At 37.8% G+C, this 63456-nt stretch overlaps 24 protein-coding genes across 24 annotated transcripts in view; 9 read left to right on the plus strand and 15 right to left on the minus strand.

Annotated features, from left to right (window-relative positions):
- Positions 1-605: 605 nt before the first annotated feature.
- RHIMIDRAFT_9273 (uncharacterized protein) lies at positions 606-1116 on the plus strand. The gene is made up of 3 exons (XM_023615884.1): positions 606-747; positions 795-957; positions 1009-1116. The coding sequence occupies exons 1-3, from the start codon at positions 622-624 to the stop codon at positions 1035-1037; spliced, it is 318 nt and encodes a 105-aa protein (XP_023471280.1). The 5' UTR covers positions 606-621; the 3' UTR covers positions 1038-1116.
- A 78-nt stretch (positions 1117-1194) lies between these two features.
- RHIMIDRAFT_243625 (uncharacterized protein) lies at positions 1195-2370 on the minus strand (the record flags this gene model as incomplete). The annotated part of the gene is made up of 1 exon (XM_023609965.1): positions 1195-2370. The coding sequence occupies one exon, from the start codon at positions 2368-2370 to the stop codon at positions 1195-1197; it is 1176 nt and encodes a 391-aa protein (XP_023471281.1).
- A 254-nt stretch (positions 2371-2624) lies between these two features.
- On the plus strand, positions 2625-3917 carry RHIMIDRAFT_233003 (uncharacterized protein; the record flags this gene model as incomplete). Its single annotated transcript, XM_023607864.1, has 3 exons — positions 2625-2672; positions 3613-3660; positions 3717-3917. 3 exons carry the CDS (start codon positions 2625-2627, stop codon positions 3915-3917), a joined length of 297 nt encoding a protein of 98 aa, XP_023471282.1.
- Positions 3918-4593: 676 nt separating this feature from the next.
- On the minus strand, positions 4594-4832 carry RHIMIDRAFT_233004 (uncharacterized protein; the record flags this gene model as incomplete). The annotated part of the gene is made up of 2 exons (XM_023607865.1): positions 4594-4611; positions 4671-4832. 2 exons carry the CDS (start codon positions 4830-4832, stop codon positions 4594-4596), a joined length of 180 nt encoding a protein of 59 aa, XP_023471283.1.
- A 3730-nt stretch (positions 4833-8562) lies between these two features.
- On the minus strand, positions 8563-14627 carry RHIMIDRAFT_221822 (putative class V myosin). The gene is made up of 12 exons (XM_023607445.1): positions 14269-14627; positions 14082-14214; positions 13653-14018; positions 13397-13596; positions 12600-13340; positions 12263-12544; positions 11507-12203; positions 11346-11433; positions 10074-11283; positions 9501-10020; positions 9063-9448; positions 8563-8999 (listed from the first exon to the last, which is right to left on the minus strand). The coding sequence occupies exons 1-12, from the start codon at positions 14428-14430 to the stop codon at positions 8934-8936; spliced, it is 4851 nt and encodes a 1616-aa protein (XP_023471284.1). The 5' UTR covers positions 14431-14627; the 3' UTR covers positions 8563-8933.
- A 2303-nt stretch (positions 14628-16930) lies between these two features.
- On the plus strand, positions 16931-18240 carry RHIMIDRAFT_254270 (uncharacterized protein). The gene is made up of 6 exons (XM_023611082.1): positions 16931-17124; positions 17177-17235; positions 17289-17408; positions 17466-17626; positions 17680-17818; positions 17871-18240. Exons 1-6 carry the CDS (start codon positions 17010-17012, stop codon positions 17991-17993), a joined length of 717 nt encoding a protein of 238 aa, XP_023471285.1. The 5' UTR covers positions 16931-17009; the 3' UTR covers positions 17994-18240.
- A 126-nt stretch (positions 18241-18366) lies between these two features.
- Positions 18367-21061, minus strand: RHIMIDRAFT_254274 (uncharacterized protein). Its single transcript, XM_023611083.1, has one exon. The coding sequence runs from the start codon at positions 20945-20947 to the stop codon at positions 18536-18538; it is 2412 nt and encodes an 803-aa protein (XP_023471286.1). The 5' UTR covers positions 20948-21061; the 3' UTR covers positions 18367-18535.
- Positions 21062-21174: 113 nt separating this feature from the next.
- Positions 21175-23752, minus strand: RHIMIDRAFT_307408 (RNA-binding domain-containing protein). The gene is made up of 3 exons (XM_023614525.1): positions 23125-23752; positions 22561-23072; positions 21175-22508 (listed from the first exon to the last, which is right to left on the minus strand). The coding sequence occupies exons 1-3, from the start codon at positions 23731-23733 to the stop codon at positions 21482-21484; spliced, it is 2148 nt and encodes a 715-aa protein (XP_023471287.1). The 5' UTR covers positions 23734-23752; the 3' UTR covers positions 21175-21481.
- A 1824-nt stretch (positions 23753-25576) lies between these two features.
- Positions 25577-27129, plus strand: RHIMIDRAFT_243630 (UEV-domain-containing protein; the record flags this gene model as incomplete). Its single annotated transcript, XM_023609966.1, has 7 exons — positions 25577-25582; positions 25634-25718; positions 25787-26022; positions 26078-26341; positions 26400-26827; positions 26889-26991; positions 27055-27129. 7 exons carry the CDS (start codon positions 25577-25579, stop codon positions 27127-27129), a joined length of 1197 nt encoding a protein of 398 aa, XP_023471288.1.
- A 391-nt stretch (positions 27130-27520) lies between these two features.
- On the plus strand, positions 27521-29959 carry RHIMIDRAFT_243631 (zincin; the record flags this gene model as incomplete). The annotated part of the gene is made up of 4 exons (XM_023609967.1): positions 27521-27894; positions 27967-28483; positions 28532-29685; positions 29737-29959. The coding sequence occupies 4 exons, from the start codon at positions 27521-27523 to the stop codon at positions 29957-29959; spliced, it is 2268 nt and encodes a 755-aa protein (XP_023471289.1).
- Positions 29960-29961: 2 nt separating this feature from the next.
- Positions 29962-31034, minus strand: RHIMIDRAFT_233010 (uncharacterized protein; the record flags this gene model as incomplete). Its single annotated transcript, XM_023607866.1, has 3 exons — positions 29962-30068; positions 30127-30179; positions 30229-31034. 3 exons carry the CDS (start codon positions 31032-31034, stop codon positions 29962-29964), a joined length of 966 nt encoding a protein of 321 aa, XP_023471290.1.
- A 339-nt stretch (positions 31035-31373) lies between these two features.
- Positions 31374-32169, plus strand: RHIMIDRAFT_243633 (P-loop containing nucleoside triphosphate hydrolase protein; the record flags this gene model as incomplete). The annotated part of the gene is made up of 3 exons (XM_023609968.1): positions 31374-31535; positions 31598-31895; positions 31946-32169. 3 exons carry the CDS (start codon positions 31374-31376, stop codon positions 32167-32169), a joined length of 684 nt encoding a protein of 227 aa, XP_023471291.1.
- A 156-nt stretch (positions 32170-32325) lies between these two features.
- RHIMIDRAFT_284997 (Metallo-dependent phosphatase) lies at positions 32326-34024 on the minus strand (the record flags this gene model as incomplete). The annotated part of the gene is made up of 6 exons (XM_023613232.1): positions 32326-32514; positions 32565-32914; positions 32964-33168; positions 33226-33267; positions 33325-33477; positions 34007-34024. 6 exons carry the CDS (start codon positions 34022-34024, stop codon positions 32326-32328), a joined length of 957 nt encoding a protein of 318 aa, XP_023471292.1.
- Positions 34025-34148: 124 nt separating this feature from the next.
- On the minus strand, positions 34149-35125 carry RHIMIDRAFT_9420 (uncharacterized protein). The gene is made up of 3 exons (XM_023615899.1): positions 35079-35125; positions 34954-35026; positions 34149-34894 (listed from the first exon to the last, which is right to left on the minus strand). Exons 1-3 carry the CDS (start codon positions 35115-35117, stop codon positions 34212-34214), a joined length of 795 nt encoding a protein of 264 aa, XP_023471293.1. The 5' UTR covers positions 35118-35125; the 3' UTR covers positions 34149-34211.
- Positions 35126-35169: 44 nt separating this feature from the next.
- RHIMIDRAFT_9421 (glycerol kinase) lies at positions 35170-37152 on the minus strand. The gene is made up of 6 exons (XM_023615900.1): positions 36907-37152; positions 36745-36851; positions 36399-36685; positions 36237-36346; positions 35365-36185; positions 35170-35316 (listed from the first exon to the last, which is right to left on the minus strand). Exons 1-6 carry the CDS (start codon positions 37029-37031, stop codon positions 35228-35230), a joined length of 1539 nt encoding a protein of 512 aa, XP_023471294.1. The 5' UTR covers positions 37032-37152; the 3' UTR covers positions 35170-35227.
- A 195-nt stretch (positions 37153-37347) lies between these two features.
- Positions 37348-38473, minus strand: RHIMIDRAFT_9437 (uncharacterized protein). Its single transcript, XM_023615902.1, has 3 exons — positions 38243-38473; positions 38053-38196; positions 37348-37995 (listed from the first exon to the last, which is right to left on the minus strand). The coding sequence occupies exons 1-3, from the start codon at positions 38415-38417 to the stop codon at positions 37496-37498; spliced, it is 819 nt and encodes a 272-aa protein (XP_023471295.1). The 5' UTR covers positions 38418-38473; the 3' UTR covers positions 37348-37495.
- A 1270-nt stretch (positions 38474-39743) lies between these two features.
- RHIMIDRAFT_288448 (uncharacterized protein) lies at positions 39744-40889 on the minus strand. Its single transcript, XM_023613566.1, has 2 exons — positions 40366-40889; positions 39744-40313 (listed from the first exon to the last, which is right to left on the minus strand). The coding sequence occupies exons 1-2, from the start codon at positions 40843-40845 to the stop codon at positions 40098-40100; spliced, it is 696 nt and encodes a 231-aa protein (XP_023471296.1). The 5' UTR covers positions 40846-40889; the 3' UTR covers positions 39744-40097.
- A 41-nt stretch (positions 40890-40930) lies between these two features.
- RHIMIDRAFT_310265 (Tautomerase/MIF) lies at positions 40931-41774 on the minus strand. Its single transcript, XM_023614640.1, has 3 exons — positions 41616-41774; positions 41471-41567; positions 40931-41423 (listed from the first exon to the last, which is right to left on the minus strand). The coding sequence occupies exons 1-3, from the start codon at positions 41718-41720 to the stop codon at positions 41257-41259; spliced, it is 369 nt and encodes a 122-aa protein (XP_023471297.1). The 5' UTR covers positions 41721-41774; the 3' UTR covers positions 40931-41256.
- Positions 41775-46009: 4235 nt separating this feature from the next.
- Positions 46010-48168, plus strand: RHIMIDRAFT_254340 (Dbl homology domain-containing protein). Its single transcript, XM_023611084.1, has 8 exons — positions 46010-46096; positions 46163-46338; positions 46391-46649; positions 46717-46768; positions 46827-46934; positions 46997-47187; positions 47249-47700; positions 47752-48168. The coding sequence occupies exons 2-8, from the start codon at positions 46227-46229 to the stop codon at positions 47850-47852; spliced, it is 1275 nt and encodes a 424-aa protein (XP_023471298.1). The 5' UTR covers positions 46010-46096; positions 46163-46226; the 3' UTR covers positions 47853-48168.
- A 1867-nt stretch (positions 48169-50035) lies between these two features.
- RHIMIDRAFT_288450 (uncharacterized protein) lies at positions 50036-52889 on the plus strand. Its single transcript, XM_023613567.1, has 5 exons — positions 50036-50629; positions 50763-51104; positions 51162-51646; positions 51700-52574; positions 52628-52889. Exons 1-5 carry the CDS (start codon positions 50465-50467, stop codon positions 52675-52677), a joined length of 1917 nt encoding a protein of 638 aa, XP_023471299.1. The 5' UTR covers positions 50036-50464; the 3' UTR covers positions 52678-52889.
- RHIMIDRAFT_310267 (chitinase 2) lies at positions 52870-55075 on the minus strand. Its single transcript, XM_023614641.1, has 2 exons — positions 54308-55075; positions 52870-54254 (listed from the first exon to the last, which is right to left on the minus strand). The coding sequence occupies exons 1-2, from the start codon at positions 54609-54611 to the stop codon at positions 52933-52935; spliced, it is 1626 nt and encodes a 541-aa protein (XP_023471300.1). The 5' UTR covers positions 54612-55075; the 3' UTR covers positions 52870-52932.
- Positions 55076-57130: 2055 nt separating this feature from the next.
- RHIMIDRAFT_254346 (uncharacterized protein) lies at positions 57131-58688 on the minus strand. Its single transcript, XM_023611085.1, has 6 exons — positions 58631-58688; positions 58314-58578; positions 58215-58265; positions 58068-58169; positions 57763-58016; positions 57131-57708 (listed from the first exon to the last, which is right to left on the minus strand). Exons 2-6 carry the CDS (start codon positions 58393-58395, stop codon positions 57322-57324), a joined length of 876 nt encoding a protein of 291 aa, XP_023471301.1. The 5' UTR covers positions 58396-58578; positions 58631-58688; the 3' UTR covers positions 57131-57321.
- On the minus strand, positions 58542-59366 carry RHIMIDRAFT_9543 (uncharacterized protein). The gene is made up of 3 exons (XM_023615921.1): positions 58892-59366; positions 58631-58848; positions 58542-58578 (listed from the first exon to the last, which is right to left on the minus strand). The coding sequence occupies exons 1-2, from the start codon at positions 59236-59238 to the stop codon at positions 58740-58742; spliced, it is 456 nt and encodes a 151-aa protein (XP_023471302.1). The 5' UTR covers positions 59239-59366; the 3' UTR covers positions 58542-58578; positions 58631-58739.
- Positions 59367-60658: 1292 nt separating this feature from the next.
- Positions 60659-63456, plus strand: part of RHIMIDRAFT_288453 (glycoside hydrolase) — a gene marked incomplete at its 5' end in the record, with an annotated part of 3933 nt that continues 1135 nt past the window's right edge. Inside the window, 7 exons of the mRNA XM_023613568.1 lie at positions 60659-60691; positions 60766-60848; positions 60908-61131; positions 61941-62741; positions 62803-63142; positions 63193-63286; positions 63335-63456. The exon at positions 63335-63456 is cut by the window's right edge and continues 91 nt beyond it. Coding sequence (XP_023471303.1) covers positions 60659-60691; positions 60766-60848; positions 60908-61131; positions 61941-62741; positions 62803-63142; positions 63193-63286; positions 63335-63456 — 1697 coding nt within the window. The remainder of the gene's footprint in view (positions 60692-60765; positions 60849-60907; positions 61132-61940; positions 62742-62802; positions 63143-63192; positions 63287-63334) is intronic.

Consider the following 63456-nt stretch of genomic DNA (forward strand, 5'->3'; position numbering starts at 1 on the left):
TTTTTTTTTTACAAATCATTGCTCCATTCGCATTTTATTTTTTCTGCTTGTTTGTTTTTAATGTTTACGGATATGAACACTGAGTCGATTGCTTAACTTTTATCACAGTCCTTGGGGTTGTGCTAATTCAAAAGTTGTAATGTTGTGACTGCATAACAAGCTGTAACTCTTGTGTTCCCGTAGCTACTGCTGTTGGTAGGGCTCTTGATATCAATTCCTTCAGACATAGTGTCACTTGCCTTCCCTTTTTATTATGATCGACACAAGGTTGATATTAAGTATGCTTTTATTGAGATTAATTTAAATGCATGAATTAGAGGCAGGTGACAAAGAGGATACTAATAAGATAAATGAACTTGTAATGAATAAGATCGAGCTTGCTAAATTTAACCTTAGCTATTAAGATATATCATTCCCATCGTATTATCATGCTCCTAAACCAAAATTCTCAATTAAAAGCGGTTTGTAGGATGTAGTCCGCTTGTGCATTGCGCCTAAAATTCAAGCTACGATTGGATGACGTGAATTATTAAAACTCCGGTAACCCCCTGGTGCTTAATGGTTGAAAAGAATTTTTTGGCTGCTTCTTTTTTTTTACTGTTACCAAAAAGACACCAAAAGATGAACGCCATTTTCCGTCGCGCCTACTCCACCAAGACCCTCATTCCTCCTAATGTAGCCGCTGCTACCAAGGTTTCTGGTGCTTCCAAGGATGCCTCCATCACTCGTTTGGTCAGCTTCTACAAGGTTAGAACATTTAATTTAATTGAAAACATTGTCTAACGTCATGATAGACCTTACCTAAGGGTACTGTTGAAGCTCCCAAGCCCTCTGGTCCTTGGGGACGTTACAAGGCTCGTTACATTGACGGTGACAACGCTTCTGTTACTCCTTTACTTCACCTTGTCTTTGGTGTTTTCGTTATTGGTTACACTATTGATTACCACTTCCACTTGAGTAAGGCATTACACATACACACATACACACATATACTCATTCATTTTATAGAGCACCACAAGAACGTTGAGCACCATTAAATGATTAGATAAAGGAAAGTGTAGCCGTTTGGAATATAAATATACATCATCATCAGCAACAGAAATGTGATGGATTTGTTAATAAAGCAACTTTTTTTGCACACTATTTTATATTACAAAGAGATGGAGATATAGGATTATATTACAAGGGGCCTCATTAACAGCCATCACTGTCATCAGCTTCTATTGTGATACTTTCATCTTCTGCCTCTGGAAATATTGCAGCTCCATATTCGCGACTTTCTGCCATGACCTTTTCTGCAGTTTCTGTCAAATTGGGAGGAATAGGAGGGGCATCAAAGATACTAGTGTGACCCCGTCTGGATTTGTTCAATAGGTCTTGTCGAATGAGCCGAAGACCTGCTTCAGGCATGAGTACTTGCTGAATGTATTCGAGTGGCAGTTGAGGTTGCGTCAATTCCTTGGTGAGAATGCCGGATTGAAGGTATAGTTTGGATAGCACCTCGGTGATCGTAGTAGATCCTCTGGGTCCGTAATAACCAGGTACGCAGTTTTCAAGTCGGACGAGCACATTTACGGCGCTTCTTGCTTTACTTTGACCAAATTCAGCGTATGCATCCAAGGCAATATCCTTAAATTTACTTTTTACCTTGCCATCTATCACATCGTCTAATTGAGATTTGAATCCCAGGATACGTTTCTCTATTCCCTTAAAATCTATTGTTTCTGGGTAGCCTCTTTCATTGCCTTGTTTCTTGACAACAAGTTCAATATGATGTAATTTGCAGAATTCATGCTTATCGGTTGTTGACACACGGCGTTGCTCTACAATCCAGTCAGCCGTTCCAAACGAGGACTGTGCGTTTTCTCGTTTCAGTCGAGCGAGCTGCTCCTGTTCGTGTGCTCTATCCTTAGTTTCCTTTTGCTCTAGATACTGTCTTAGTGAATTCGTCATTGGCTCGAGTATATCTCCACAATAAGGACAGGTTTCTTTGCCCATGTCATTGTTGGCTTCGTCTGTTGATCGAAATACAGTGTCGATCAATAGTTTGGCACGAGCATTAGTGTCATGCCCAAAAGGCTCAAACAGGCGTCTCTTCTTGACCGGTTTTATAAATGCTGGCTTCTCTTCTTTTTCTTTTGGTTTTTGAAATTTACTTGCTTGAAAGTCGCCCCAATCATCATCGGAATTTACTGTAAATGGCATCGGTGCTTTTCTTTTGTATTGACTGACGATGTTAAGGCTCGGCTGTCGTCTACCAGCAAAAGGATTTGATTGTTGCTGTGTTCGATCTTGAGAAGATTGGTCATTTGTTGATTTGGATTTACTTTTTGATAGATTTAACACATTCGAACTCGATCGTTTAAACATGACAACAACAATAGCAATAGAGCGGAAGAATAAAAAAAATAGGCAATTTGATTTCATGGCAATAAATATCTGAGTCCTGCTGTCAAGTACACACTGTTTCTGAAAAGTAAAGTCGTGGTCCTGCTGAGAGCTTATGACTTGTATTAGTGAGAATCTGTGCCTTTCTTAACGAATTAATCTTTTGGAAATTATGAATTATGAAAATGAACACGAAGAGATCCAGGAGCTATATCAAACAAACAACGTTGCTCAAAATGCAAAGCGCAGGATCAGTTTCAACTTTTGATACCATCGACGAGCTTGTAAGTGAATATGGATGGCTTATATCAATGTTTGGATATTCTAATGATGTTGGGGTGAGGAAACGAGCTTGCAAAGATGCTAAAACATTTTAGACACCTGGTGCCAATATCTGAGAAACACAGCTGTTGAGAGCTTGCGTAACGGTTGAAGTTGAGTGATGGCTGTGATTTAATGGCATTTGATTAATTTTTTTGTAAACGCTATTGGTTGTGGAGGGCGAATGTGCTATCTACTCTGTTCCTGACTGTCCCGTTCTGCTACCCATGGATGTTTATCCAATAACCAATACATAATACAATTGACTTCAATCTCGTTCAGTGCAAAGAAGCGCCTAAGGACTATAAAACCAAAGCATTTTGTATCAATAAAGTGTTGCTTACTGGAGTCAAACACGCTTCTTCTAGTGCATCTAGAAAGAAAATTCCTTCAGATAAGCCGTCTTCGACGTATCTACTGTCTCTTACAAGTCAATTTCTGCTACCACCAAGCCGCCTGAGAGTAAAATAAGGGGTATGAAAATTGAAGAAGATGAAATTATCAGTCTATATTCATCTCGCCACACAATAAACAAGTTTTTGCAAAAGGAGATGGCAGGCTCTCAAGTTTTGGGCGTAATGAAGCGCACATCAGCAAGTCTGACTCTTACCCGCTGAAAAAAGATGTTACTACCAATTCCAAGTGTGATATAGTCACAATAATAAAGAATGAATACAAATGATTGCTGATGAGTCTCTATATAACCTCTTTGTTAACATCAAAGTCGAGAACTCGTTATTATTGTATGAATTAATCACAGCCAATGAGAATTGAACATGGCGTGCTATATAAAAATAACAAGCTTTTGTGATCAGTCTTTTTGTATTCTTCTTTCTTAAAGTATAGATTTAAAATAATTTCATACGGTTAGGCATTATTGGGTAAATACGCCATGAATTAAAGTATGAAGCTACTGTAAACACTGGAGCGATACAAGGCGCTCACAGTTATGTAAGTATTTATAAGACCTTTATTACTTTTGTCCATACTAACTTTTTCTAACTTAGGTACATCAACCTGGCGAACGCCTACAAGAGCGAAGTGACAAAGAAAAGGACAAGATAATATGTGTCTTAGATCATCTCCATGCCTTCTGCAATTATATCAGTAATTACTACAAAGAGAAGCAAGGCACAGATGAGACGCCGCCTCAATCGACCATGGCCAGGGAATACTTACTCCCATTTGCTGGTATTGCTTCTGGCTAAACTGAAATCCAGGAGCAATGTCTCTTTTATGGTCTTTGCCTCCGCGCCGTGTTTATGATACGTCTCTGCATCTTCAACAAGAAGTAAGCTGGAATTTATGGTGCTCTGGCAAGATACTTGAAAGCTCCTTCAGTAAGCGACAATCTCAAGTATGTTAAAATGTCCTATAACTTTCCGGAGGAGCACTATAAGACTATGGTGGCTAGCACTTCTTCTGAGGAGCACTTAAATTATAAAGTGTCAACCACTGACAGTCAAGCAAATGTGCGATGGCAAATTGCTCAGCGGAATCACTATGAAAGTCAAAGTTCAATCGAAGCTCTTGTTTGAGCTTTGCTAAATGAATCCTCGTTGAGTTCGTGTCGTCAAGAAAGATCGATTTTCAAACTTACTGACCACATAAAGTTATATATGTATATATTCTCTCTTTTCTTTTTTTACTTGTACACAATAAACACTACCCCCAGCCATACTTCTTTTTCTGATTGTGAGTCTTTATTTTGATTAAAGGCGTGTATTACTTTGAACTTAATTCTTGTTTTCTTTCTTTTAGTAAAATGTATTGAAGCAAAATATAAGCAATGACTTCTTGTTATGACGCGCATAGTTTTGTTGTTTAATGATACTACACTCTACTCTTCCTTTTTCTCTTTATTTGCGTATATAAATAGAAAAATTACCATTTCCTCTTTACCTTTTTTACAAACAAGCACTATTAGTAAACATACACGCACATGTAATTTAATAGCTTACAGCTAGTTGAACACATTGCTTAAATGCTTGAAATTCCTTTTGACACATGTCTTTGGTGACACCTTGATAATTAGCAGCAATACATTTTCCGTAAATTGAAGCCTGTGCTGAACAAGAGGCAACACCATTAGCTAGTAAGCGAACACCAGTAGATTTGCTCATTGTTTGCAATTTAGAACAAAAGAGAGCAAGAAATGTCAAAAGGGTTTTACATAAAAATAAGTGTTTACTAAAAGTCACAGTACATTCGACATGTATTTATACACCTAATTTTCTCTTTTGTAGGATTCGATGCTCCTCTGCTTCCTCACCGCGCCCATTGCATATGTCAAGGCTTTCTGTCCGTCACTCAGAAGAACCTTAGTCATTCAAGATCTGTACTATCTACAACTGATTATTCTGCACTGCAAAAGGGTGACACCGCTGATAACATGGCTGTAGAAACTACTTATTGGAAGTATCCCAGATTTATGGCTCTATTTCCTTCATTATCACCTCTGCTCCCCTTTTCTCTTTTCTCTTTTTGTCAATGTAGCTCTTCTGCTAACTCATCTATACAAAGACCTTAAACCCGATCAATCCCAAGATATTGATTCCCTCATCATACTTGCTTTGCAGCTAGTCACTTGTTACAGGTACTCCATTAGTCACTAAAAGGATAGCTTCGTTTCTAACAGACAGTGGCAAGCATGAGATCTCATAGGGCTAAAGAAACACCGATCTAAAACAAAAACTAAATTGATGAGGGTACATAATAGGGCTTGGGGTGTGTGCCAAAGAACTATAATTAAAAAGACACTTTTCTTGAGTAAACGCTGTGCACTTGAGGATGCACCGAATTAATATGAAAGTAATCATATTAAATATTAAAGAACAACAAGTCAAGTGTGGGAGTAACAAAATGAAGTTTTTATTTAAGTAAGCAATAGTTTGATTTCCAAAGAGAGAAAGTTTTGAATAGGTAGAGATTTTTCTTTTTTTTCTTTCCATAAGTCCAGAAGGCCACATTATCGCTAGCTTTCAAACCCAAGATGACTAGAACCATAGACTGCATTCCAGAAGACTACACGGTGTAAACCCTCCGTGAATAAAAAGTACTCAAGACTCAAAATCAAAGACCAATTTCAAAACCATACCACGGTAAATTCAACGAAAGAGGTGCTTCAACGTACAAAGAGTGCGTTTCTACGTACCTAGGTCAAAGCGTTTCGAAAGGAGTGATGACCGTGGAGACATCGGAATATTGAACCTTTGGAGCGTCGCAACCATCGAGCTCAGCAGTAAGGGAGAGTTTACGAGCCATTCATCAGCTGTAGAGGCAGAGCCATAACAATAGGAGCATCTCGGGGTGATCCAGCGTAGAGAAGCAGCGACCTGTCTGGTTAGTTTTTTGTTTTCTTCTCCTTTTCTTATAACAGCGTTTGATAGAGTTTGGCAGATAGTGGCAAATTAGGTTAATTGATTACGTTTCTTGTGGCTTCAGGACTTGAATATGTAGTTGCTCCAAAGTAGTATTCATTAGCAGCAGACATTGATAGACATGAGCAAAATTCTCTAGGGACTTTCCGATGTTGATAAGCATGGGTCAGGCATTTACTAGCATTTTCAGGCACTGATGATCATTTGGAGGTATTGATAGCATGAATAGGCGTTCACTGGTTTTCTAGAGACTTGATAAGCATTTGATAAGCATGAGTAGGTGTTTGAGCATTTGTTTGAGTATTTGATTGTTTGATCGTTTGAGTGTATTGATAAACAGTAGCAAGCATGAGTAGCCATTTGAGCATTAGCGAGTAGCGGAAATTTCTTTAATGCTTCCCCCCGTGAGAGGTCATTATGATAAAGTAAGATGCATAAGAAACCATGAAATAGAGTCAGCAAAAGTGTATTTTCTAAACGATGACATTAGTTATATGTACCTTGAGATCGCTCTCAAATGATATTGTGCCTTTTTCAATATAAGGAATAATAAAAGCATGGGAGAATATTTAAAAGTGATAAAGAATGAAGAAAAAAAAAAGGAAGAGGGACAAGAATGATAGCCTCTTTTATAGTTTTTTGTTTACGTGAATCATGTTGTTTAGGCTGAAAATAAATGACACATTCCTCCTTTTTCCAATAGTGTATGAATAAGTAAATAACTCATCCTCTATCTCTTCCATATTAGAACACATCCAAGCATCTGAACACCTCCCCCCTTTTTTTTCGCGTGATTTTTTCACGAGCTCTTTTCTTTTGTAAGGCCACTTGTTTACATAAGGCTAACCTCACACACACACATGTATTTTTTTTTTTTTTCATTATGATTGCTTCACTTTCTCATTTTCAATATATGTTTTTTTATTTTCTGGCTGTTTTCTATAAGAATGGGTAAAAAAAAAAAGTAAGGCGAGAATTAAATGTACAAGGGAAAAAGTTGTGGGGGACGGCATCCTTTAAAAATGTAGCTGATAGTAAACAAAAAAATAAGGCTTTTCTCAAAAAGCACTAGCCTGTCGATTCTGTGGAAAATATGCAATTGATTCCATTACAGCTGTTATTTGTCAATCAAAGAAAGAAAGTCAATTGTGATTGATCTATTTGATTAGCCATTCTGGCTTGTCTCATAAAAGTAATAATGAATTATTATTTTTCGCTAAAAAGAACCAAAATCAAATTGTCCTAGCCTTCATGTAACAAAACCTGTTTATCAGGCATGAAAAGTAGGTGATTGAGTTGCTGACTTAGGAAAACATAAGAGTTTGTAATGTTTTTGTTTTTATTTTTAGTGCACATGAAAAAAGGGTAAAATGTTTATCCTCTATTCCTTGTTGTTATATCCTTATCAGTTTCCCTCCTGCTTGTAAAATGTAGGCTAGCATTAGCGACGGTTATGATTGTGATAGATTTAATGACTATGCATTCATTTTTATAGTAAAGTAATGGATCTTCTAAGTCTGCATAAACTATTTCAAATGGCGCTCGAAACAGATGGGTTCCTAAGGTACGTGAAATACTTCACTTAATGACTTTATTGGCATGGGCACTCATGCATCATAAATGAGAGGCATTATCAAATATGTGATTTATTGGACGATGAGAAAAGTGATTTTTATAACCATGAAAAAGAATATGAACACATAAATTCATGAAACGGATAAAAATAAGCCTTATAAGGAGATAAACTAGTAGAAGAGTAACTCAATAAGCCTTAGAGGGGAACAATGTGATGACAGAGCAGTTTATCACTGCAGTAACGAATGATGTTGTTTAGTTGATCAAGTGTAGCTGTTGTAAGTTAAACATAGTATATTATAAATTATGTAGTAAAGCCAAGACAGCATACTTTTCCGAACAAAGTTTATCTATGATATACGATTGACTTACGCAAGAAGGAATGGCACGATCTTCATGTATTAGAGCCTTTGCATAAATGATATCAAGGGTAGAATAGATATGGGTTTGATCAAAGCCATGGTAGCTCAGATACTGTTCATTTATGTAGTCTTCACTCTGTCTCTTATTAGAGTCTTATCAATAACAAGGATCAAGAACTGTAATTGTATCAAAAAGAAAACTGAGACATGTTTTTTTTTCTCACCTCATCTCTGATGCATCAATCCGCTACAAAAAAAAAAAAAAAAAGTATTTAGACTGACCTCAATTCCTTGTTCACAATCATTATATATATTTTACCTTTTTGTCTTAGCATCTTTTCAGACAATAAAACTGTCTCGAAGAATTTCTTGCGCTATTTCTATTTTGATAATGAGATTATTGTAATAACATTTGCTTTGTCGATTTTACAATTAATTTTGCCATGGATGTTTTACTTGTAAGCACAACAGAAATCAAGCGTTGTCTCAGATAAAAATAGAAACTACGATTATGAGATACATCAAAATTGAAATCAGTTTACAAAAATACCTTTTTCTTTTAAATGAAATGATTGAATTAGAATAGCCACTGTCTACTAAAATCAACATTTTGGTAAAGGAAAAGAAAAGAATGCATCAAAGATATCAGTATGACTTTACCACTTCAGTGCGTTGATCGTGGAAAAAATCATTAAATCCACAATCATTTAATCGGAATCCCTCTTCCTTTCTTTGGTTTGTTCAACATATAGAAACAGATAAGTGAATTAGGAAAGAGAGCTTGCATTTTACATGCTTTTGCTTGGTAAGGTAATATATATTGAGCAAATAAAAGGGCCATAACTATTAAATAATCGCTTATATGTATATAATTTATTAATAAAAGGGAATAAAAGACGTGATATTCTTATTGAGCAGTTTCTTCTGTCTGTTGAATAAGTGTAACTAATCGGCGAAGTCGTTTCAAATTTAGCTATATGTAGATTAAAGAGTTAAAGATGACAGGTTTTTTAAAAGCATTACTTTATATATTTACCCAAGAAGGTAAGTAGACCTCAGGCTTTGTATCTCGTGGTCCAGGTATTTCAAATGGATTTGACGTATTTTCGATCGATACGGCATCCAATAATAACGCATCGCTCTTATCTCCTGTAACATGAGCAGCCACGGCCCGAAGTATCTCTGGCTTGATAGGATTCTCATAATCAGCAATATGATACTGTGAAATGAGCTTCTGTATCTGAGTAGGTGTCAATATCCAACAAACTTCATAGATATTTTCAATATCTTCCAAAGTTGCTTTTTTGAATTGGAGTAACTTGGTGGTTTGCATCAAGTGTTCTAGTTGAAGAGCACCTTCAGGAATATCGTGGCTCTTGCACCATTCTTCAATACGCGTAATATTGTATTGAATTTGCATAGCTAATAAATTTGAATGGTCAGGTGCGTTGCATGCACAATATATCTTGCTTACCTCTCTTCCATGAGCAAAAGTTTTTTCTCATCAATAAATCGTTGAATGCTGTTACACCAATAAGCTTTAATAATTCTGTCAATGCTTGTGCAGCTACAGATTGCTCAATATAATAGCATTTCATGGCACGCCATATCTTGTTCATGAAATTGAGCAGATCGTCCATTGAATACATCGGCTGAGATGAACCGGTTAATAATTTGTTGAAGAATCTACCAGAGTCACTTGTAATGAACCCAGGCAGGGATTGTCCTTCAACTACTGCTGGAATAACCATTTTGCTAAGATGCTTCTTGATCTCCTTCATCCAGGCATGGTAGATATTATCCTCTAAGCATTGAATTTCGAACTTGACTGTTTCCACTAACTTATTGAAATCATTTCTGTTTGCTGCTTTACGCTTATCATGGTAAAATCCTTGTTCAATTTCTTGATGTGCAATGCAAATCAATGACAATAGCTCATGAACATTGGTTAGCCAGAATGTGCAAGGAACGACTGCATCTTCATCAGTAAAGCTCTATTAAAGAAAAAGGATAAGTATGTTAGTAATCAACATATTTTAATATATACCATGAATTGCTTTTGTATTGTGTCCATAACATCAAACAAAAGTCTCTCTGATTGCTGAATGTATCCCAATCGCCACATTTCGCTTACACATAGACTGATTGTATGAGCGGGGAATAATATTTCTTTCTTGGAAGGAGGGTTTTGTAAAGTAGGTAAAGGCATCTTAACAGACCGAATGAGACCTTGAAGAATTTCTTCCTGTAAGCTATCCTCACTACGTAACAAGGCATGTATTTCTTCTTCTGGGCTTTCATCGATGGCGCCAGAGAGTCCACCGGCTTTCATGCCTGCAATAGATCCAATGTTATCAATGGACGTAGGTCGAGGATGTTTTTCATTCTGACGAATCGTTTCAAGGGAATTTTTTAGCCTGCTGTTTAGCATATCCGCAGAGCTGTTTCTGCGTGGTCTTCTCATTGCTGGTGTAGGAGGAGAATTGGTTGTAGCGGAAGCAACAGGATGAGATACATTTGCATAGACGCCAGCAGGTGATTTGCTTCTCTGTCGCATTCCAGCAGACTCGGAATCTACTGACAAATAAGGTGCAGGAGAAGCGTTACGCATACCGGGAGCAGGTGAAACAGCACGTAGAGCAGTCGATGATCCTTGACGACGAGAAGTATTGAGTGCTTGTGATAATTGTGCCTTTAATGCAGCAATTTGGCTACGAAGCTCGGCTACTTCAGCTTCGTCTGTCACGTTCTTGGCCCGTTCATCAGCCTCCTCTAGCGACTTGCGAAGTTTCTCATTTTCTGTCTTCTCGCTTTCAAGCTGAGATTTAACAGCATTCAGTTCGCGGTCTTGGTTCTTGATCTTTTCTAGCGCTTGGCGATGCTCATGATGAAGACTGTTAAACTCAGATTGAAGTGTATCGTGAGTTTCCTTGGGAACAGTTGGCTTTTGAAGCTCTTCTTCTAAATTCTTGGCTTTGCGCTCCATTTTCTCATATTTATCTGTCCAAGTTCTGATCTGTGCTTCAAGCTGAACAGCGCGGTCATTCATTACCTTATTCTCATGCTGAACTGTTCTCAGTGTCTGTGTCAATTCAACGACCTTGTTTTCAAGAGCATATGATACTTCCTTAAAGTGACTGACTGATCTTGCTTCAGCGCGGAGGCCTAATAATTGTTTACGAGCAATATTGCGACGAATGATGGATTGGAAATGAATGATAAATTCTCTTTGAGCCTTATACTTCCTTCTGGCAAACCTATGTTACGAAAAAAAGAAATATAAGACAGGAGAGTTTTATATAGTTATCACGTAACTCACCAGCCTCTAACAAGTTTTTGAATTTGAATGGCAGCGTGGTTCTCTCGCAGAGATTGGAAGTTGCGTCTTGCCAATTTAGTTCTGCAAGCTACAATAAAAGGAAAATAAATGTATGAATTAAACAAGTCAAAGTTGGAAGGTAACACAATCTAACATCTTACCGGTTTGAAGCTTAAGAACAAATATTTTCTTAGAAAAGTATTGCTTTCGAGCGATGTATCTTTTCCAATTTTTCTGAATGGTGATCGCTGCCTTTTCTTCTCGAAGTTGTTGTATTTTAGCTGAGGCCACCTTACGACGTGCAACACATTGAATCCGAATAGTCAATTCCTTCATACGAATGTAACGCATGTGATAAATATATCTCTTCATATGCTTTTGCAAAATGATAGCGCATTCGTTGAAGCGATCTGCTCTTAGTTTTTCCAGATAAGCCAATTGTCCAGCACGGAAGAAGATCTTTGTTGTTCCTACTTGGTATTTGTCCTCATCCTTAATAGATGCTTCCAAAATAACTGAGCATAGCTGACGAATATCTGGCTTGGTGACCTTGGGATCCCAATGCTTCGATGAAACAAGGGCATAGTACCGATCTGCAAATTCTTCAAAGGTCCAACGGGAAGGATAACCAGCACAACTGATACGGATAGTTTCCAGTACACCACATGCTCGAAGCTGAGAAAGTACCATATTTGGATCAAATTCCCATGCTACCTTGGCTTCGTTTGGTTTAATACAACGAATATAATGAACATTGGTGCCTCCGATAGTGTCCATTAAATTGATCAAGGATGCTTTAAAAATAGATCCAAGCGTTGGTTTTCTAACAACCATGCTCATACGCTTATTGTTTTCAGGCTAAATATATAAATAAATGATGAGATCTATAGTTGCTTGAATACGTAGATCCTACTCACCGGAGGGACTGCATTATTAGCTGCTGCCTTTTCCAAGACGTCGTTCAAAAAGTCAAACTCAGCATTTTGTAAAAGGGCCAAATGCTCATCAGGTACTGTGTCCTTGTTTTTGTCAATAAAATTTTCAGCTTCATATTGAACATCCAATGCATAATGCGCAATCGTGAAAGCGCTGTTAGAGAATCGAGGTTTTTTGAAGTAAGTCTTGTAGTTAGGACTATCAAAATTGGTATACAATTTTTGAACAAATCCCTGATCTGAGCCTGAAGGTAAACGAGATTCCTAGATGCATACAAATGGTTTGTAAACAAGGGTATGACTATATACTACCCATTACCTCATCCAAAAGTGATAAAATACCCAATTTTCCTTCAATCAGCTCAATACATTTTTGATTGTCGCTAAATTCAATAAAGGTCCAGTTGATCTTTTCCCTTACATACTCTTCTTGTTCCAGCTTAAAGACGTGTTGATTGAACTGCTGCTGAAGCTTTTCATTAGCATAATTGATACAGAACTGTTCAAACGAGTTCTTCTTGAAGTGTTCAAAGCCGTAGATATCCAAGACACCAATAAAGTTTGCAACTTTGCTAGAATCTGAGCAGGAAAGACTTTCGTTTGTAACAGAAACAAGCCATTCAAATAGATTTGCATAAACATATTTAGCTACAGAGTCCTTCACGACATGGGCTTGTGCAGGGCTTAGGTTGGTTACGATCTTTTCAGAACGAGTGATGATCTGTTTACGTACGATCCATTTTCGAAAATCAGCGGTTTTGATACCCAATAAGCGAGTGGCGGTTAACAAGGCAGGATCATCCTCTGCCAGCATAGCATCACCACGTCCAGTGATTTTAATGTTACCGATATGAAGTAAAGCTGCCAACAATCTAAATATCTTCCACTGTAGCTGTACTGATAAACCAATCGTAGATAGCGCTCTTTGAGTTGTTTCAAATTCAGCAGCATCATCTACACCGGGTATCACACCAGTTCCACTTTGGTTCAAGTAGTGAAATTGAGTATAATCGCCCAGTTCAAACTCTTTTTTCTCTGACAATGGTATACCTGCACAAAGCTACATATGTACACATATGAGTTATAAACATATATTCACCTCCTTTTTTTGTTTACCTGATAAAAAATATGATAATTTCTTTCTGTCTCAGGTTGATAAATAAGACGTGAACGCTCTAGTAAATACGTCCTAATCTTTGCCCCCACAATATTGGCAGCATCATCAAACTGAATCTCGATGTATTTACCAAATCGAGACGAGTTGTCATTTCGTGTTGTTTTGGCATTACCGAATGCTTCCATAATAGGGTTGGTAGCTGCAGAGAGATCAAACTTAGCCTCTTGACACACATGTGATTATATCCTGACTTACCCAATATCTGTTCTTCTACTTCTGTCATTCCTCCGCCGGACTTTTGTTTCTTACCCATACTTTCTTGATCATCTGCAGTGGCAAAGTAGCGCATGATGTATTTAGCACTCACAGTTTTACCAGCACCACTTTCACCCGATACAACAATCGTTTGGTTCATTTGTTCACGTATCATGCAACGATAGGCATCTTCGGCAATAGCAAACAAATGTGGCTCGAGTTCACCTCGTCTCCTTCCAGAATACTGTTGTACAATATCCGGATCATAAAGGGCAACCCTGTCGAATGGATTTACTGCAATCAGGACAATACCAGAGTATGTGTAGATCAACCTTTGCATATATCGAGTCCGGATTGTATTCAAGACTGGAAAGGTACATGGATGTTTAACAAATGTCATTTTTTAGTTTTGTTTTGTTTTTGTATTACCAGCTGGTTCATTTAAATAACTCAGGTTTGTCAAGTCGTCTGTATACTCCATCTTTGGAGGGTTACGAAGCGGTGGTAAGCTCGATCCTCCTGTCTTTTCCAGCTCTGCCAAAGTAGACTCAAATACATATTCCTGAAGTAAAAATTAGAACGACGCTTATATTAAATATTAGTGTTGTTATATTACACTTCCGTCAGCATCACTTTCAAACACAATCTTAACTTTTGAATCACTTGTAACTGTACTCGAGATGCATGTTGTAGAAACCCAAGCTTCTCTGTCATCTGCAAACCAGGCCTTCGTTCCTGGGGTATAAACCTCGACTGACTGCCGAATGTTAGTTGCCATGCCAACCTTTAAAAGTTAAAAATAAGAAAAATAAAAATAAAAAAAAGGTACGGGAATAGTTCAATGAAAATGAAGCGCGTGATTTACATTTTAACTTTAAAGACAACTGTAGAAAAGGGTGTTTATAGGGTGGAGTCTCAAAACCTCTATTCTGTATCACTTGGTCAATACACCAGAGGATAAGCCAACAAGGAAGGATATATACCGTTTCAGAATGAGAAACTAGACTATTCTTGCGTCACGTCAAAGAGCACGTCTTCTTCTTGTTCATCCATATAGACATTTACCCTTTCGTCCCCCATAGACACGGTTGATAAGAATATCTGTGTAAAGTTGAAGCGTAACATATGTTCTTAGTGATTTAAGTATTTGATACGAATCATTATAGAGTTACATAATCTTACATCCATTTTATTTTACATTCCTCTACAGCATCAAATAAGAATAGCTTTTAGTAATTATAGTAAGAACAATAATTTAGCCTATTTTCTGGTATATTTTCTGGTGCATGTAGTGCTCACCATTTTTTTTTTAAAAAAAAAGTTAATAACGAAAAATGCCAATAACCTGTATTTAATTGAGCTGATATTAAAACACTTACATTGCTCACAATAGTCCAAGTGCCATCAAATAACTTAGGTATTGGCTTCGGATCAAGACGATACTTATTATAAAAATACTTAGTAGGCCGATTTCTTTCAGAGACTGTGAATAGGGATAGTTGGGAGTCTACAGAAATATCACTCAAATCGAGTATGGAAGAAAGCCTAGCCCTAAAATATAAATGTGATCAACAAAGAGTTTTTTTTTTTGGTTCGTTTGTTTGTAGTTTTGTATTCTACTTACACCATCATCTTTCTTTCTCGATTAGTCAATGTCTCACCTTGTTGGTATTTCTTGTGAAGTACTAATGCATGTCATTTGATTTTTGTTCCAACGGAACAATCAGAATCATCCACGAAAATGATATTATTTTCTTTATACTTGTCCATGTTTATTGATTTGTTTGGTTTAGTTTGGCTTGGCTAATTTTCAGTAAATATAGCAGTAACACAATAACTCTGGGGATGTCGACCGGCCCATTATAATTTATTAAATAAATGAATGAATGACTTACTCTTGTAGGAATCCGACTTCTTTTAATGACCGGTAGTGCTGGTGAAGAAGAAGAAGATGTGATGGAGTTGAAAGCCGTTTGTTGGAAAGCTTCTTTATTTCATTGGTAGCTAGCCCCAAGCTCTCCGTGGCAAGTTCTTGCTAAAATAGTAAAAACAGGCAAAGCCATATTGTCAGTAAGTACATTGACATAGTTATGCCCATCTTTACTTGTGCATATGCTTTACTTTCTTAGTGTACAGTTCAACTTCATAAGCATCCAACTTATCTTTACACTTGTTCCATAATGTGTCTAGCACTGTATTATTATTTCTTTGCCTTATTGAAAATAAAAATAACAACGAGTTTTAGATATATATAACGTACATACTGTAAAGCGTTCAGAGGAAAAAAAAATAGGTAGAATTTCTCATTACCTTAATATCTCTTTCAATATTTGATTCTGGATATGTGTAGCCTCGGACTGCAGATGCATCGTTTGTGTCCTTTAGTTCGCGTTTTGCGTTTAAAACTATATGTTTTGGAACTGAGCATTGGCGGAAGAGATTTTCAGCAAATTCTCTCACGATGAATGACATCTTTACAGCTTTTGCCTTTACATTGAGCCCTTCGATCAAGCGACATCCCTCATAAGGATTAAGTGGCTGAACCAGACATAGAAAAGCCTTTTAGATTGAATATCTGGAAAAAGGTTCTCTCTTTATTAAATATAACTATTCAATATTGCTTTGGATGAGTTCAGTGGTAGGTATTTTGGGACCCTGAGTATACGCCAACTCCTATATAAAAGCATCATTGTTACTTGTTTTTGTCAACCTAATAAAGCACAGATATGGGCCATAAATAGTAGGGAGAAAAGGGTGTCATGTCGCAACAGAAACAAGAAGGTTGAAAAAAATAAACCCTGTATGATATTCAATGGGCACAGACATGGTGTAACAGGAGCTATTTGAAAAGATCGTTTGCTTATTATGGCAATGGAAGCTTACGAAACAAGCCATTGTAACCCTGCACTTTTTGAAAAACCTTAATGATATTCACACCAATAACATTTACACTCTGAAAATACGATATGAATGCAGTAAAAGGTATGATTAAACTAATAAATAACAAAAAGAGCGCACCTTTTCTTGTTATCGCTATGTCAAACCAAAGGCTCTTTTCCTTTTATCCACTAATAATTTTTTTGTCTGTCTCTTAATCCTTTCTTTTTTCGTCTTTCCAGATTGCAGCAAGTTCAAATAGTCAATTGAAAATTATTACGCCTATACTTTTGACGGAGCAAAATAAGCTATGGAGTGTACAACCTTTTTAGAATCGAACCATTATTGATGGTTACATTTATGAGCCTACGTTCTACTTTTAGTAACCAATAAATCAATGCTAAAAATCTATATAAAAAGGGAATCATCGAGATTATATTTTATTTTTCGCCACCCCCTTTCTTTTACTCTTACATTAACATGACTCTTCCTGACTTTATGACCGATCCCAATGCTGTCCTCAAGGACAAGGATCATCAATGGAGATATGGCCGTGTACCTGATTACAATAAAGTAAACAAGGCATTTGAAGAAGGTAACAATAATGGATATACACTCTGTTGGGTCAGTCTATTCATGTTTAACAGAAAAAACCATGAACCATGCTGATGGATCTCTCGAGTGGCTTGTTTCCAACCTGGTCAAGGTAAATAATGAAAACAATTTCTAATGGTAGGTTGTCTTATTCTTTTTGCATAGAATTGGGAAAAGGAAATGTCTTACAAGCTCAATGCTGATGAAATGCGTACTATTGACCGTAATAAATACAGATTCTCTGTCAATGGACAAAAGTGGCAAACTATTGATGAAATGCTTGAGGTATTATTTAAGATAGTCTAGTGAACAATTTATATAAATGTATAAAAATATTCATAGATCGGTACTTACAACGCGCTCATCGGTGATTCTGAACTTTATAAAGCCAGTGAAATGGACTTTGCCGAGTCTCACAAACTATTCAAGCGCGCTCTTCGCACCTTCTCTTGGGAAGTATTACAGGTCTATAGTGGTCCTCCAGTAGTTGCGTTCAAGTGGCGGTAAGCAAAATTAACTTTATTATATTCATTCATTGACCTCTTCCTTTTTTTAGTCACTGGGGAACAATGACTGGTGATTTATCTGTAAAGATTGGCAACGGTAAGAAACTCGAGGCACCTGCTTCCAACGAAGTCGTGGAAGCTGTTGGTGTTACTGTTGCAAAAGTAAATGACAAATTTGAAATTGAAGAGGTATGAATATTAATCTGTAATACATTTTATAATCTAATCATACTTGATTCAGCTCGAGACCTTTTACGACGCTAGCATCTTGATGAAGCAATTGGCCAAGAATAGAGCTGATAAAGAGCAATCTGAAAGCGGTGCAGTTGAATGCCCTTTCATGTCTTTAAATAAATTAAGTTGAGTGCATTTTCCTGGTGAAAGTGTTCTCTATTGTGTAACCAAATATAATAAAGCAAGATTACTATCCATATTCGAACAGTTCCTTTTTTCTCTTGATCGTATTTAGTAGACAAGACCTTGTTTATGAGTGTATTATTCTTAATAATACTTGTAATATAAAAGGGAACACACGGATTATCGCTGCTTATTACCGGAGAAAACATAACATTTGTGATACCTGTAACCTAACGTTGAAGTTTTTTTTAGCACTTGAAAGATGAGCCCTTTTGTGTATACAAAAATCAAAAGTAATGATAGCCTCAAATTGGTGAATATTACAATTCATTCGATCAAATAAAAATTTTATTGTAATAGAGTTATTCCGTCTATCATGAAGGACCATAAGATAAATCATGAAATAATAATATCCTTCCATTATATATATTTGCTTGCAATAGGCAGATGAATCAATGATGGTAATTCTTATCGAAAAGAAAGGTAATAAGCGTAAGATATATGTTAATTGATTGCTACATTTATTTAATAAAAATAATAAAGGATAAATTATCTGCCTCCATTCAAATATCTGTCGCGTTCCATTTCAGCTGGTGTCATCATCTTTTCACTTGCCATCCATGGAATCACCCCGCGATTCTTTTTATCTTTTCTCATCGTACTAAAGAATCCTCTTTTATCTTCCACGATGTCAGATTCCTTTTCTGTGTCCATAGTCTGGATGACAGAGAGTCGTGACGCTCCATTCTTTTGTGCTCTTCCGTTCCATGTAGACGAGGGATACCCGCCGCTAATCCTGACAGCTGTTGTCACGCTCGTGCCTCCACTGCTTTGTCTGCTGTGATCACGACTTTGTTCTGTATTCATTGAAGAAAAGCGATCAGCAAGGAAAGATGATTCATCACCAAAGGAAGAAGCCAACACCTTGTTACTGCCGTTCATACCTATCGAGAGACGCTGTTGTTGATTCATTGGATTTTGACGTATCTGGATTTGATCCATCTCATCGTCCGGAATGACCGTGCGGACAGTAGAAGACGAGAAAGATACGACAGGGTCAGGTGCCTGGAGTGGTTCATCTTGTGGACGACTGGTAGATGATGACCGCTTTGCTTGCTGTGCCAATAATGACTTTGTCAAAAGCGTTTGCCGAGGAGAGACGAACTTGCTTGCTCCTAATTGTTGCATATAAGCCACATCTGCCTCATGATCTGTATTGTTCATTTGTGTTGAATGAATCGTTTCTTTATGGTACGTCACCCCCTGTGCTGCAGGCTCTACTCCTTGCTTTGATGAAAACGATCTGGACTGCTTCAAGACAATATCGTCTGCTTCTACCTTTTGCGATGATTCATCTACGCTATGCCTTGTGTTGGTCAGACGTGATTTCGAGGGTGACTCAGGGACAAGCCTGTGTGAATAACTCTTTCTTCTACTATTCTGACGTTCAACAGGTGCGACTGGCTGTTGTGACAAACCATGTTCAACATCGATCTCCATTTTTTGACTATCACAAGGTGATACTTTGTTGATATTGGTCAAGGATGAAGATTGATCAAACAAGCCTCTGATTGATTTATTGACACCTTGTGTAGCGTTTACCGTCAGTGTCTTTAATGTGTTTCTACCAAGAGTACCGCGTTTTGCAGAGTTGTTACGTGAGACAGCTCCGTCTGATTTGCTTTTGTCAGGCTCTGGCACGAAGAGAGCACTTGTGCCTTTCGATACAGTACCGTTAAGAGCAAACACTGAATCGTTAAGAGAGGCTCTATACTGACTGACGGATAACGATGATTCAGAATTCTTCATGCCATTCGTACGAATTTCAGGAACCCCATTGCTGCTCTCACCACCTTCCCACCAGTTTGAGATATCGAGGGCATTAGCCACTGGCTTCCGATCGTTTTTGCTAAGGGTGCCAGGTAAGGGATCAGATTCATGTGGAAGGTCCTCACCTTGGAATAAACTATTTTGGCGCATAAAACGCCTTATTGATCCTGAGCTGATCGTCACATGCTCATTAGCGTCAGGAGAGCGAAGGGACCGAACGGTTGCATATTTAGACGCATCTTGCTTGGGAGGAGTTGCTACAGCATCAGGTAAATCAGGATGTATGACCATAGAACGGGATTTGGCCTTTTTTGAAGCACTACGTATGATTCGCTTTGCTGCAGCTGTCGGCTCTTCATCCTGTTGGGCGTCCTCTGTCTGTGGGCTCTTGCTGGCCTTGGGCATCTCTATTTGCGTTCTTTCATTGTTGAATGCGACGATAGACTGACGTGAATATTCTTTTGTTCCTTCCGTAAACATTTTTTGAGCAGGCACTGATTTTATACCATTGGTACTAGCTGGCTTTCGAATGGATTGATAAAGTGACTTTCTGATAGTGGATGCCTTTCGTTGAATGTTTGAAGCCGCATTAGAGAGCGAGTCTAGGTCGATCGATATGAAGGCACTGTGCATGCTCTGACGTTTCATGCCATCTGTCTTACCGTGAACGTACAAATCATACAGATCACAGTTAGAGCCATCAAGCTCCATTTTGTCTGCAAAGAACGAGGTGGAAGGGGGAGGGAGTGGCAACGAGATCTTAATCTCCTGAAGTGGTTCAGGAGGGCCGTCTTCCAGTTCTTCTTCTTGTGGCTCTGGTCTTGCTAGAGTGGCGGAGTTTGTTATTTGCATAGGTGATGATCTGGTCGGTTTCTCGGTATCATGAGTATCGGTTTTTGCCAACTGCTTTGACTTCTGCTTTTGCTGATGTGCTGTCACCAGTGTCTCCAATGATTCTACAGATGGCTTTTTATTAAAGTTTCTCTCTGACATACGGCCCCTTCTGATGAATCGTCGAACGAAAATAGTGATGAATATAATCAACATAATGGCAAGTATGGAAATGACGACTACTGTCCACACAGGTGCTGCAGATACAATAGCTCCATTGAATTGTCCTTGAGGGTCCATGATCTTGAATGGTTATATTAAATGAAACAGGATATGGATTATAAAGTGTAGCTTACTTTTAATAAGAATTAGGTAAAGATTAATAAGTATAAAAGAAGGGAAAAAAAAGTTAAGGAAATAAAAAGCAAGCGATAGATGAGCCTCAAGATTATTCATTACACGGGCTGTTTACAAACTATAAGCTAAAAGGGAGTAAATAGGAGATTATCCTAGGAGATCGAGGAGTACGGGGATGATTGGCGGAAATAAGGGAGAGCTTTTTTTTTTATTGTAAAAAAGTAGTTAAACTTAAAATAAGGAGGGAACAACTATAAATATACCCATCTTGCTCACTTGCTCTCTCTCTCTTTTTCTTATTTTACGAAATCAATTTATGCAATTCATTACTTGTTGCAACAGTCAAGTTTAATACGGCATTTGAAATAAGAAGATCAGGGCGTCAATTTGTTACTGAAAATGTATGCAAGACTGGTTACATCAGGTTACATTGCTGCTGAAGCAAGGTTACTTTACAATTTTATAAAAGAAGTTTTTTTATTTTCTCTTTTTAAAAGCCTTTTTAGGTTTATGCTTGCCGGCTATACCCTTTTCCTCTTCTCTTGGTCTCTTCTTGCCAATCATAGGCTCATCTTTAGTCATACCTTGTGGTCTTTTACCTCTTCTCTCTACTACATCTTTGTTCTCCAGTGAAAATTCTACGATAAGTCTCTTTCCTTTAAAAACATCTGGATTGTTATTCAGGTATCTTAGGGAAGCAAGTGCGTGTGCATGTGTCGTAAACTCCAAAAAGCCATAACCTTTTGAACGAAGCTTATTTGTTGTAGTGTCTATTCTATCTTTACTTCGGACAATCTTTGCTTGTTTAACACGAGGCAGGTATTGCCATCCTTCTTGTTTTTCTTCTTTTGAGAGATCTTCGCGAAGACCAGCCTTTACTTCATTCTTAAACTTTTGAACACTGCTGACACCAAGTGCCTTGAGGTCCTTGTCATCCACTTTTATAGGTAAGTTACGAATCGAAAGACGAGTCTTGGATATATATAAAGATGGATTATTGCTGACGAGCTTCTTTCTGCTAGAGAAAGACATTTGACGTTTTGTTAATTCTGATGGTGTTAATGTTTCAGCAGCAGGCGTTCCAGGAAAGATGACACCTTCACGCATGAGATAGAGATTACGTTTATCTTCCTTTCTTTTTTGCGATAGATTGTCGTCTTTGATCTGCTTGGCTTGTTCACGATCCACGGCTAATGTGACATCTAACACTCGTCCATGGAGTGTAAACTTGGCACCATCGCCTGATGTTGATTCGGGTGTGATGATACTCTTGAACATCAGTCCTTTCTTCTTCTTTTCACGCTTAGAGAGTAAATCCTTCATTGCTTCTGCGTCATTTGTTTCATCCTTTTGAGACAAATTACGGAGAGCTTCTGCATGTTTTAAGCATTTATCAGCATCTTCTTTCTTTTTCATACAAACAAAGCCTGTTCCACGCGATAACTTAGTTTCTGGGTCTCTTGTAATTTTGGCGTACACAACTGGTCCCCAGTTTTCTTGAAACCTAGTGAGAGATAATTAGTCTCTTGTTAAATATAGAGCTATGATGAACTTACAATTGCTTCAAATCTTCTTCAGTTGACTCAAACAAGAGATTACGAATAAACAGTGTTCGACCTTCAGCAGGAGTTGGGCCTTTAGGCTTACTTGGCTTCTTTGTTTCTTTCTTAGTTTTTGTTTTTGCCTCTTCATCTGAACTGTCATCATCTTCTTCTTCACTTTCATCTTCGTCATTCTCGCTGTCCTCGGTGTCTGCTTCACCTTCTTCTTCACTCTCAACGTCCATTTCTTCGTCTTGATCAACTTCTTCATCGCTTTCTTCATCAGAGTCGCTTTCATCTTCGACTTCGTCATCTTCGTTATCTTTCATTTCTGAATCAGTTTCTTCACTGTCTTGGTTTTCACTTTCATCATCTTTATCTTGCTCTTTCATCTCCACATCCTTGTCAACTGACTGTTCTGTCTCGGTCTGTTTTGCCTCGCTTTCTTCGTACATGCGCTTAGGAAGAGACCAATCGACAGCAATTGTTCTACCATGATGTTGAGTTGCATTTAATGCATCCATAGCCTACACATACACAAAGTTAGACTATGTTTCTTCTTTTATAGGACTAACTTACTGCTTTGGCTTCATCCACTTTTTCAAACTGTACAAAGGCAAATCCACGAAGGGGGCCCCCTTCCCATTTACGAGGAAGCTTGACATCATGTACATTACCGTGTGCACTGAACAATTTCTTTAAATCAGCTTCTCTATACTTCCAGGGCAAATTACGAACGATCAAACGGGCATTGACGTCAAATTGAGTATCTTGAGCTGATGTGACTTTCTTCTTCTGTTCAGGAACCTCTTCTTTTTTCTTTGTTTCTTCATGAGCAGCAGTTTCTGACTTACGTTTGGCAAACTCAACTCTTATTTTTCTTCCTTTAAATTTCGTATTGTTTAGTTTTGTGATTGCTGTCTGAGCGTCTTCTTCCATCGCATAGTGAACATAACCAAATCCTTTGTTCTTCACCGGTTTCTTCTCTTCTTCCTTTTGCTGTTCATCTTCTTTACGTTCTGTAACAACAAACGCCTTTCGAACAGGACCAATCTCGCCAAACAATTGTTCCAGATCTTCGTTTGTGGCATCATAAGGAAGCCCTCTTACAAATAATGTCAGCTTTGCATGAGATTCTACTTGTGTCTTGGTTTCTACAGTGTTTTCAACTTTCTCTTCGTCGGCCATTGTTTGAGGTTCCTGCTCGTTGATCAAAAAGTAAATGAAAAAAGATTGAGATCCTGTGGTGAATTGGTAGGTGTGGCTTGATGGATGATAACCGGTCACAAAGATTACCTAAAAGATCAACTCCGTTTCATGCAGGCACTTTAATGAGCTTTATCATTGTGGTGAACGCTACATGCACCAGAAAATAAGCTAATACTGCGGATGCTTCTTCTAGGTATTACATGTGGCATCGCTTTACAACTTTACACTGTTAAAATTTCTGCCTAACCTAGGGTTGCCCAGTTCATTCTGATACAAATACGATATCATAATTACACGTGTTTTTGCATCTTTGTTGATCAAACTGACAACATAAATAAATAACAATGTTTTTTTTATCTCTTCTTCTTCTTGAAAAGAAACAAACTAAAATAAAGTCATGTTTAGCGTGGTGTCACGTATTCAAAAGGTTTGCTGGACGACATCATAGGTAGTATCTGAAATGTAGACAGAAGCTTAGAAGTAATAGAAAGAAAAGATAGAAGGATTACATGAAGCAAAGTGAATATTTTGTTCAAGCTTGTTGACGACGAGCTTGGTTCATGTGAAGTAGAAAAGGGCAAGATCATGGTTACTGATGACAAATATCTAGACGCCGGTCTAATAAAACTACCCAAAACACTCGGAGATATGCTCTCAGCTTTGGTGCAAAAAACATTGTAGTATATATGAGCATTTAATAATGCAACTTTTCAGGACTAAGTATGGAGTTGGTCATCATGGATATTTCTGTCGACCATCACATCACACGCATATTAAGAATCCTCAAGCTTGATTTCTCATCAGCTCTGAATACAATTGCTGTCGACTTTCTTCCTCTTCTTGAGGCTACTTGGAAGGGCAAAAAAGCTATGAAAACTACAATAAAATTTCTGAACAATAGAAAGAGAAAAGCTACTGAATTGAATACTATCAGCATAGAAAACGCAGCTTTATTACCGTACTCTTTCGTCCGTACGTCAGCTATGTATAGTCGTCACATTACTTGATGAAACATAGTTACCTCTTTACATTCTATTCATATCTTCGCTCAATATTATCAGGGCTGTTTCTCTGAATCGAATGCATGTGAGCTTTTTTTTAAAAGTCAAGTTGCATCCACTTGTCATAAAGTCATAAACGACCGTATTCTTTAACCAGCAAACTCACTATTCAGACTATCCATGGCTTGGTCAACTACAGCAGATGAGTTGCCATCATAAAAGCTGATAAGGCGCCCTTTATGCTCTTCATTCAAAATCGAAGGACGACCCACCTTATTTTTTTTTTTCCATTACTTAGCTCTAGGATATCTGATGGATTCTCCTTGTCCTTTTTAACCTATTTGTAAGCCGTACGCCTTTTGACCCTCCAGCTGCTTTACTGCTTGCCCTGGAGTCTTGGCTTTTTCATAAACTAAGAAAAATGGCTGTTCTTTGACAGAATCACCATGTTTCTGGTACATACGAACTTTATTTCCATCTTTTTTATCGCGATATGCTTCAGTATTAATATTCACCTCGAAATGCTCATTTCCACTTTCATCTACAGCTTCGCCTTTCTCATTTTCGTAGATAAAACGTACACTCATTTTCGCTTTAAATGTATACAAGTCAAGTAAAAGTGAGAAATCTATTTGCAAAGAGTGTACAATCTGATTTAAGCACCTGTGAAAATAACTGTGTTTCCAATAATTTCTGAAAAAAGTGTGTGAGCAAAAAAAAATAAAATAAAATAAAATAAGGCTAGGCAAGAGAACCTTCTTTGAGCCTATTTTCTTTATATAAAATGGACATTAAAAGCTGGCTACGCACAGTGCTTCAACATGCAAGTATAGAACTATTTTAGTATGACACTAAGCTTGACACTGACTATTAAATAGTACCAAGATCCCGAACGAACGTTTCATGACGTGGATGCAGTACTTCAGACCTATGTGTCATTAAAGCCAAAGATGGACACTTATAGTAACTTTTGGAATGTATATTTAGTTGATGTAGACATTAACATTTTCTTTGTCTTTTTATTTCATAAGCTTCCAACGATGGACATACACAATTATTACTATGTCTTCATGGTACCATTCCAATCACTTATCGCTCTATTCCATATAATATTCCTGTTGCCTTTTGGGTTCCAAAAGAATATCCAAGCACATCGCCTATTCCATATGTTAAACCAACAGCCAATATGCTGATCCGAGAAGGCAGACATGTTGATAAGAGTGGATTATGCTATCATCAATATAGATCAAGCTGGTCAAATGATCAAGTAAGAGGATATATTATCATACATATATCATGACGGACTCATATGGTTTATATAGAAACATAATCTTTTAGAGCTCATAGCCATACTACAGCAGGTATTTGCTCAGGAACCTCCAGTATATACAAAGCCTAATACTATGCCAACTCCTCCTTCTACTACGACTACTCCCACAACAACGACAGCATCACCACAGTTTCAAGAGTCACTTTTAGAGAGCCGCGCTTCACCTAATCATCAAAGACAGCATATGCCTCATAAACATCCATCATCGTGGATCAACGAAAGCACTGCGTTATACAATTTGAATCAAGGATTAGCGGTAAGGTTTACATTTTTTTTTTTTGTTAAAGTGAAGGGACACTAAAAAACATATATAGTCAATGCACCTAAACTCAACAACTCCAGTTTCTAATTCAGCTTCCTTACCCGCCCTGCCTACGATGCCCATGCCACATGTTTCCAGTCCACCAGTAAGACATAACACAGTGGACGGCTATACATCAAACAGCAAAAGCCTTCATGATGTTCTTTATAGAAAGCTAACTGATAGACTACAACAGTACAATCTTTCACTGTCCAGAGAAATTGACAATCTGCTGATTCAAAATCGGCAATTAAACGAAGGAGAAGCAAGCATCGAACAGGAACATAGAGCTTTATGTGATCTTAGAGAAAGATTGAATTTTAATAATCTTGTCTTGGAAACAAGGTCAAAAGAAATTGATGAGATCACAGAACAAGTGAATGCTATGCCTGATGTACAAATAGATGAAACGCTGTGTGGGACAAGTGTTGTAGGAAACCAGTACGTTGATTTGCTATTACTTCTTTCCTTTGTCTCATTTATTTGTTGTATATATTTATAGATTGTTTGAATTGGTGGCAGATGATAATGCTATATCAGATACTGTTTATATCTTAGCAAAGGCTTTAAGTTCTGAGAGAATTGATTTGGTTACATTTATGAAGGTATATATACTTGTCAAATCTATTTTTTTTTTCTTTCTATACTCAATCTCTATTATTTGTTAGTATACACGTATATTATCCAGAGAGCAGTTCATGAAGAGAGCATTGATAAAGAAAATCACTGAGAAAATCACTTAATAAGCTCAACTGTATTTCTTTAATTCCTCCCTTGACGTTTTATAATCAACATGGATGGTGCTTGAGGGAAATAAAAAGAAAATCTATATGATCATTACGTAGTGGTTGCTTTGTCATAAAAAGTCTAAGCTTGTTTATATAAAAACAATGCATATAAAGAATACTAGGTTCAATTTAATATATCCATAAACAGAGTTTAAAGTAGAAGAAGAAGAAGCTAATAAAGTAAGGCAAGTTCTAAACGTTCGCTCTTTATCCTAGCTGCAAGTACTTTCTCTCCTTTGGGGAGACTTAAGATTAATTACCAAAAAGTGACTTGCACTCTGCAAAACTGTCATTTGGTACCGCTTGCACTTGAGTGGTCCTCCATTTCTCGAGATCTTTTTCTAGAATGTATAGATTATTGAGACAACCAAAAAGAGTACCAAACTATAGACTCTTATGCCGCTCTATTTCGAGTGTGAAGTATATCAGACTTGCCATAAAGCCATTAGTACAACCCAGTTCAGCAGCACTGCAACAACTTCAAAGGAATCGAATGGTATTTATGAATACAAAGAGACATGCAACTACCATGGCTTCCTATAAGCAGACACCCTTCTTGAACTGGAAACTGTTTCCAGACTTTGAACACTTGTTAACACAGACAAAGCCTGATATTGCCGTCCCAGCTTTTCAAAAGTTGATTGCAGCAGCTAAGGAGCAGTTTATCGAATTAGAAAAGAACTTTGAACCTACTTGGGAAGGCACTATTGGCAAACGCAAGTATTTTGCAAAAAAAGCTACATTAAATTAACAGGTGCTTTTAGTTACTGAACTAGAGGACGAGATATCTAGAGCCTATGGTATTCTTTCTCACCTGAACGGTGTCAAGAACTCGGATGATATTCGAACAACCCTCGAAAAGATACAGCCAGAGTTTGTCAAACTGGGACTCATGATGAATCAATCTTTTCCCAAGTATCAAGCGCTCGAAAAGCTAAGAAACACACCCGAACAGTGGCAGAAACTGGATAAGGTGCAGCAGCGTATTGTTGAACACGCATTACGCGACATGAAACATGCAGGTATTGGATTTCCTCCAGACTCTCCAGAAAAGAAGCGATTTAATGAAATATCCGAACGATTGTCCCAGCTTTCGTTGGCGTTTGGGAATAACGTCTTAGATGCTACCAAGACATTCAAGGAAGTGGTTGTAGATAAGGATCAACTGGCTGGATGCTCGGACGCATTTCTAGAAACATTGAAAAAGAATGCTGAGCGACATGGCCTTGAAGGATACTGCATCACCTTGGACTTTCCTATCTATGGTCCGTTCATGATGAATTGTAAAAATCGCGAATTGCGTGAAAAGGTATAGACATTTGTCTATGATATATATAACGACTAAATGAACTTGTAGATTTATAGAGCAAATATCACAAAGGCATCCTCTGGAAGTGTCAATAATGAACCCATCATTAACGAGATCCTTAAATTAAAGAGAGAAAAAGCAAAGCTACTGGGATATGAAACACCTGCTGACCTCTCACTCTCTGTCAAGATGGCACAAAACCTTTCTTCAGCCGAGTCTTTACTAGATAACTTGTTCAATGCAGCTTTGCCTCATGCCAAGAAGGAATTGGAAGAATTAACCAATTTTGCATCAGCATTGGGCCATCCCACTCCTCTTCAGCCATGGGACACAGCCTATGTTACGGAACAGTACAGAAAGAAACTCTTCAAGTATGATGAAGAAACAATTTCACAATACTTTGCATTTCCCAAAGTACTCAAGGGTCTCTTTGACGTGGCTAACGAGGTCTTGGATATTCAAGTACGCGAATTGGATCCCCAGGAACTCAAACAAAGAAACATCACTCGCTGGCACGACGACGTCAAGGTGTTTGAAGTGGCTGAAAAGGGAAAGACAGTTGCCTATTTTTACGGAGACTTTTATTCCAGACCCTCTGAAAAACGTAGTGGCGCCTGGATGGACATTGTTACGACGCGATTCAAGCAGCATGATGGAAACGTCACGTTACCCGTCGCCTACCTCATCTGTAATCAACCTCCTCCACAGTCAGATCAAGAGCCCTCCTTAATGAAATTCCGTGATGTAGAAACATTGTTTCATGAATTTGGTCATTGTTTGCAACACATGATGACAACTGTAGACTATGCACCTGCCTCTGGTATCAATGGTATCGAATGGGACTTTGTCGAGGTCGCTTCCCAGTTCATGGAAAACTTTTGTAGTGAGCCCGAATGGATCGATCGATTGGCGGGACATCACAAGACAGGCGAGCCTATGCCAAAGGACATGGTTGATGCACTCGTCAAGAGCAAGAAGTTTATGACTGGGCTTGCTACCTTGAGACAGCTTCATTTTTCAAAGGTCGATCTAGCTCTGCACTCTCGCTTCACACCACCTGTCTCATCTGATGATCCTACTGTTTTTGACCAGGACGCTGAAATTGCTCAGCAGACTGTACTTATACCTCGATTGGAGGAAGACAGATTCTTGTGTAGCTTTAACCACATCTTTGGCGGCGGATACAGTGCTGGTTACTATAGGTAAAACAGAGAAAAAGAAAACTAGGAACGAGAAACTAAATAGATGCATAGCTACAAGTGGTCCGAGACTTATTCCGCGGATGCTTATGCTGCCTTTGAAGAAGCCAAGGCAAAGCATGGGCAGAAAGGTGTTAGATCCATCGGACAACATTACCGTAATACCATTCTTGCATTAGGTGGGGGTACATCACCCAAAGAGGTCTGGAATCAATTTAGAGGAAGAACAACTGTGGATATAACCGCCTTACTGCGACACACTGGCTTATCCCAATAAAATCAGTTTAATTCAATTAATTGATAACTTGGAAACACGAGTTCATCGTCCAGCATCTTTCTTAATTGATCTACAATAAACTTTTCAATCTTGCCAACATTTTTCAATGCTTTTTTCCAAAAAGTGAGAGTTAGAGAGAGAAAGGAATATGTCATTTATGTTATTACCTTGCTTTTGTTCATCACCCACGACAGATTCAATATGTACATCTCGAAGCAAGCTAAAGTATTTTTATAAACAAAAGCTATACCCTGTCTGTGTTCGCTTACCTGTCAATACCATCTTTCCCTCGACCGGACTGTTCCTCTTCTTCCAGCATCGAAACACACACACGCTTCATACTTTGAATATAGGCAACCACGGCCGTAGCCTCAAATTCGACAGACCTTACGCATAGTTGAATAGGTAGACTCATAAACATCACACTTGGATAATTCATCCTTAGCTCTGTCATCAAAGTCATGCTCATATCACCTTTGTAAGATATCAACACATGCACCTGAAAGTCCATCTCCGTTGATTTAGTGTTCCCTGCAGAGTTATTATTGGTATGGATCGAGGTATCAGGTACATGATTGATCTCTTCATCATCTATCCAGTCCTCATCCAGTAAGGACGACGGTCGAGACGGCCAACTGCTAGATGTCGTTGGTTCTGGAGATGCGTGTGTCATGAGATAACTATTGTTCATATTGAATGGGTGTTGTGGGGCAACAAGAGGTGATCGATGAAAGAGGTGGAGACGTTGTTGATGAAGCAAGGGAGTGTGTATCAGTCGAGGAGGTTGGTAATTTGAAAAGTAATCAGTTGATGGAGATGGTTGGCTTTGTTCTATAATTGGTGAAGAAGCAATCAGTTCTTGTTCTTGTTCTTCTTGTTCGTAAAATTCAGGAAATGGGTCAGTGATGTTGACGATTTCTATTTGAGGAGCATCATGGCCCCAATCAAACGCAGTAACTTGAATGTCGCCAATAAATGAAGGCTTTGTAATTGTTTGAAAGTGTTTATTCAAAAACTCTTTGACGTATTCGGCTAATTCCTTGTCAAGTTTTTGCCAATCCAAATCAACAGACATTAAATAAATAAAAAAAGAAAAAGTTATGCATTTTGTTTATTTTTTATTTTAAATAATGACAAAGTTGAGAATAATCTGTCAACGGTGGAATGCTGATCAAAGCAAGCTTTATCAGCCTGTGCTGGAAGCTTTATTAGCGAACGATATTACTTCAGGTTACAGATTCAAAGCCTGCCCGTGGAACGACGAAATAACATTTTGTATAGACAGCGCACTACTGCAAGAGGATTTATCCAATTTATGCTCAATAACCAATATCCCTCGATGGGTAAAGTAAAAGAATAAAAAAGAATGTATGCTGAATAGAAATAGTGGATGAGAGCATTTGTCCGTCAAATCATGCTTGATATAACTGTAGCACAGGAAATGGACAAGTCAAGTATAATAGAACACACATGTTTATCTACAGGTTTTTCATCACTTGATCATGCGCTTGGCGGTGGACTACGCTTCAAGAATGTGATTGAATTATGTGGCAAGGCCAATACAGGCAAAACTGAAGTGAGTAATATTGTTGCTTTGAAAAGAAAACACTCTCATGCTGTATACACACACACACATAGTTTATATCCAACCTATTAGCATCCTACATTTTACACAGCACGAATCCAAGCGTTTATATCTTTGGATCTACAGGATCCTTTGCTCCCAAACGAATGCACGACATCTTACAGAAGCACAATATTCAAACGGCTGTCCTCTCTCAGATCGAGTTCACTCAGGTGTTCTCAATTCGTGAATTATCTTTATCACTTGAAAATCTTGGCGCATTATTAGCAGCCACTGCACGTGAACAATCACTCGTTATCATTGAAGACCTTCCAAGCATAGCAGCAGAAATCAATTGGATGTCAAGTGAAAGTAATAGCAATGTCATCATTTTTTATACATTTACTCATCTTTTTATCCAGTTAAACATTTGACAGAGATCATCAAGAGCTTATCCAAGTTACAGAGTATGATCATCATTCAACACAACATTTCCAAATCCAATCTACAGCCCAAATTCGAAACCTACTGGAACCCAATGATTGACCTGAGGTTATACTTTAATAAGCAAGCAGAGTATCAAAGAGCGTACTTGGTAGAGATATTAAAGACTAGATACAAGGCAAGTATATACATGTGTGTTTGATTTCTGTACATATTTGTTTATTTATTATAAAAGTAGATGACCAAAAGTTCTTGCATACTTCATGTCGAATAATATTTACATCAAGTTAATTGAAAGGTAGAACTAAATGACCGTATTAGTATGAGCAAATGATGTATAAACTCTGTTCCATTTTTTTTACCTATTCTTTTCTACCCTTTTGTTATTTAATTTATCTTCTGGTGCCAATAGCTCAAAGCTACAGAGTAAATCATTGGATATTGTCATGATCGCTCCATAGTTATCAAATTCACCACAGTAATTAGGCGCACTAAAGACGGTGACAAGTGTACGATCATTAAAGAACTCATAACCATCCTCTACCACCTTTGAAGCTATGAGTATAACTTTATCAACAGACACACATTAGAACTTACCATATGAGCTCGACAAATGAGATCAAGGTCAAACCTCTTTAAGAAATCATTAACATTCTTTTTTCCAAAGCAAACAGACACACCACGATCATTCTCACTCCAATCAGGCGATGCATCACTTGGATCAGACCAAAGCAAATCATTTAGTAATCCGTATTCAGGTACCTCTGTCGGTCTGGGCAGTGAAGCGATTTGATCCATCGATTGCATAAAAGGAGATAATCCACCATGGACACAGAATATTCTGTTACCGACAATGGCTGCAATAGGCATCGTATTAAACACATCACAGAATATCTTCCAAATCTTTACACTCGTCCTTCGTTTGCATTCATCATAAAAGCCATAAACTAATGCATGCGTTAATTTTGATTAAACCACACAAGTGCTCTTACATACTTCGTGTGACATCAGCGGATTCATGATTTCCACGCAACAAGAAAAAGTTTTCAGGGTATTTGACTTTAAAGCAAAGTAGCAATAAAATGGTTTCTAGACTATACATTCCTCTATCAACATAATCACCCAAGAATAGATAGTTGGAAGTAGGCGGAAATCCACAGAGATCAAATAATCGAATCAAATCAAAGTATTGGCCGTGAATCTATCTATTGTTTATAAGCTATTGCCCCTCTTTTCTTTTTCTATGATAGACACTTACGTCTCCTGCCACTTTTACACCTGGACTCAGTTCTAATAAAGTCTAAAAAGAAGGGGGAATCAGCTTCGATACACAAAACGTCATCTAAATAATACTCACAGGCTGACTCATGAATACATCATATGCATATCGACAAATGGCGATTATTTCATTTTGATTTAAACACACTGATTTACCAATCGGTCTGTTCTTATTTGAACCCACCTGTAATAACTTTTGGATACATGCATCGATATCAAGTGCGATGGGACCCTTTTGTGTTTGTTCTACTTCTTCAATTACTCCCTCTTCCTTGTTTTGTTGATGATAGTATCTTTCTTGTTGATATGCTTTTGTTCGTTGTTCTTGTTGATATTGTTGTTGTTGTTGTTGTGAGTAGTGAGGATGTGGTTGAGAACCTTGCTTGTACTCGTCAGAGAATTTACTTGTAGGTGGATTAAATACAGCGCCACCTTTGTTTATTTGTCTACTCTTATATTTATGTTTTGATTGATGATTTCCCATTGTTTGTTTTTTAAAATAAAATAAAAGAAAGAAAAGGAACGAAAAGGGAGAAGACTAAATTAGTCCTTTTAAAATAGGAAAAATATGAGCTAATTTTGTATCCACACAAACAGGGACACAAAGAATATAAAAGTGCATTAATAGCTTTATTTAGCAACTATTGTTCCTTACTGTGTCACATTACAAAAATAGTACGAAGATCCTTCATTCTCACTAGTTGAAAAAGAAGAAAGAAAGAAAGAAAGAGAGAGAAAGAGACATTCGTAATAATGATGACGTCGTTGTCACTTTTCATCTTGGCATCCATTTTTTAATATTGATGATGCTTCATCACTATGATTAACACATGAGCTCTTGTTTCTTTAGACTGAGTATTCTCATTGGCTGATATAGACTCACATCATGCCGGTGAGCTTTCCGGGGGAAGGTAAAAATAGCTTTATTTTTTTTTATTCTTGGCATTTTATATTTTATTTTTAAATCTATTCTAGCCACAATTGCCAACCATGAACAGTCGCACGTACTTCTTCATCTCCAGGGTCCTCCTTAAACATAACACCCATCTTTTCAATCATAAAATGATCTGCTTTAAATCCATAACCCATTAGCTCTCTATCATCCTCATCTTCCTTGAAGGGTCTTGTAGCAATCTGAAAGAATTCTAGATCACGATGTGCCAAATGAGGTCGATGATGCGTATAAAACACATACACACGGCCCGTCTTGGGTGTCAATAACTCTCTACATGTCTTGAGCATTGCATGATGTTGTGAATGATTAAAGACAAGATCACTCAAAATGATTACATCATAGGTTGATCGATCAGGTAAGTAACTTTTCAGTTTATCCGTGTTGCTGCCCCAAATGTACCCTTCGACATTGATATGGTTCTTTACTGGTTCTGGCATCTGATCGACGTTGTATTGTATATTATCAATCAGTTCTTTATCTGGATAGTCTGTCACTACCACCTTGGCAGCTCCATTTAACGATGCTATCAGACTTGGTAGCGCTCCTCCAGCTCCTAATTCTAAAACATATCTATCTTTCACCAGACGTGGGTGTGTGTCAAAGAGTGAAGCAAATACTTTAGAAGCGTTCCATAAATGATGAGCCCAGAGTGGATGAGAACCGACCAACTTGATCTTGACTTGTCTATATGAATCTAATATAAATGTTGAAATGAGATCATTTAAAGTGAGGCATATATATATATGTGTGTACCTTCTGGTACATTGTCTCTAGTATATATTTCAAATGTCGGTTCAACCTCTACAATGTCCTGATCGCTTTCTGCCTTGGAAACAATTTAGCCTTATTTGCTATGATTGACTGTTTGCCCAACTTACGCCAAATAGATCGCCAGCGAAACCCTCTTCATCAGACATGTTTAAAGAATAGAGGAAAAAAAAAGTAAATTTTTTATCGGAAGACCAATTTAGACGTAAAGTAGATCAGATTTATTAAATGCAAAAGGATGCTATATATGTGTGTTATGTTACAAGTGATCTTCTGGAGTGTAAACCTCTGTCCAGCCAAGACTTCGTTGAACAGCTTGTTGCCATTGATGACATTTTCTTTTTCGACCTATATTTATATGTGTTATTTAAGTACACTCTCTTTTAATCTTATTACCTTCGTCATTCCATTGAGGATAAAACACGTCTTCCTTTTCCGATAAGCTCAGCTTAATGTCGTCGATAGTGTTCCAGATACCAGCAGCCAAACCAGCGGCAAATGCAGCGCCCAATGCACTCGTGTCTCGCAAGGCTGAGCGACATACAGGAATACCTAAGACGTCTGCCTGAATCTGCATACATTGATCTGAGTTAGACATACCACCGTCCGCTTTGAGCGTCTTCAATGCAACACTTCGATCTATATTCATTGCTTCTAATATAGCACGAGTAGAGAAACAGACAGCCTCCAGGGTTGCTCGTGCCAAGTGATACTTGTTTGTGTATTGCGTCAAACCCACCAGTGTTCCACGAGCATCACCACGCCAATAGGGCGCAAACAGACCTGAGAAAGCAGTGACAAAGAAGACGCCACCCGTTGATTTGACTTTGGCTGCCAAAGTATCTATATCATCAGGCGATTGGATGATGCCGATGTTATCACGTAACCATTTGATAGCGGCGCCAGCGACACTAATAGACCCCTCCAGTGCATAAGATACCTGACCATTAGGGCCAAACTGATAGGCAACTGTAGACAGAAGGCCGTGTTTTGAGACGATGGGTTCGCTGCCAACGTTCATGAGTAAAAAGGCACCTGTTCCATATGTATTTTTGGCTTGTCCGATCTCAAAGCACTTTTGACCTACAAGAGCTGCCTGTTGGTCCCCAAGACAGCCCATGAGAGGTATTCCTTCCAGCGGACCCCATTGTACAGTGCCATAATTCTCAGATGAGGAAACAATCACTGGTAACATGTGATCAGGAATTTCAAAAAAGCTACACTTAATGGGTTAGCTGATGTTACTCCAAAGCCTCCGTCTTACTTACTCTAGCAGACGTGGATCCCATTGACACGTCTTCAAGTTCATAAACATCGTACGACTTGCATTTGTCACGTCGGTAATGTATTTGCCTCCTTGGATTCCACCTGTCAAATTCTCTTTTTATGTAAGCTTTACTGTCTTTTTCTTTTTCTATATTCTTATTTACCCAAATGAGCCATGTATCTACCGTACCAAACATAGCACGTCTCTTTTCAACAGCCTGTCTCACCTTAGGCACCCGTTCAATCAACCATTTTAACTTTACAGCCGAAAAGTAATTGTGAATGGGTAGGCCGCAAAGTTCTTGCACATTCAAATCCTGTTGCTTCTTCAATAATTCCTTGACAAGGCTATCCGTTCGAGTATCGCTCCAGACGATTGCATTATAAAGAGGTTCTCCCGTCTTACGATCCCACACGAGTGTTGTCTCTCTTTGGTTACATATACCAACGGCTTTTTTTTCACATGTTTCAGTGATCCTTTTTAATATCATAAAGCCCATTCTTTCTTACCTTTTAAATCTGACATATTGTATCCCATGAGACCAAACTTCCTGATAGCTCCATCTGCACATCGAATGACTGAATCCAATAGATCATATGGATCATGTTCAACCCAACTAAAAGAAAAGGATTAATATAAAATAGGCGCCCAAACTGTCAACACCCCGTTACCCTGGTCGAGGATATATTTGCTCAAACTCATGATGCTGAGAGGTAATATGCTTTCCTTTCTCGTCGAAAATTATAAATCTGGTTGATGTTGTTCCTTGGTCGATAGCACCTATATATTTCGGCATCTTTTATAATCGAAAATATACAAGAACAAAGAAAAAGAAAAAGACCGAGGGCTTCTTCTTTTCTTTTCTTGAATCGGAGAACAAATAGTGTTTTCCAATCTTTATATCTGTAGATCAGCAGATATATTCACTTTATATAAAAACGGGCCCTTTGTCTTTTCTTTCTCTCTCTTTGACATAGTTTTTTCTGCAGGGATGCGGAGGGACTCAGAGGTATATGCTCACTTATAAAAAACGTATCTTTGCTTTTTAAAGAATGGGGAAATTCTTTTGCGGAAGATGAATGTCTAGATACTTTGATTGTTGCATCTGTCAATTCGAATAATGATAATTGAAATCTTTAGAGTGGTCCATATGCTTTATGGACATAAGAAAGAGAGCAGTGGAGTGGAGAGTTTATTGCCGGATAGTAAATGCCTAAAAAGGGAAGGTGTACATTATGATGTGTCATGAATACGCGCAACCTAAGCAAAAAGTTCTTGACCATCTGTAGACTTTAGCCATTGATCAATGAGTTCGTTAGGGCTTAAACATGAAAATGTGTCAGTTCCAAGATGGCTACTAGAAATAGACATGCCTTCTGTTTTTGGTAAGGAGAACAGCGCATTGTCACACAAAGATAAATGGTTGCTTGGATGAACATGTGGTATTGTAACCTTGCTGTTGTTGTTGTTGTCGTCGTCGTCTTGGAAACTATCAAGTGATTTTGGGGATGAGCTTGGCGATGACGTACTATTCAGTATAGTATTTTTATTTCGTTGTTCTTTTGCTACTGCTGTATTAGACACCATGACATTGACATCATTCTTTTCGTTATTGTTGCTGAAACAGTTTACATAAGCCATCTCTGAAGGGGTTTCAGTAATAGGAAAGTTTAGGAACATAGCCATGTAGTCGTAAGGGGGTTGTTGGTTGGTAACCTGTTCTTTATTGATTGCAGGTGATGTTTCGTAATCTTTTCTGACTGATTTAGAAGGTTGTGGTTATGAATCTGTAAGATATCAAAGACACGCACACATACCTCTCTTTCTGTAAGGGCCACGCTTCAATCCCTTTTTTCGTTCTTTTCTAGGTGAATTCACGCATGTATCTGTCAACCCAAGCTTGATGCAGCGCTGACAAGGTCTTCCATCATCACATTTCTTGCACGCCTTTTGACAATTTACTAAATATACATCAGTTACGTATTAATAACAAAACTATAAGCCTACCACATGCATTCTTCACTTGGCTTCTTTTCGAGGTTTGGTTTTTAGCTTTAGTGTTTGTATTATTTGTGTTGGTGGCTGCAGCATGTGAAGCAACAGGTGCGTCTTCAGTATCAAATAGATTAAATAGCATACTGTCTATTACTAAGTTATGAACAAATGGGTTTGATGGTGTCATTATGTGTGTGTGTGTGTGATGAACTATATGATTTAAGTAAAGAAAGAAAAGGAAAAGAGAGAAAGAGAAAGAGAGATATAAATAAAAAGCCAGCCTGCATTTTATAAAAAAGGGTTATATGTCATTTTTGCGCATTTCTTTTTCCTTCTTTTTTGTGCATCTGCCTTCATCATTGTTCTTTTGGCTTCATGCCATTTGTCACTTTTGTTGTACTAAAATGCTATTTATGCCATCAGTCTCACAAAATACTTTTTTATGTAAATGAGTTGTAAATGAATCAAATATCCGAGGAAAGTAAGCAAAAGGTTCATTAATAATAATAATACGCTGCTCTTTTTTTAGCTTTAGAAAAGGTGGTTTACTACACTATTAAGAGAAATCTCTAATAATAGACGATTTTGGATAAAAAGTATCAAGTAAAAGCTCAGATGATATGTGATTATGGATAAGACTGCTTGTTTTTACAATAGAAAAAAAAGAGAGGAAACGATTGTTTATATCTGAATAATAGCTATGGCGTCATCTGTTCAATGCTATTAGCATGAGCTTCAATCATATGGTCAAAAGCATGTTGTAGGAGATCTTTTTTTTTTAAAAAAAAAAAAAAAAAAAAAAAAGAGGATGGACACGAAAAAAGAGGACAAAATGTACATCTATTAATGTGCATCTATTATGAATCTTTGGGTTCTACCAGCCTCGCTCTGGTACAACCCGACTCATCTTCCGGTTATTCTATTTGTTGCAGTTCCCTTGAAGGAAGGGGGGCCTCGAGTCGAGTGTCAAAAAGATGAAAGATGTAAACATCGAAAAATGCTCATATGCACAGTTTAACAAAATGTGGTGATTGAAATAAGAAAGGAAAGCGAATCAAATTGTTCAAACACTGCTTACATAAAATGTATTTCAGTATCTGTCGGCGAGTTTAGCATGATGCATTTCAGCGATCGAAAGGCTTCTATAAAGTAGAGAGATCATTCATAAAAATTAACTATGTAATAACTGTAAATGACTTGCTTCTGTTTCATGTTAATATGGTTAATTACCATAAATCAGGTGCTTTCTTCCTTCCACACACGCACATACAAGAAACGCCTTTTATCTACACATGAACAGTAATAAAGCAGGTACTGTTTAATGATTCGTCAGAGAATGCCCTTTTACAACCTGTTTTCAATAAAGATTGTTCTCGAAAGCATGTTTTTGTGCTTTATTTTGTGGCTTTTTACTTATTACAAAAATGTGACATTGTAAACAAAGGAAAAAAAGGAGTGGCTACACTGGGACACGTTTTCCTTTTTTCATGAAATCGTCCGAGAGCGAACGGACCGGTTACATAAACGATGCAGCTCCCTGAAATCTTAATGTTACTCAAAATTAAACAATAATTTTCATTATTCCTTTTTTCTGATTTCTACAAGTGAAGTAACCATAGAAACCTTAACTACATCCATAGCATTGCTAGCTCCCTTTTATTGCTACTTGTCTCTATTGTTATGGATCAATAAATAAAGAAAAAGAGTCAAGAAAATAGGAGTTTATAATAAAATGTTATTATCAGCCACATCTTGAAATAGACACGGTGATTTGTGAAATAGGAAATATTTATATGATCTGATGACACACTGTTGAAGAACTGTAATTAATTAAGAAGCGTCAAATAAAAGTACATATTTTATTTATTTATGCCCAGGTCCAACTAATGGGGATACGGCCATCAACAAAGTTACCAATCTTGCCGAAAGCAGCAGGACTTAAATCAACATCACCAACCTTACAGGGAGGACAGGTGTCAACAATCTTGACTCTGACAGAGCCCTTGGGACCATGAACGTTGATGTATTTACCACAGATTGGATTGAGATTTGGGTTGGCAGGGTTGTTCATTTGTGGAGCATTCTACGATAGTAAATTAATAAACCTTTCTTATTAATGAGTGTAATATAATTACCAAAGCAGCAACCAAATCTTTTTCGCTATTTGTCAGACCACAAGAACCTAATGAAGGTGTGTAGTAAGTACCATCACCAGAGAATGATTGTCCTCCTTTGCTTCCAGAGCCACCCTTCTTGGTTGTCTTGGTTGTCTTGTGTTTCTTTGTCGTCTTCTTGGATGTCTTTCTTTTGGTTGTCTTTTTTTTATGGGAGGATGACTTCTTTGATTTCTTTGTAGTCTTTTTGTGATGCTTTTTGTGAGTTTTACTATGCTTTTTATGATGCTTGCTTCTCTTCTCGATATTCTTGGCCCAGATCGGTCTGTTGGAATCCCCTTGACCAGCCAGGGCCATACCAGATAAAGTATTGAGAGCAACAGATGGGCTTTCAGGAGAAGCAAGATCACTAGGAGAGACAGGAGCAGAGCTCACTTGATAGACAATCGAGCTTGTCACAATTGAAGTCAAAGTGAAAAGAGAGGAATGAGTAAAACGCATTGTTTTGAACAAACAAAGGGAATGGGAGGAGTTGAAGGTTTTTGTTTAAAGAATAAAGAAAAAAAAAAAAAAGGACACATTGCACTCATCTTTATATTTCCAATGTTACGCAGAAATCAATCTAAATTACACTTTTTCTATTCAAGATTACTTGCGGTATGAAATTATGTGATTCGTACTGCCAATTCGTATTTGTTATTAATGACAAAAAATTAAGATATCGAATGTTGTTAATTAAGACAGAGGCTCCTTTTCATCACTCTCGACTCTCTTCAACAACAACAAAAAAAGATGTGGCGTATTCACTAAAGAGCCTATTGCCTCACTCTGCTCTTTTGAACACGCTCTGTTTTGTTGTCAATAAAGTAAAAGAACTTTTAACCGAGAAATAAACTGGACGGAGTTTAAAGTTTATTTTTGTCTTTCACGAACAATATTGGCAAATGTGGTTTTTCTTGTACCAATGTTTTCAGCAGCAATATCACTAAAGGCAAAGTAACCGCGATTATCAGAAACACCCAATTCCTTTTCTAATTCAGCAGTAATGGCAGCAGTCAACTTGGAATTACGATCATTTTCTATTATTCTTGTTAGTCTTTTTGTTTTCACATCATTGCATCATTACCAATGTGTCCAATAGAAATAACCTTACAAAGGTAACCAGGTTCATCTGTACCATTAAATACAAGGCTGTCTACTTTGCTAAAAGTGACCAAACAGAACTATTGACAGGTTATTGTCTTGTTTTCAACTTGTATTTATTCACTTACGCTTTCAGGTTTACCAATTTGCTCGGCAAAGACAGCACTTAGGCGTTTGATAAAGGACTTCAAGTCCTTGGGTGCAATGGCGGAATAAACTTCGAGTATAGGCATGATAATAAAGTTAATAAAGAGAAAAGAAAAAGTTTTTTTTTAAAAAAAAAAGAAAGAAAGAGCGAGAAGGTACTGTATTAATAATGCAAACTGCTTACGCTGACGTGTAAATGTTTTCTCAGCTTCATCAGCTGTCGGCATTTTTTTTTTACTCTCTGCTTTCAAGCCAATGTTATGCCGTAATTTTTTTTTCCCAATAAGACACGCTCTTCCTTTAGTAAACGTACATACTCTATTGATATGTCAGATGTAGAGAGATATAGAGAATGCAGAAGGGATGGATATATCTAAAGATCAGTAATCGATACTCATCTAAAAGTGAGTCACAACGCCATTTTCTATCATATAATAAGTTACGCCATAACCTGAATACAACAAACCATGTTCACAAGAGTGATAATGACTTCCAAATTTCGTGTATCTTCAGCTATTGATTACTAATACATCCAAATAACCGCAACGGAAAAACTTGTTGATAGATTCTTATACAGTGAGAACGGTGGACATTGTCACTTTGTGGAAATTGAATGTTCGTTACTGTCATGTTTTAGCACTGATATTGACTTAAAAAAAAGCATTGAAAGAGTTCATCACTAATCACTAAATCACTAAAATATACTTATCAACAATAGAAGAAGTTGCCGCGGCTATTCCTATTGAGTATAGCAACAGAAGCTTCCGTGACATCGTTCTTACCTTGAGAAACAGAAATAGAAATGATGGCCTTCGTCATGGACGTGATTTTGAGCAACGCTTTCAGCGTATCAACCAGACACATGCTGGATATATGCCAGCTCATTATGTGTTTTTACTTTTACATGGAATGCACAGCTGATATTAGAGTTTGTGTCTCTCATTTTCCTTCTTTACCGTTACTTCTTCGACTACTGTTCCTGATAATTACGATGATGATCCATGGTCATCGTGCGTCATTTTAATATCCTTGTCAGTCATTTTTATAAAGATAACTACTTTAATCGTCGGTTTTTAATAGAAGTGGATCGCAGTAAGTTGTGCAGTGCGTCAAAAACAGAGAGCTTTTCATTCCAGGATAGGTTTTATTATTAAGAAAAACATGGTTAAACAAAATGTAGTCAATCATTAATTAATATTACAAGGCCAACTACAGTTATCTCCTGCGGACCTCCCCTCCTCCTCTCAGCCGAAGCGAATCATTGCGTTCGGAAATGGTTCTTTGAGCTCAAGTATGAAAGGAAAACGAGCTGCATCCCAGACGTATTACTGAAGAAATCAAACGAAAATGCAAACGATCTGATGAGAGGACCGAATTTGTTTACGTTGACGAGTATTTAACGAGTCATATCTGTAACAAGTGTAAAATGAAATAAATGAACAAATTCTCTGTTTCTGGATCAAAGCGAAGAGTACATGCTATCCTCAAGTGTGAATCTTGTGGTACGGTGTGGAATCGCAATGCGAACAATGCATTAAATATATAAATATATTTGTTTACAAATCAAAGCATGGCAATGAAAGTACTTCCCCTTCAAAAGACCTGCAATAAACTAATGGTGCTCCCTGGATTTAATACGCTGTCTATAACGGCAGTGCACTCCTTAACGTCTCGGTAAGTATCAAATGAACAATACATTATATTTGTAACTTGTACCTGTCCAAATTATATTGTATATAAAAGAATGTCTGTAAACAGAGTGGCATCACATTGATAATATGTGCTACAACGTGATTTATATTGCTGTCGTGTATTAATAATTTATATATTTCTCCACTTCTTATTTACACAAATAAAAGGATACAATTGGAAGTTATTGTTTACCCGTTGTCCATTTCCAAATCAAACACTCAGCACTTCTTCATTTATATCACATCTGGAGCCCGACTTGAGTCAACTGGAACTTATGTAGATACGATCAGCAATTTAACGCCTGACCCGTAAAATATAAAATTACTAGAGTTGGTCAATTGAGCATTGTCAATCGATCATTAAAATCGGTACTGGAAGATATTGAATACTTATACAATAACATCAAGTTGTTGGTTAACGTTGATGAAGTAGACATTACATCAATTAAAAACATCTCTTGTAGAACCCTGAGAGACATTTTTTACAAGCATGGACAAGCAAGATCATGACCCCATTGTTAACTATGATACTGGATTTATTGAAGTCACCGTGAGGCATTTGTAAGAAACGTATTAATACACGATTTCACATTGTTTTATAATTTATTGACACAATATCTAACCTGGGTTTGATGGAGTAGCCAAATAATCTTTTGAATGGCATGATTCTTGAAAGAACTATAGCTGAACACACAAGTATCATAATCGTTAATCAGTTGTTCTTAGCTGATAATAATATTATTGAATTGGGATAGGTAACTCTGCATCTCGTCTGTCTTGAGATGTGTAAGAGCATAGCTGTAAGGGCCCTGCATAAAAGTTACATAATCGTACATTGATACTTTTATTCAATTATTTGCATCAAATAGGTATAGTTATAAATACTCAATCGAATTGCTTCAACCGTCAGTTTAAAAGAGCTGTGTATCAATAGCACACCAAACTGTCTCATTCGTCAATAGCGTATATTTTAACTATTAGAGTATATAAGCGAATACAGAGCTATATTATTAATAAGAGTCAACAGGAACAAGTTTAATATTAACCACTAATTTCCTGAATGATATCTGAATCTTTTACTCAATGAAGAAGTACCCTTAAATGCAAAAGAAAGCCGTATTCATAATTATATGCAATGGCTGGGAAGCGTAATATTATAAAGAGAGAGAGAACATGATTAATCTGTGAATAACAAAGAAACAATGCTGTAACCTAATCACATCTAATGATGTTTTCTTGGCTGGTTCCAAATTGTGTTTAGTGTACCCACCTTTTCAATCTATCATGCATGCTATCATTTCGAATGCGTTATCTATATAAACTGGGCTTACCTTATCATAGATATTGTTGACTTTTAGCGGCAGCGTCTGTGTAACTTTTTGATATACGCCTCAAGCCCACTACACCCCGGATAACCGGAAGCCTTGACCATGCCGATAGCTTATCTGTAGTTTCAAGATAATCAATAATATAACGAAAATACAGATGTTGATAAATAGACTATATGCGTTTTAATCAGACCCACTTTCGCTCGGATCAGATAGCGCTTCTTCTTGTTACCACTTCCATTAGTGCTGTTATCAACAAACTTTTTCATTCAGAAATCACTGCCCAAAGATTAACAAATACGCTAGTTCAAGTTGTACATAAATTCAAATAGCCTCCTTGAAGCTAGCCTTAATTGGATGTGATAGTAATTGTTTGTTTATAATGATACGTGATTGATCTGTTTATCTCTATCTCTTTTATAAACTAACCGCATGCTATTGCTACATGTGAAATGTCTGTTAAAGAGATAGTGATAAACCTCATATTTTCTTTAACTATATTTAATATATCTTTTAAGTATTTACAAAATCGTCAAACGCAGGGCTTATACAAATGCTGGTTAGTTCAATAATCCTTTCTTTTCCACTCCCGCAACTGTGATTTGAATCAACAAGTTCCGCTTTCTGCTGCCAAACGTACAGAAAGAAACTTAAAAATTTTTTGTGTGGAAAGCATTTGTACGACCACAGAATAAAAAGGGTTCTCTTTACCAGTTTACCATAAAAAAAATCAGATGATTATGGTTTTTTAAGGCATACAAGGCTTTAAAAGACAAAATAACAAAATGTATTTTGCAGGAAGTAAGAAGAAAAGAAGAAAGGGAAACGCAAGAAAAAGGACAAATGTCAAATGCTTCAAGCCAATGATTATCAACAGAAAAAATCAAAATCAAATTGAGATTACTAACTCAAAAGTGAAGGTCTTTTTTTTATGACAACGAGAGCACTGAGGCACTTGAGGTATCAATGTATGTTACCTAATAGGGCAATGTAATCGGATGTTTCATAGACAATTGAGCTTCTAGAACCCAAAATCAAGACAGATTTGTTTGCCATGGTTACTTTGGAAACAAATGAATCGAGAAAGTGCAGTTGCTATAAAGACGTGTTCTTGCTTAGTGTAGAGGATGATTCATATATCCATTTGGTGTGATTAGAATTTTTGTTAAAAATAAAACATAATAAAAGTAATAGGCTTTACAGTAATGCGGTAGTTCAAAAAACAGTTGGTTATACAAAAATAAGGGAAGGCTGCACGCATATTCGTCGGGTAACTGCAATTTTTGTATAACGACGTGACGACGATCAAGTGAAGTACAAAACAGAGGGAATTTCATTTTCTATTTCTCTCTTTCTTTTCTTTCTCTCTCTCTCTCTCTTTTATTAAACGTAAACTATACCCAAACACTCATTTAACAATAGAGAAAGAGGAAAAGAGAAAATGTATGGAACCAATTATTCAAGACAACATGAAACAGAGCATAATGTAATTGACAAGTCTACTGCTAGAAAATCAGATCCAAGTATTATCAGTGCAGTTAGCAGTAACCTTTCGAGTTTAAGATTAAGTGAGATGTCAAGCTCAGGGGCATCTGCAACACCTGATTGGATGACATCAAATCACCATGTAGAATTTGATATTATTGACAGTTTGGATTATGATGATGTTGACGATGGGCTCATTGGTAAATACAAGTGTCATGGATGGTATATGGGCTTATACTTTTTTTATTTAAGATCAAGAGATGATGCATCAAAAGAGAGAGTCGATTATTAAGGAATTACATAATTCAGAGAAGATGTACATAAAAAACGTATTAGAAGTCCTTAGAGATTCATACATCTTGCCTTTGCGTAAAAGCGCAAAGCAACCTTCATATGGCTTTTTGGGCATGAAAAAGCCTCCTTGTACCGAAAGAGAAACGAATTGGCTATTTTGTAATTTTGAAGACATCATACGTGTACATCAAGAAATTTTAACAAGCCTAGAAGAGCGGTAAGATCATCCCGCCTCTCCCTTTGTGTCTTTTTGCTTTTCAATAACCATTTTTACTTTATTTTAGTCTAGCCATTTGGGGTCCGACACAGATCATGTCCGACATTGTACTCACTTGGGTATAAAAAAAACCAAAAAAAAACCAAGACTATCCTGACCCTATTACCACATGTATAGTTTCCAAAGATTCAAGGAGCATATCACACCTATTTTGATAATTACAGTACTATGGTCACTACAGTCGAACGCCTAAATCGATATCCGCCTTTTAAAAAGTTTTCAGAGGTAAACACTGACAGGAATCACATGTATAGTTCAAGTTTGACTAATATACTCAAATGATTTAGTCAGTAGAAAAGGGCTTGACTAAAGAAAAAACTTTATTGCATTTACTAACAACGCCTGTTTCATGTATTCCACGCTATGGAAAACTACTTTCTGCTTTGGCGGACAGTACATATTCTTTGCACCCTGATTATGCTGGCTTGATGCAATGTAAGCAACGCGTAGAGCAACTGTTTGAGGAGTTCAAGATGAGGTAAAACGAATGATAGATTCATTAAACATTCTCCCTTTTGTTTATGCTTGCGTGAATGTAGAATTGCAGAAGCTAAAAATGTCGATCAGGTGTACGAGATACATACGACCATGACGGATCAACCATTTGGCATCAGGGCAGAACGTAGACTGTATTTACAGGGTGATTTTATACAAATCACCAAATCAAACACACAAGAAGAAAGGACTTATTTCCTCTTTTCTGATATGCTGGTCTATGTCAGACGAAAGCAAAACAACTTACAATACAAAGGCCATATTCAATTGGAAAGAGCAAAGATACGCTTACTTCCAAAAGATGAAGTGAACGAAGAAGGCTACTGTATCGAAATCATTTCCTCCTTCCAAGGCGTGGATTCGCTCAATACAACCTTTATGGCATCGCCTACAGTACATATCATGAAACTGCCCAGTAAAGCAGAGCAAATGAAATGGAAAGCATGCTTGGAAAATTCAGTTTCACGTATCGAGCAGCTAACTATGCAATCTAGATGTAAGTGTATACATGACAGCATAGAGCCATTTTTTGCTGATTAAAAATTAGTGCAAACAAGTAATAGCAGCAAGTTAACGCCACCGGGCTCCATAAGAAAACAAGGTACTACCATCTCTAATGAATCGAGTAAATCCGTCTCGCTCTCTTAGGATACCTTTCTCAACACCCCATTCCACTCATTCATATTACTCCCTTCAACAACTTTGTAAAGTTTATATGTATATAATATATGCCCTTCCTCTCCCATCCCACTCCTTCCCTTTCTCAACCTCTTGTCTCATCCCTTTGTCTCTCCTTTGAGTAAATCATACAGTCGCTTGACCTAAAATAAGACGGATATAAAACTTACGTTTAATGGTGTTCGTAGTCAATCAATCTTGGGCAGTTTGCTGTCTTTTATGCTTGATAAGAACCTTGGTGCTCGTGTATATTCCTTTTTTTTTTTCTTTTTTCTTTTTTCTTTTTCTGATCTACATATCATGGACAATACTGCTTACTTTATACCTTAAAGTCCCTAGACTAATGAGATGAGCATATGTTCACAATCGTCATCAACGACAAGCTCCCGTTGAAGCCTCCAGATTCTAATGAGGATTCAAGCAGTAGCTGTCATTTGATCGACAGCAAAATCGTTCATTTGTGAGGACGTTGGCAGTTGCTGTGGGAAAGCACGAATAGAAATGGATCGCCATACCGTTTGTTTGATTAAGGATCACACAAAGTGCTCTTCAGACTCTGATTGTTAACATAGAGGACAACTAGAGGCTCTCAAAGCAACCAGGAAATCAAACGGTGAAGCAGCTGTTGTGAAGGGAACCGTTGGTGATACAGATAATATAAAGCCGTGTGCATGGCACACTGCCAAAAGCGGGAGCGAAACGTGGGAAGACTGAGGTAAAGGATTCTTTAATGTGGGAATCGACGCACAATCTTCCGTCTCCAACAAACATTATGGATTGAGGTTCCCTTACTCATTGACGTGTGTAGTGAAATTGTCAACCGACGGTAGTTGCATGTAACGGTAGGATTTGACTATCAAAGCTGTGATAGGCAAACCGAGAGACAAAGCCAGACGAAGCATGGACCCAAAGTAAGATCAAAGAGCGTCAAAAAAGACAAGAATGTCATCACTTTCGGATGGTTAGCATGGTAAATTTGTCTTTTTTCATTTTACTATTGGGCTGTGACTTTTTTGACGTACTTTTCCCTTTGCTTTTGTTTTTTCGTACTCTTGCTGCTTGATCCTTCCAGAACACTAGGTTAGTCTGGTGTAGTTTCATGATTCTTCTGTCGATATCTTGTATCAAAATCTTGCTTCAATATAGAAATACCAACGCCATCTGTTTCAAGCCTTGTTCCTTGAATGCTTTGGCAGAAAGATTTACCACCTATAAAGAAGCCGGCCTGAATTGGGATACCAGTACTGTGATCAAAAGCGCATGAATAATGTACCAAAACGGCGCCGGTCTGGTTAAGTCACTTACTGCAAGATAAATCAAGTAGCAGTGGATAGAGCTTCAAGGGCTACCCAGACATTGATACTGTTCTATTTAATGTTCAGCTGTAGAGAATGGACTGATCAACATATGGTTATTCTTCTTAAAGATCACCAATAAACTTTTCAAAGTGGTGATAATAGAAATTCTAAAAGAGAGTAGTCGTCGTGATATAAACGAATGATTCTGCTACGCTTTATTTGTAAGTTGCGAAGTTTTTTCTACACCACTGACTTCGGAATTTTTCTTGACGGCTTATTTCATAACTTATCAAGTAGTTATCCATGTATGCTTGAATGCCATGGTTTTATGGCGACTCCATTATTCATGATATTTTATCTAATCTGCCGCTTGATGGCTACTTTAATCCAGCCATATGGATGCGATGACTGTTGTATACATGGTCTTAATACACGCTCAGGTCTATGTAATCGAACAAAGTTGATGATATTTAAGCAACCTATGGCACCAGTGGACTGAGGCTTAATTTTTCAATAGTCCAAACATAATTATTAAGGGATAAATGGCGGTATATTGGACTTGTGGTAAGTATATGATTGAAAGTATCACCAATTTCTAATGAATTGGAAAAGCTGTTGCTTCTGTATTGGTTTTGATGGCTGATCTGAAATCTTTGCTGAGGAAAAGTAATCATGTTATGTACTCCATTAAAACTAGAGGTACTGTCCACAGACCACAATTGCAATTAGATATACATTATGGATATTTTAAACGCGATTTGAAAGATTGATGCATTGTAATGAATAACGCGTCCACTCCTAAGAATAATGACATCAAAAAGGGAGTCTTTCTCTATATTGGGTTAAAATTCTATTGAGCACTTATGATCTGTTTGTAAGAGTAAAATGAAAAGAGAAAAACTCTCGAAAAGAAGACATGATATTTTCAATAATACTTAATGTCGTGCAACAGTATCCTTTTGAGTGATATTAATACTCCATGGCAAGCTTTTGAAGATTGCTTCTCTGCATTAGCCTGACTTTGCTATTTTTTTTTGGTTTCACTATGATGCTATTTATATTCATTCTCAGACGAATGACGTCGGCAAAAAATTTCCGAAGGAGCTTTTCCCAAAATCATCTTTTTGGAAACAAATAGAAAGCAACCCTAGTAGAAAAAAAGTTTTATTTTTGAACTAAAGAAGTAGCTTCTTTTTTTTAGTCTTGCTTGCTGTAGAGAGACTTCTATTTTTTTTTATAAAAAGCATAGCAAAACAAAAAAAAGTTCAACTACGGATCTCAAGAATGACAAACCAGATGGTGTCTCGATTTCGAGTGAAAAAGCTCTCACCCAAACACCCTCTCCCTATTTACAAAGAACATGAACTCCCTGACTTGGCGGACGCTACAAACATTCAAAGAGCAGTGCCTCAGATAGAAACAGGTGTAGAGAAAGAAGAGGAGGAAGAGGTAGGTTTACTATAGTCCTTTATTTGGGAGTTTTTTTTCTTGTATTAAAAAAGTGTGATTTATTTTATAATACAATTTATACATGAATCATTTATCCGACGAATCATACTCATTTTTATTTTTGTATTGGTAGCATGACCTCCAAGCTGCTATTTCTGCTGCGCAAGCGGCTGTGACAACCGGCGTGACCATAGAAAAGTACATCCCTACTCCTGATGCTTCTCGATTGATATCAGACAATGAATATAATGCCCTCTACAAGAAAAAATATAAAGAGTCAACAACACTTATCAAGTTCTCATCAACTGTGGAGGACTGTATAGGTTGTCCCTACGTCATGGACGAAGAGGATGATACCTTTCTACAGTCATATAATAAGCAATATCCTGGAGAACCACTTTCTGAAGATACGTTTGAGAGTATTATGAACGAGTGTGAGTCAATAACCAATCAAAATTGGCCACATCTGTACTTGGTATGTCTCCCTATTTTTTTTTTAATTGCAAAAATCCAACCCACGCTTTTATACTAGGATCCTGAGCAAACACCTGATTTTAAAACATTCAAAGAACATGTGCCTGATTACTCCAAGCTAAATAGTTGTCCTAGTCTTCCTGTTGTCTTTGAACACTGGCGAAAACGCCGATTAGAGAGACGAGGTAAAGCCATCGTCCCTCAACTCAAGCTAGAAGAGACTGTGAAAAACGAACTTGATCCTTATATCTGTTTTCGTCGTCGTGAAACAAAGCCTGTGCGAAAGACACGACGTACAGATCAACAGTCGCTGGAAAGGTTACGTAAGCTACGGTCTGAGATGGAAATGGCTCGTAATCTGCTGGAAATGGTCCTACGACGTGAAAAGATTCGAAAGGAAAGCCTGGTACTGGAGCACGCCGTCTTTGATAAAAAGATTTTACTGCAAGATTACCAACGCAAGCTGGGTATTAAAGAAGATGAAGACTTGATTCATCTGTCTTCCAAGAAGAAGCGCAAAGTGTCAATCGGTGGATCTTCTGGGTAAGTGAACATTATTGAAAAGGTACCTTGTGTATACTTATTGTTGTGTATAGTGCTACTATCAAGATACCTTTGCATAAGCTTAGACGAGATATTCGTATCGAAAAGTCGCCTGCTCAATTAGCCATTGAAGCTGAACTGGCTCGTAGAAAGGAAGTCGATTTACCGTACGAGGATGTCACAGAAGACCCTTATCAGCCCTTTCCTCTATCTACACCACACCACTTCTTTCAATCGCTGTCGAACAAACCATCACGTACACGGTACCGGAAACGTGTGGGCCGTGGCGGTCGCATCTTTATTGACAGATGCGGGTACTCTGCACGCTACAGACCCACTGGCGGAAAGACAAGACCAGGAGAGCTGCAAGAAACTACGTATGATCGCTTTCGGTTTGACTCAGACAATAGTGATACAGATGATGAGGATGGAAATGAATTGGTCGTTGATGAAATGAGCAGCTTATATCTCAAACATAGAGTACAGCTTCTGTCTGAGACAGAGCTTAGAAATCTTATGACAGTTCCTTTTTTAACACCACTCAATATGATCAATCAAGCTAGAGCTGCAGCTGCAGCGGCGGCAGCCCAACAACAACAACAGCAGCAGCTGCAACAACAACAACAACAGCAGCAGCTGCTGCAACAACAACAACAGCAACCACAACCATCCTCCTCCCCGCAACCTCTTCAACAAGGGTTTAGCCGGTCACCGTCAGCAACGCCTGTCCATCAAATAGGACCTACTGCTTCTCCCATCAAACGTCAAGCCAGTCGTACGAAACTAACGCCTCAACAGGCAGCAGTGGCCATGGCCAATGGTATGATTGCTGCCAACATGGCTGCTGTCGTGAATGGTACATCCAGTGCAAACAAGGCTACGGCTATGCAGATGGCCATGGCTGCTGCTCAACAGCAGTTGAATGAAGGTAAATATATAAAAATAAGAAACAACCAAAACTGAACTCTTGTATTTTAATAGCAGCAACGCCAAAGCACAATAGTACGCCACCTTTATCACTCCACTTTTAAGAAGAATCTTTTGTACAAACTCCCCCTCCCCCCTTTTTTTTGATTTTTTTGACGCAAAACACACATTGTAAATTATTGCTATGACACTGCTCTATACATATATATAATATACATACACCCACACGCTCTTCCACCACTTTTTCACACTTAATTCATATATAATATAATTTTAATAATATAATACTACATAAATCTGCTTTAATGCGTACAATAAAACGTTATTGCACTTTTTTTTTTTATTATCTAATACAGTATTTATTTAAACTTCCAAGCAGAAGTACTGGGAGCCACAAAGACGCCTGAGTTGATGGAACCCTTGACTTTGACGACGAGGGTCATGGATTCGTTATAGTCATTCTTGGCTTGAATGCGAACCTTGTTGCCGACTTGACGAACGGGGCCCATATCAGATTCGGTAAACTTGATGTTGGAGGGTGTAGTGAATTCGATGGTAACAGATTTTTCAAAGGGAGTGAGCGTGGTACGACGAGCATTGATAACAGCTTCAAAGCTATTCTTGTCAGTGGAAGTAACAGCGAGTTGTGCAGCAACCTTGGAAGCCTTGTATGGGCGAGGCACAGGACCATTCTTAGAGCCGAAGGAAGCAGCTGTAACTTCGAGTGCGCTGGCTGAAGGGCAAGTGCTGCCAGAGCCAGTAGCATAACCACAGTAGATAGAGGTACCATCGGTGGTAGGGATACAGACAGTGTTGGAGGGGCAGGAGGAGGCAACCCATTTGCCATGGTCGCAGACAGCGTACTTGCCATCGGCTGTACAAGCATATTGGTTTTGAGTAGAGCAAGGCTGATTGGCAACAGGACAACTGCCAGGTGTACTGGTAGCAGTAGGGGCAGTCGTAGTCGTCGTCTTGGTGCTTGTTGCTGTCGTTTTTGTTGTTGTCTTGGTAGCTGAAGAAGAGGAAGGAGGAGGAGTGGAGCCACCGCTGTGGACAAGCGAGTAGAGTTGAGAGTTGAAGCCACCGTTATTCCAGGCTTGAGAGGCATCCCAAACTGAGACACCACCGTAGCTGGAGTACTTGGAAGAAAGAGAAGGAACGATAGTTTGAAGAGTAGACATGGGAACGTAGCCGCTGCCTGCAGCAGTAGATGAGCCAGGAACCGTAAGCATGATCTTGACGTTCTTGTTAGGTGACGTCGTCTTGGCCCAGTTATCCCAGGTGTCAAAGTTGAAGGAGGAACCAGTAGCAGAGCAATAGTTGTTGTAGAACTGAACATTGACGTAGTCGAAACTAGCCGAGTTCAACACACTGCCGAGAATGGCGTCAGGGAAGGGGCACTGAGGAGCAGCACCGATAAGGAAGTTGCTGGAGAACTTTTGACGAAGAGCGTTCACAAAAGCAACGTAACCCGTAGATGAGCCACCTTCGATGTCAAGATCGACACCATCAATAACAGCATCGCCAAATGGACGTGTGTCTGAGCTTCCGCCACCAAAGAGATTCCAGATCGTCTGTGCGAACTGTTGTCCTTGGGCATCGCTTGTGAAACCGTAGACACCAGCAGCACCACCAAGAGAGAGAATGACCTTGACGCCCTTGTCTTGACATTTCTTGATATCTATCAAGAAAGAAATGTTAAGAGATTCCGACAACAAAAGATCTAACACTTACCAGCACCAACAGCAGGGCAACTAAGTAGCTGAGTATTGGGAAAATAGGTACCAGCACAGGCGTTAGAAAGGTTAATCTCAGGGATACCACCAACGTTAAAGACGTGAAGGAAGGACAGGAGGACGGCATCGACTTGACCAGATTCACAGTAAGTGCCTAAGGATGCTTGTGTATTTGATCCACCAGCAGAATTTTGACCCCAGTAGTACATGACATTAGGGCCGCGAGAGGACCAAGCAGCTTGAACACCAGTCGATGCCAAAAAGGCAGATATAGCCATTCCAAGGAAAGTACGAGTAAGCATGTTGAAGAATAAGGGAAAGAAAAGTGTAAAGATAACGATTTGATGTCAGGATGTCCAGTGAGTATTTATATGCGTGAGCTAATGTTGCCATGTCTTCATTATCTTTTTTTTTTCCCATTGCAGCTCAAGTTACACGTTACTGAATAAGTTTAGGGTCATAGGTAATATCAAGTAATAATATCAAGTAATATATTACATATTAAAACTCATGTTACATTGAGATAAAAAGGAAGAAATGGCAGGGATATCGTTCGAAAACAAAGAAGCGGTTATTTCATGATCAGTCAGTTGCATTCATAGACGTATGTATGTCATCTGGTTTAAGCATTGTTTACTATGCACATGTAATAATGCAGTAAAGAGAGAACAAAAAAGAAAAATCACGTGTAACCAAATATCCTGGACAAGGGTAAAAGGGAACCTGACTGAATAAAAAGGGTCCAGAAGAAAAAAAAAGAGGGAGGAACAAGGCAAATTATACCAGCTGTTCTTTGTCATTTTTTAGAAGGAGTTGTAACATCTTTAGGTTACAATAACTAATTACATGTCAACAGGTAAATCAGGCATGAATTTTATGATTTTTGCAGCATTATTAAACTTGTTATTCAAAATGGAAATTTAAGAATACACGTTTTGATGAACAATCGTATTACTTTAATACAATCAGCAATGTTGACTGTGTAATAGCTTAAATTTGGAGTGCCTTTCTGTTTTATTGATAATAATAAAGCACATAAACAACAAAGTGACAATGAACTTGATAGCTGGTACGAGTAAATTTAAAAGCTATCAGCTCTTCACCAAATGATGCTTAGTAAAGTAAGAAGATGCAACAATAGTGTAAGCTAATGATAACTGTGACATGAACGCCTATTTTGGAGTCTTTGGCGCACAAAATGAGGTTTATTAAACAGCTTTGTACTCTAGATACCGAGTAGCGGCAAAAGCACTGTATATCACCGAAAAGCATAACATCGTAACATCAGCAGTTTTGTCTTTTTAATTTTGCTCCTTGCAAAAGTATCAAACCTATTCTGTCTGACTGAGTTTTGATCAATGGGAAATAAAATAAGGAGGATGTTATACCATTAATTTCAATTAATTTTCTTATGCTTGGTACTCTATGAGTAGGTATGCTGTCCGTGATTATGCAGCTTTCTTCCGAGAACTCGTATCAATCCAGGGCATTTAGAGTGTTACTCCAAAAGATAAAGTGATGGTTGGTAATGATACTGCTTGCTTAATTCAATTTGAACAACCTTGTTATCTTCTCTCTTAAAGGGCGTATAGATACTAGGCTTGCGTCTTAGATATGTTATAGGGTCATATAGTGTTCAAGCTAACTGTCGTGTTAGCCTGTGCCCTATGTACAACTCTTTCTACTCATGCTTCTCTTCTTGGCCAAAGTATGGCTCTCTCTGAGATCGATGCGAAATGCAGGCTCATTGGTGTATACATACTGACAAAACTTATGTCTTCCTGTGACAACTTTATTGTATTTTCATTAATTATTGTCGTAAAAGACAACAAAGAAAAATATGTTTGATAAAAAGAAATAAAATGGTTTTTCATATAAGAGTAATAGTGATTGTTAATGAAGTAGATGATATCATGTCAAAAGAGAGAGATATATACAATATATGCATGTAGAAGGTGTATATTCCAATATTGGTTTTACTTACCACCAAGATGCATCTTGGGGGGAAGGTAGCGACAACTACTCAGGTTAATTTGAACATTAAGTTAATTTCAGCCGTTGATATCGCTATCAAATGGGTTAGTGAATCATTTTCACTGGTACTTGCTGTTACTTTGGTAACATTACAATGGAAAAAATGAGTTTCTTGATCTGTTGTTTTCAATACGATATCTAAATTTGAAAAACACGACATTCACTTTTAGGAATCAATTATATTGGAGCCGTATACAGGAACAAATGGATTCCCTAAGATAACCATTAACTTCACCAAAAACATATAAATAAACTTGTTATTTTATTGAAATAAAGACGAGATTTTTTGTATAAATCGTTTGTTTGGATTCATTCTTTAATAAAAAGAAGGTGATCTACAACAGGTGATAGTAAAGTTAGCAGCCACTGAGCTAGACATATCTTCCATCTCAAGTAATACACGTTACCATGAAAATACACCAGATAACCGCACAGTTTTCTTTATCTCGCACACCAGTACAAAAAATATGAAAAAAAAATCCTCAGCTTTCTTTATGTGTACTTGTAGATGGTGGATTTGACCTTGTCGCTTTTACGAATTTTAACAATCTCTTCAGATGCGGCTATTCATGTTTCTTTAATCTATTTTCTCAAATAAAATAATTCGTATGTAACAAGTACTAATACAAATGAAGAAAAAAGATATTGCCATACATGGTCCTGATACAGCCGTATATCATTGCTGTAAGCGGTCGATCCTTTGTGGAGAATTCAAAAGCTGGATGTGATGGCTCTTTGGGGACACTCGTTTGATATAAAACTTGTATAAACAAAAATAAAATAAAATAAAGGCCACCTTTTTAATTTCGGTCAATAAGGATTTACTTTTTCTCGACTCATTAATAAATGATAACTATTAAAATGAGCCGTACAATGGCATACTACTGTTCAATGATCAAATTTTAATAATATAAAAAAAAGTATGTGTATGGCTATACGTTAGAGTTGCAGTCTAGCAATCTGTTCTCAATTCTAAATTTACTTTGTTACAGTATCAGGCGTCTGCAATAAACCTTTTATATAAAAGGCTGCAGCATCCGGGGTCTGTGCTGAACCTTCCATTGTATGAGTTGCTTCTACATTTGGCATTTGTGACTTATCTATAGCTTTGGAAACAGTGTATGTGCTGTCTGGATTGGCATTGGGAGATAACACTTGCTGATCCGCAGAAATCCTATAAAGAGATTCCGCCACTGCTACTGTAGAAGGCGTATCGAGTTCAAAGTACTGACGCTCAATATTGTGCCAATCCAAATCCTTCTTTTCATCCATTGACTGTTCATCTGGATCCTGAACTGCTGACTGCATACATTTCGCTGACTTTTTACGATAAAGAAGAAAGAGCGCACTGAAGATTGCTACTGCCTGAAGAGAGCAGAGTGAGTAAAAGAATGTTCTTCTTTAATATAACAGACTTACGCCCACAATTGATCCAACAACTATACCAGCCTTTGCCCCTGCTGATAAAGATTTGGGACTAGACAATGGTACGGAAGAAGCTAAGGGACTAGGCTGACCTAGAGTAGTGTTTGTGTCGATTGCACCAGAAGAGTAATAATCAAGTTGATGTATATTTGATACATCGGTTACATTATAAGCAAGTATAGTTGTGGAAAAAATAGCATCTCTATTCATTCCGAAAAGAATGAAAAGTGTGGTATTTACTAGAACAGCTAAAAGTATATTAAGTATATTTAACAAAAGCTACCGAAAGACAGAGGTACCTGAGTGATAAGACCTTGCAAGATCGCTGTTGTCAGTCCCTATGTTGACTTGCGTCCATTTGTTATTATCGAGGTTCAGAGTATACATAATATCAGGAACAGCTGTTTAAAGTCAAAATACGCCCTTCTTTTCGATACTCCTTTTACCTTCTGAATCATTGTGACCACCATATAAAACGATATGCTGAGAATCAGGTGCTACATTTAAGTTATTATCATGTAGTAACATGTTAGATTTGCATATACCAAGTACAGTTGTCAATCCATTTCTAGCCGAAGGAAACCGACTACCGACGGAGGCAGTGTAGTTGTTTCGACCCCACATCATTTTTTTGGTATCAAAAATGAATCCCCATTGGAGACTGGCAACGTTACAATAATAGCCCTTACTATCACAATTTCTTCCTCCAAAGTAGTATATAATACCTGATCTTGGATGAAGCGTTGCCGAGTGTTCATAAGGAATCTTATCGAGTGGTACATTGATTTGCGGTGAAAGATATGCCCAAGTCTTTGATAAATATATAAGAATGACTTTTTGTTACCCAAAACAGCCTATTTACCTGGGATGAAGTGTAATATATTGTGCTGTTGAGTAAAGGTAGACCAGTATGAGACTCACTGCTACAGTATACCGTTTTGGAGTGTTTTCTGGCATGTATATGTTTTCTCTTACGTTTTATTTCCAATAACCATTGGGGACACTTCTATCGCTTGACCACCGAACACAATAATAGTATCACCTGTATTTGAAGGCACACTTACTGCACATCCATTAGCTCTATAAATATGTTAAATACCAGAATATCTGCGTTTAAGCATACCTTTGTTTATCATCAGAAAAGTCTGGTAGTTTCTGCCAAGTATTGTCATATGAATCGAATACAATGTTTTGATTTATCAAGTGTGTGGCATCCCCGCTGTTGATGAACAGTCTCCTGCTGTCGGATAGTGCTGTAAATTGAGGACTGTATCTTTTCTCAGGGTCAAAGTTGTTAAGAGGGACTTCTTTCCAGTTTGCGTTCATGCTGCTGACGGATACAGGGGTGCTGTAATCTAAACTAAGAGAGTAGATATTTGGGTCTGTAGAATTTGGAAGTCGACCTAGAGCTCCTCCAAAGCAATAAATTTTGCTGCTTAAATATGCACATGCTGTAAAAAAAAGAAACATGTATCAAAAGAGTAGTAGTTTTTATTGTATAGAGATGTACCAGGATATATGCGACCAGGTAATGGAGTAGCAATAACAATAGACGCAAGTATACAATACCAATTTATAAATAACACAAGCCTACGGTGTATATTCATTCTATTTAACTGCAAGAAGGTGGTTTGCAGCCATTTTATACTTGTTTGCACTCCAAGTGTAACATTGAACAGAACTTGATTCTTAGAACAAGGCTAATGTATTACGCACAAAGCACTTGAAATTTTAACTTTCACACACAACTTTTTCTATTGATCAAAAAGCATTTTCCTCTTTCACTTTTATCAGTGGCAATGAGTAATTATATGTGCATCAATGAAGATGTACTTGTCATAGTAGCCATAGAACATTTTACGTGGTATTAAAAAAGATAAAGCGCGTCATTTACATTTATAATAAAAGCGTACTCCTTTCAGTTCTCAAGACAATAATAGTCTTGATTAACAGGGTCAACCACGGGAAGATAAGAGTACATGTGATCCCAAAAAAAGAAAGGTATACACTGAATGTCAAGGGTGTGTATACCTTATAAAAAGGAGTGATGTATCAAGACTGAAATTAAACATCTGAAAAGCTTAGAAAGTACAAGCTGAACAGCCCCAAACAAGCCTGGATTGACAGGCTGCCAACAGGTAGCTATGGATCGGCTCAGTCTCGTCTACCAGTCGTCTCGCAAGCTCAGAAGAAGGTTTTGACTCAGCAAACTACCCAAAGCAGCTTTTGGTTCGATACCGTCTAGTAACAGCATAAGCATTTATTCGAGCAGCCACACTTAGAGAGCATTTCTCTGTTCACAGATAAAGGGCAAAGCGGTTAATCACATAACAGGGCCTGGTCCCAGACGATGTAGCCAGCCCAGAATCTGCAAGTCACTTGAATCACCAATATGACCGTACTAGGATTACAGCGTGAACAGAGAGTGTGTCCAGTGCTCTAAAGGATGAACAGAGCCAAAGCACAAAGCATCGTCACAGGGAGAAAAAAAGCAAGGGGTATCTGTAAAGAAGAAAAAGAAAAAGAAAAAAAAGGTTAATTTTAAGCAACTAGAAGCTGAGATTTTTGTGTGCTTTTTATAGACAGTTAAAGGTTGATAAATTAATGAATGTGTTTTTTTGTCAGTTAACAGCAGTAAAAACTGGTGGAGAGAAAAAGGATGAAAAAGCTTATATTCTTATTAAGTAGTCTTTTGCTACCGTCATTTGGGAGCACCAAAATTAACTCGTACTACGCTTTCTAATTTTTTGCATTTCCAAACCAGGGGAAAAAAAGAGGTAGGTCAGAAATACTCTAAAGCGCTAACAGTCGATTATTCAAATTATGATTTTCTATTGGCTAATACGTTCCGACAGCAGTCAAGGGGTGGAACTGTGATGCCTGAATCGAAATGGAAGACTACACTAGTGAGACCACTTCTGCTGTAAATATTCTTGATATTCAAGTTCTCGAGTTAAATGACATTTATCTAGAATGTTATTATTTATTACTCTTAAGTTGGTATCGATGGCTTTAGAGAGATCACAATTATTAGAGAGCAGCGAGGTCGTTTACTGTTTCATCAAGGCTCCTCTAGCAATGTAAGTAGAATATCATAGGATCATTCGAATCATAAATTAATTTTTGTTATCTGGATTAGGGTCAAAGTTTACGAAAAGCGGCTATCTATGTCGCATTCAGAAGTTGTATATAATACACGGGCTCCTATGTTTCAAAGCAATAGTTGTCCTGATGAAGGACTGTTTGTCTTATTTTCCTGGGGAAGAAGAATCTGCTATCATGACGGCATAACTGAACAAAATGGACGTCAATCCAGACAGGCGCAAGATCTACAAAGACGGATGGGGTTGTGCGTCTTACCAAGTTGTATCGCTTTCAGTCTAATCCTACCTTGTTATGTATATTGTATTTAAGAACTGATCATTTGCATATGTACACTTGGTTTACAATACTAGTTTGAAAAGAAGAAATTCAACAAAGAATTCTTTAATCAGAGGATAAAGAATTGATTAATCACACTGGAGATCAGCAAAGAAGTAAAGGAGAATCAGGTGTGTATTGATTGCTTGCTTTTTCTTGTATGGTTTCTGAATTCATATTGAAGAATCAATCTGTTAAGATGCATATTTTTTTAGATCTATTGTAATGTTTATTCTTGTATCTTGTCTATTAACGCTTAAATACATCGTTATGTCATATATTTATTATATATGTCAAGCTTTCTCTTTTAGGTCAGGTATCAATAAACAATTACTTCATATTTATTATTTAATTCATTATGCAATGTGTCATTAGAGGCTGCAGAATTGAGGGGAGGTCATGCTCTGGGAAAATACTGACCAAAATATTTGGCTGCAGGAATGACGCATGAGGTTGGAGCAAAAGGAGTCCAAGTAAGATGAAACTTTTTATTATAGGAGTATTTTAATACTTTTTAATGTCCTGAAATGCTGTTGTATACTTCTCCTATTATCCTTTCTATTAATAAAACTAGAGTTTGCAGGCACCAAACGAAACATTGATAGGCACAACGTATGTCTGATTTTATTTCCAGATAAGGAAAGACAGTAATAAGAAACAATTAAGGTCAGATGCAACTATAAAATGAATCAATTCTTTCTCAATTGTTTGATGTATGCATATTCTTTCTCTTTTTACTGCTACTACCATAGGACTACTGGCTGTATCTTCCTCAGCAAAGCCAACTGAACCCAAAATCAATCTTCGTTCTTGGGATGAAGCCTATACTATGGCAAAGGCCTTGGTTAGTAGAATGTCTCTCGAGCAAAAGGTCAATATCACTACTGGTATTGGCTTTGGAAGCGGCCATTGTGAAGGTAATACTTTTGCCATCAGCAATCCTGATTTTCCCTCTCTTTGCTTGCAAGATTCTCCACTTGGTGTTCAGCTCGCTTACAACGTAACCTCTGGTGTTGCTGGCATTAATGCCGCCGCCTCATTTGATAGAATGGCCATCCGTGATCGTGGTGTTTATATGGGCCAAGAATTTCGCGGAAGGGGTGCTAATGTTCAACTGGGTCCCGCAGTGAATTTTATGAGATCTCCTGAAGGTGGCCGTGGCTGGGAATCAGGCGGTGAAGATCCATTCTTGACGGGTGTTCTCGCTGAAGAAACTGTTTTAGGTATCCAGAGTCAAGGTGTCATTGCTACTGCCAAACACTACATCTTAAACGACCAAGAACTTAATAGAAATACCGGGTCATCTGATATCGACGAAAGGACTCTACATGAAATATATCTCTGGCCCTTTGCTCGTGCTGTTGAAGCAGGCGTTGGCTCCATCATGTGTAGTTACAACCAAATCAACGGAATCTTTGCTTGCGAGAACGATTATCTTTTAAACACTGTCTTAAAGGGTGAACTTGGGTTCAAAGGATTTGTCCAATCAGATTGGTTAGCCACTATGTCCACCGTTGATTCGGCAAATCATGGTCTTGATATGAACATGCCAGGTAACACTACTTGTTTCTTTTTAATCATTTTACTGAGTTTTTTCTCTTTTGTTTATTCCAGGTAATATCACTATCGGTTCTAGCGGTTCATACTTTGGTAAAAACTTGACAGATGCCGTTCACGCCAAAAAAGTCCCAGAGTCTCGCGTGACAGATATGGCTACTCGTATTGTCGCTGCTTGGTATAAACTTGGACAGGATAAAGATTTCCCCAAGACTACGCTTGACTCTTTCCATCCTGACAAAGTATCTTATGTCAATGTTCAATCTGATCATTACAAGTTGGTCCGTTCAATGGGTGCAGCCTCTACTGTACTTTTGAAAAATAGCGGAATTCTGCCATTAGATAAGTCTGTCAAGAAGGTTGCTTTTGTAGGAAGTGATGCTGCAGTCAACCCAGAGTAAGCTTATACTGCATATGTTCTGATGTAGAATTAACATTATTTTTTAGTGGTATTAATGCATGTCTCGCTCATAGTTGTAATAAAGGTACCCTCGCTCAAGGCTGGGGATCTGGTACTGCTGTCTTCCCATATCTCGTTGACGTAAGTATTTCTTTTTCTATAGCCATCAAACTAACTCTATTAATATAGCCTATCACTGGCCTTAGAAACGCTTTGGGCAAAGATGTCAAGTTTACAAAGTCCTTAGATGACTGGGACCTTGACGGTGCTGCTGCTGCTGCCAAGGATGCTGATGTTGCTTTTGTATTTTC

Source organism: Rhizopus microsporus (assembly GCF_002708625.1).
Source record: "Rhizopus microsporus ATCC 52813 unplaced genomic scaffold scaffold_1, whole genome shotgun sequence".
NCBI classification, from domain to species: domain Eukaryota; kingdom Fungi; phylum Mucoromycota; class Mucoromycetes; order Mucorales; family Rhizopodaceae; genus Rhizopus; species Rhizopus microsporus.

Bases quoted from the DNA above. Each gene is read 5' to 3' on its own strand.
- RHIMIDRAFT_9273 (XM_023615884.1), top strand. From the start codon at position 622: ATGAACGCCATTTTCCGTCGCGCCTACTCCACCAAGACCCTCATTCCT. The intron at 748-794 runs GTTAGAACATTT...ACGTCATGATAG, and splicing joins GTTTGGTCAGCTTCTACAAG to ACCTTACCTAAGGGTACTGT. The intron at 958-1,008 runs GTAAGGCATTAC...TTCATTTTATAG, and splicing joins TGATTACCACTTCCACTTGA to AGCACCACAAGAACGTTGAG.
- RHIMIDRAFT_254274 (XM_023611083.1), bottom strand. From the start codon at position 20,947: ATGGACCCTCAAGGACAATTCAATGGAGCTATTGTATCTGCAGCACCT.
- RHIMIDRAFT_310265 (XM_023614640.1), bottom strand. From the start codon at position 41,720: ATGCCTATACTCGAAGTTTATTCCGCCATTGCACCCAAGGACTTGAAG. The intron at 41,568-41,615 runs GTAAGTGAATAA...ACCTGTCAATAG, and splicing joins AAATTGGTAAACCTGAAAGC to TTCTGTTTGGTCACTTTTAG. The intron at 41,424-41,470 runs GTAATGATGCAA...CAAGAATAATAG, and splicing joins TATTTCTATTGGACACATTG to AAAATGATCGTAATTCCAAG.
- RHIMIDRAFT_288448 (XM_023613566.1), bottom strand. From the start codon at position 40,845: ATGCGTTTTACTCATTCCTCTCTTTTCACTTTGACTTCAATTGTGACA. The intron at 40,314-40,365 runs GTAATTATATTA...TTACTATCGTAG, and splicing joins AAGATTTGGTTGCTGCTTTG to AATGCTCCACAAATGAACAA.
- RHIMIDRAFT_307408 (XM_023614525.1), bottom strand. From the start codon at position 23,733: ATGGCCGACGAAGAGAAAGTTGAAAACACTGTAGAAACCAAGACACAA. The intron at 23,073-23,124 runs GTAAGTTAGTCC...GTGTATGTGTAG, and splicing joins AAGTGGATGAAGCCAAAGCA to GCTATGGATGCATTAAATGC. The intron at 22,509-22,560 runs GTAAGTTCATCA...ATCTCTCACTAG, and splicing joins GAAGAAGATTTGAAGCAATT to GTTTCAAGAAAACTGGGGAC.
- RHIMIDRAFT_254346 (XM_023611085.1), bottom strand. From the start codon at position 58,395: ATGATGTGGGGTCGAAACAACTACACTGCCTCCGTCGGTAGTCGGTTT. The intron at 58,170-58,214 runs GTAAAAGGAGTA...GACTTTAAACAG, and splicing joins TGGTCACAATGATTCAGAAG to CTGTTCCTGATATTATGTAT. The intron at 57,709-57,762 runs GTAAGTCTGTTA...TGCTCTCTTCAG, and splicing joins TTGTTGGATCAATTGTGGGC to GCAGTAGCAATCTTCAGTGC.
- RHIMIDRAFT_9437 (XM_023615902.1), bottom strand. From the start codon at position 38,417: ATGACACCATCAAACCCATTTGTTCATAACTTAGTAATAGACAGTATG. The intron at 38,197-38,242 runs GTAGGCTTATAG...ATGTATATTTAG, and splicing joins CCAAGTGAAGAATGCATGTG to TAAATTGTCAAAAGGCGTGC. The intron at 37,996-38,052 runs GTATGTGTGCGT...CTTCTAAATCAG, and splicing joins TGGCCCTTACAGAAAGAGAG to TCAGAAAAGATTACGAAACA.
- RHIMIDRAFT_9421 (XM_023615900.1), bottom strand. From the start codon at position 37,031: ATGCCGAAATATATAGGTGCTATCGACCAAGGAACAACATCAACCAGA. The intron at 36,852-36,906 runs GTAACGGGGTGT...CTTTTCTTTTAG, and splicing joins CAAATATATCCTCGACCAGG to TTGGGTTGAACATGATCCAT. The intron at 35,317-35,364 runs GTAATAAGATTA...ATATAAATATAG, and splicing joins TCCTCAATGGAATGACGAAG to GTCGAAAAAGAAAATGTCAT.
- RHIMIDRAFT_254340 (XM_023611084.1), top strand. From the start codon at position 46,227: ATGTCAAGCTCAGGGGCATCTGCAACACCTGATTGGATGACATCAAAT. The intron at 46,339-46,390 runs GTAAATACAAGT...TTTTTATTTAAG, and splicing joins TGTTGACGATGGGCTCATTG to ATCAAGAGATGATGCATCAA. The intron at 46,650-46,716 runs GTAAGATCATCC...ACTTTATTTTAG, and splicing joins TTAACAAGCCTAGAAGAGCG to TCTAGCCATTTGGGGTCCGA.
- RHIMIDRAFT_254270 (XM_023611082.1), top strand. From the start codon at position 17,010: ATGACTCTTCCTGACTTTATGACCGATCCCAATGCTGTCCTCAAGGAC. The intron at 17,125-17,176 runs GTAACAATAATG...CATGTTTAACAG, and splicing joins AAACAAGGCATTTGAAGAAG to AAAAAACCATGAACCATGCT. The intron at 17,627-17,679 runs GTAAGCAAAATT...TCCTTTTTTTAG, and splicing joins GTAGTTGCGTTCAAGTGGCG to TCACTGGGGAACAATGACTG.
- RHIMIDRAFT_221822 (XM_023607445.1), bottom strand. From the start codon at position 14,430: ATGGCAACTAACATTCGGCAGTCAGTCGAGGTTTATACCCCAGGAACG. The intron at 13,597-13,652 runs GTAAGTCAGGAT...ATCTCTCTGCAG, and splicing joins AGTAGAAGAACAGATATTGG to CTACCAACCCTATTATGGAA. The intron at 12,545-12,599 runs GTAATGGGTAGT...GTATGCATCTAG, and splicing joins TTTTATCACTTTTGGATGAG to GAATCTCGTTTACCTTCAGG.
- RHIMIDRAFT_9543 (XM_023615921.1), bottom strand. From the start codon at position 59,238: ATGTTTCTTTTTTTTACAGCATGTGCATATTTAAGCAGCAAAATTTAT. The intron at 58,849-58,891 runs GTATGCTTAAAC...ACATATTTATAG, and splicing joins TTTTCTGATGATAAACAAAG to AGCTAATGGATGTGCAGTAA.
- RHIMIDRAFT_310267 (XM_023614641.1), bottom strand. From the start codon at position 54,611: ATGCTTACTCGTACTTTCCTTGGAATGGCTATATCTGCCTTTTTGGCA. The intron at 54,255-54,307 runs GTAAGTGTTAGA...CTTTCTTGATAG, and splicing joins TTGCCCTGCTGTTGGTGCTG to ATATCAAGAAATGTCAAGAC.
- RHIMIDRAFT_288450 (XM_023613567.1), top strand. From the start codon at position 50,465: ATGACAAACCAGATGGTGTCTCGATTTCGAGTGAAAAAGCTCTCACCC. The intron at 51,105-51,161 runs GTATGTCTCCCT...CTTTTATACTAG, and splicing joins ATTGGCCACATCTGTACTTG to GATCCTGAGCAAACACCTGA. The intron at 52,575-52,627 runs GTAAATATATAA...GTATTTTAATAG, and splicing joins TCAACAGCAGTTGAATGAAG to CAGCAACGCCAAAGCACAAT.
- RHIMIDRAFT_9420 (XM_023615899.1), bottom strand. From the start codon at position 35,117: ATGTCTGATGAAGAGGGTTTCGCTGGCGATCTATTTGGC. The intron at 35,027-35,078 runs GTAAGTTGGGCA...ATTGTTTCCAAG, and splicing joins TCGCTGGCGATCTATTTGGC to GCAGAAAGCGATCAGGACAT. The intron at 34,895-34,953 runs GTACACACATAT...CATTTATATTAG, and splicing joins TAGAGACAATGTACCAGAAG to ATTCATATAGACAAGTCAAG.